At 49.5% G+C, this 62,963-nt stretch overlaps 21 protein-coding genes across 21 annotated transcripts in view; 5 read left to right on the top strand and 16 right to left on the bottom strand.

Moving 5' to 3' along the window:
* The window catches only part of BC939DRAFT_427955 (pseudouridine synthase), a gene marked incomplete at its 3' end in the record, with an annotated part of 1,873 nt that extends 1,612 nt beyond the window's left edge, over window positions 1–261 (bottom strand). Inside the window, exon 1 of the mRNA XM_051553196.1 lies at window positions 94–261. Within this exon, the coding sequence (XP_051408295.1) occupies window positions 94–207 (114 nt within the window). The 5' untranslated portion in view covers window positions 208–261. The remainder of the gene's footprint in view (window positions 1–93) is intronic.
* A 632-nt stretch (window positions 262–893) lies between these two features.
* On the bottom strand, window positions 894–2,964 carry BC939DRAFT_506673 (uncharacterized protein; the record flags this gene model as incomplete). Its single annotated transcript, XM_051560810.1, has 8 exons — window positions 894–1,137; window positions 1,221–1,317; window positions 1,402–1,848; window positions 1,943–2,018; window positions 2,154–2,226; window positions 2,347–2,493; window positions 2,635–2,739; window positions 2,882–2,964. 8 exons carry the CDS (start codon window positions 2,962–2,964, stop codon window positions 894–896), a joined length of 1,272 nt encoding a protein of 423 aa, XP_051408294.1.
* A 55-nt stretch (window positions 2,965–3,019) lies between these two features.
* BC939DRAFT_463473 (cyclin-like protein) lies at window positions 3,020–5,296 on the bottom strand. Its single transcript, XM_051557241.1, has 9 exons — window positions 4,816–5,296; window positions 4,655–4,736; window positions 4,431–4,556; window positions 4,207–4,330; window positions 4,055–4,100; window positions 3,808–3,962; window positions 3,532–3,708; window positions 3,290–3,421; window positions 3,020–3,088 (listed from the first exon to the last, which is right to left on the bottom strand). Exons 1-8 carry the CDS (start codon window positions 5,187–5,189, stop codon window positions 3,360–3,362), a joined length of 1,146 nt encoding a protein of 381 aa, XP_051408293.1. The 5' UTR covers window positions 5,190–5,296; the 3' UTR covers window positions 3,020–3,088; window positions 3,290–3,359.
* Window positions 5,297–5,893: 597 nt separating this feature from the next.
* On the top strand, window positions 5,894–9,520 carry BC939DRAFT_297143 (armadillo-type protein). Its single transcript, XM_051551340.1, has 8 exons — window positions 5,894–5,896; window positions 5,983–6,212; window positions 6,297–6,551; window positions 6,665–7,544; window positions 7,649–8,016; window positions 8,131–8,262; window positions 8,351–8,836; window positions 8,941–9,520. Exons 3-8 carry the CDS (start codon window positions 6,318–6,320, stop codon window positions 9,442–9,444), a joined length of 2,604 nt encoding a protein of 867 aa, XP_051408292.1. The 5' UTR covers window positions 5,894–5,896; window positions 5,983–6,212; window positions 6,297–6,317; the 3' UTR covers window positions 9,445–9,520.
* A 594-nt stretch (window positions 9,521–10,114) lies between these two features.
* BC939DRAFT_463471 (uncharacterized protein) lies at window positions 10,115–13,960 on the top strand. Its single transcript, XM_051557240.1, has 3 exons — window positions 10,115–10,622; window positions 10,733–10,916; window positions 11,012–13,960. Exons 1-3 carry the CDS (start codon window positions 10,407–10,409, stop codon window positions 13,627–13,629), a joined length of 3,018 nt encoding a protein of 1,005 aa, XP_051408291.1. The 5' UTR covers window positions 10,115–10,406; the 3' UTR covers window positions 13,630–13,960.
* Window positions 13,871–14,937, bottom strand: BC939DRAFT_487864 (60S acidic ribosomal protein P2; the record flags this gene model as incomplete). Its single annotated transcript, XM_051559365.1, has 3 exons — window positions 14,889–14,937; window positions 14,406–14,569; window positions 13,871–14,041 (listed from the first exon to the last, which is right to left on the bottom strand). Exons 2-3 carry the CDS (start codon window positions 14,562–14,564, stop codon window positions 13,871–13,873), a joined length of 330 nt encoding a protein of 109 aa, XP_051408290.1. The 5' UTR covers window positions 14,565–14,569; window positions 14,889–14,937.
* A 44-nt stretch (window positions 14,938–14,981) lies between these two features.
* Window positions 14,982–16,518, bottom strand: BC939DRAFT_296977 (uncharacterized protein). The gene is made up of 2 exons (XM_051551339.1): window positions 15,701–16,518; window positions 14,982–15,600 (listed from the first exon to the last, which is right to left on the bottom strand). Exons 1-2 carry the CDS (start codon window positions 16,315–16,317, stop codon window positions 15,210–15,212), a joined length of 1,008 nt encoding a protein of 335 aa, XP_051408289.1. The 5' UTR covers window positions 16,318–16,518; the 3' UTR covers window positions 14,982–15,209.
* Window positions 16,519–16,929: 411 nt separating this feature from the next.
* BC939DRAFT_463465 (uncharacterized protein) lies at window positions 16,930–18,633 on the bottom strand. Its single transcript, XM_051557239.1, has one exon. The coding sequence runs from the start codon at window positions 18,172–18,174 to the stop codon at window positions 17,371–17,373; it is 804 nt and encodes a 267-aa protein (XP_051408288.1). The 5' UTR covers window positions 18,175–18,633; the 3' UTR covers window positions 16,930–17,370.
* Window positions 18,634–19,030: 397 nt separating this feature from the next.
* Window positions 19,031–23,063, bottom strand: BC939DRAFT_463463 (uncharacterized protein). Its single transcript, XM_051557238.1, has one exon. The coding sequence runs from the start codon at window positions 22,749–22,751 to the stop codon at window positions 19,269–19,271; it is 3,483 nt and encodes a 1,160-aa protein (XP_051408287.1). The 5' UTR covers window positions 22,752–23,063; the 3' UTR covers window positions 19,031–19,268.
* BC939DRAFT_463461 (uncharacterized protein) lies at window positions 22,968–23,971 on the bottom strand. The gene is made up of 3 exons (XM_051557237.1): window positions 23,687–23,971; window positions 23,107–23,225; window positions 22,968–23,003 (listed from the first exon to the last, which is right to left on the bottom strand). Exons 1-2 carry the CDS (start codon window positions 23,938–23,940, stop codon window positions 23,207–23,209), a joined length of 273 nt encoding a protein of 90 aa, XP_051408286.1. The 5' UTR covers window positions 23,941–23,971; the 3' UTR covers window positions 22,968–23,003; window positions 23,107–23,206.
* Window positions 23,881–27,064, bottom strand: BC939DRAFT_463456 (uncharacterized protein). The gene is made up of 8 exons (XM_051557236.1): window positions 27,001–27,064; window positions 26,775–26,897; window positions 26,527–26,654; window positions 26,230–26,417; window positions 25,740–26,048; window positions 25,058–25,627; window positions 24,809–24,964; window positions 23,881–24,709 (listed from the first exon to the last, which is right to left on the bottom strand). Exons 1-8 carry the CDS (start codon window positions 27,001–27,003, stop codon window positions 24,081–24,083), a joined length of 2,106 nt encoding a protein of 701 aa, XP_051408285.1. The 5' UTR covers window positions 27,004–27,064; the 3' UTR covers window positions 23,881–24,080.
* A 568-nt stretch (window positions 27,065–27,632) lies between these two features.
* Window positions 27,633–29,733, top strand: BC939DRAFT_463454 (Peroxin-3; the record flags this gene model as incomplete). Its single annotated transcript, XM_051557235.1, is given in 5 exon segments — window positions 27,633–27,791; window positions 27,989–28,578; window positions 28,591–28,981; window positions 29,079–29,186; window positions 29,276–29,733. Coding segments are annotated over 5 exon segments (1,705 nt in total), but the record flags the coding sequence as incomplete, so codon positions are not given.
* Window positions 29,734–30,983: 1,250 nt separating this feature from the next.
* Window positions 30,984–32,565, top strand: BC939DRAFT_463451 (Rhodanese-like domain-containing protein). The gene is made up of 3 exons (XM_051557234.1): window positions 30,984–31,329; window positions 31,463–31,595; window positions 32,249–32,565. Exons 1-3 carry the CDS (start codon window positions 31,021–31,023, stop codon window positions 32,407–32,409), a joined length of 603 nt encoding a protein of 200 aa, XP_051408283.1. The 5' UTR covers window positions 30,984–31,020; the 3' UTR covers window positions 32,410–32,565.
* A 2,601-nt stretch (window positions 32,566–35,166) lies between these two features.
* Window positions 35,167–37,845, top strand: BC939DRAFT_463449 (uncharacterized protein). Its single transcript, XM_051557233.1, has one exon. It carries the CDS (start codon window positions 35,434–35,436, stop codon window positions 37,777–37,779), a length of 2,346 nt encoding a protein of 781 aa, XP_051408282.1. The 5' UTR covers window positions 35,167–35,433; the 3' UTR covers window positions 37,780–37,845.
* Window positions 37,846–39,069: 1,224 nt separating this feature from the next.
* On the bottom strand, window positions 39,070–41,111 carry BC939DRAFT_463448 (uncharacterized protein). The gene has a single exon (XM_051557232.1). It carries the CDS (start codon window positions 40,695–40,697, stop codon window positions 39,408–39,410), a length of 1,290 nt encoding a protein of 429 aa, XP_051408281.1. The 5' UTR covers window positions 40,698–41,111; the 3' UTR covers window positions 39,070–39,407.
* A 1,046-nt stretch (window positions 41,112–42,157) lies between these two features.
* BC939DRAFT_506662 (uncharacterized protein) lies at window positions 42,158–43,123 on the bottom strand (the record flags this gene model as incomplete). The annotated part of the gene is made up of 2 exons (XM_051560809.1): window positions 42,158–42,634; window positions 42,746–43,123. The coding sequence occupies 2 exons, from the start codon at window positions 43,121–43,123 to the stop codon at window positions 42,158–42,160; spliced, it is 855 nt and encodes a 284-aa protein (XP_051408280.1).
* Window positions 43,124–43,222: 99 nt separating this feature from the next.
* On the bottom strand, window positions 43,223–49,169 carry BC939DRAFT_463435 (uncharacterized protein). Its single transcript, XM_051557231.1, has 9 exons — window positions 48,459–49,169; window positions 47,976–48,058; window positions 47,582–47,633; window positions 47,275–47,361; window positions 47,169–47,188; window positions 46,674–47,064; window positions 45,802–46,578; window positions 45,152–45,682; window positions 43,223–45,041 (listed from the first exon to the last, which is right to left on the bottom strand). The coding sequence occupies exons 1-9, from the start codon at window positions 49,022–49,024 to the stop codon at window positions 43,358–43,360; spliced, it is 4,191 nt and encodes a 1,396-aa protein (XP_051408279.1). The 5' UTR covers window positions 49,025–49,169; the 3' UTR covers window positions 43,223–43,357.
* Window positions 49,170–52,104: 2,935 nt separating this feature from the next.
* Window positions 52,105–55,949, bottom strand: BC939DRAFT_401694 (glycoside hydrolase superfamily; the record flags this gene model as incomplete). Its single annotated transcript, XM_051552621.1, has 9 exons — window positions 52,105–52,485; window positions 52,624–52,740; window positions 52,845–52,966; window positions 53,201–53,292; window positions 53,396–53,643; window positions 53,742–54,297; window positions 54,394–54,447; window positions 54,560–54,952; window positions 55,486–55,949. The coding sequence occupies 9 exons, from the start codon at window positions 55,947–55,949 to the stop codon at window positions 52,105–52,107; spliced, it is 2,427 nt and encodes an 808-aa protein (XP_051408278.1).
* A 705-nt stretch (window positions 55,950–56,654) lies between these two features.
* On the bottom strand, window positions 56,655–58,843 carry BC939DRAFT_463428 (concanavalin A-like lectin/glucanase domain-containing protein). Its single transcript, XM_051557230.1, has 5 exons — window positions 58,594–58,843; window positions 58,402–58,496; window positions 58,238–58,310; window positions 57,465–58,145; window positions 56,655–57,351 (listed from the first exon to the last, which is right to left on the bottom strand). Exons 1-5 carry the CDS (start codon window positions 58,814–58,816, stop codon window positions 57,074–57,076), a joined length of 1,350 nt encoding a protein of 449 aa, XP_051408277.1. The 5' UTR covers window positions 58,817–58,843; the 3' UTR covers window positions 56,655–57,073.
* Window positions 58,844–59,574: 731 nt separating this feature from the next.
* Window positions 59,575–61,103, bottom strand: BC939DRAFT_463427 (UbiA prenyltransferase family-domain-containing protein). The gene is made up of 3 exons (XM_051557229.1): window positions 60,585–61,103; window positions 60,227–60,497; window positions 59,575–60,144 (listed from the first exon to the last, which is right to left on the bottom strand). The coding sequence occupies exons 1-3, from the start codon at window positions 61,057–61,059 to the stop codon at window positions 59,610–59,612; spliced, it is 1,281 nt and encodes a 426-aa protein (XP_051408276.1). The 5' UTR covers window positions 61,060–61,103; the 3' UTR covers window positions 59,575–59,609.
* Window positions 61,104–61,246: 143 nt separating this feature from the next.
* On the bottom strand, window positions 61,247–62,959 carry BC939DRAFT_463424 (P-loop containing nucleoside triphosphate hydrolase protein; the record flags this gene model as incomplete). Its single annotated transcript, XM_051557228.1, has 1 exon — window positions 61,247–62,959. The coding sequence occupies one exon, from the start codon at window positions 62,957–62,959 to the stop codon at window positions 61,247–61,249; it is 1,713 nt and encodes a 570-aa protein (XP_051408275.1).
* Window positions 62,960–62,963: the final 4 nt, after the last annotated feature.

Genomic DNA, 62,963 nt, shown 5'->3' with positions numbered 1-62,963 from the left:
GATCAAAGGATGGCAAAAATGGAGCTGACGTTAGTCGCTGTATGGTCCTGTTGCAAGTGTCGCTTCAAGTGCAGCTGATATGTTGGGTCGTACCTTCAACAACAAGGGCCAGTCGGCAGTGTTCAAGGTGGGGGTTGCATCCGAAGGCTTGATGGTAAAGTCGCCCTTCCGCTGGGTTTCCTCAATACTCTTTGACTTGGTGGACATGGTGCCGGCTGGGATGTGTGATTCGACAAGGAGGGAGAGCAGGGAAGCATGCACTGAGCGAAGGCGCTTTTTCTTTTCTTTTTTTTTTTCTTGGATTGTTTTGGATCGGATGCAAGCCACAACTCCGGGTGCAATTGTCACGTTCTTTATTGGGCGCTCTTTTTGAGCTTACAAAAAATAAGATATTGCTGCAAGAAATGAAAGAATACGATGATGCGATGGTATTGGGAACGCACAGAAATGAGCGAGAATAACAACTGATAGACTGATAGGCAGGGTAAATGCTTGATGCAAAAATGAAAGAAGAGTGCGGACAAAATCAGGGCATATTTGTACAGGAAGGCGGTAGCAAATTAGGCATTATTCACAGAGCGGCTGGAGCAGGATTAAGGAAGACAGAGGATGCAAAAATGAATGATATAAATAAAGCAATGAAAGAGAGGAAAGAAATAGAAATAGCATGTACAAGAACAGGAGACAGGGGACAACAAGGCTTTTAGGTCGTGCTCAAGCAAATGGAAACATAAGAAAACAGTGATAAGATGGTAGATATGAAAAAGAAAGGACAACAACAAGAAAAAGGTGCAAAAAATAGTAAGGGGATGGGATATGGTGCTGCTCATATGATGGACCGTGCGCTACTCTGAGAACTGGAGGGATCGTCCGACTGTGAACTCCTCTGTTCCTTAAGCATAAATCGCTCCGGATCCTCTCCAGCTAGCGCCTTCATCCATTCGGTCCATAAGCGCTTCCTTTCTTTCGACAAAGGCGCGGTTTTGGTGTTCGACTGGGATTCTCTCCATAGGGTCCTGTAGCGACTGCGTTTGCATCATGCCTGGAAGTGTCGAGCCAGGCATAAGTCCTGGGTACTGAGAGTGAGGAGCAGGAGTCCTATTTGGACCAAGTCCAAACTGATTTTGCATGGGTGGACTATTCACGAAAAATGAACGGCAGAGCTATATTAGCTCTCTAGCTTATATGCGGTCAAAGAAAGAAAAGCACTGGACACCTACCGAAAGTTAGGCGCGCCCATCATTGAGGTCCCATGGGGCGACATGGGCTTGGGCTCATTTTGAGCACGTCCCCATGACAGACGGATACGTGAATTACCTAAGTGGAGTACAGAAGAAAATAGCGTTGGTGGGGAGCCATAAAAACAACCGGGTTATCCAGTATCCCAAGAGGGTGTCTTACCAATCTGGTAGCCGTTCAGTTGGTTAATGGCCATTTCCGCGCTCTGCCTGTGCACAAACTGAACAAAGCCGCAGCCCTTTCCTGGTGGAATTTTGACGTAGGTGATCTCGCCGTATGCGGCAAACACACCTCTGAGCTCGTCCTCATGTGTCATTCCTGAAAGTCCTCCAACAAAGACGGTCGTGTTGTTGGGGTCCGTGAACTGGTTCAAGGTGTGCTGAGGGCTGGTGGGTTGAACTGGGGTTGCATAGCCGTAGCCTGCAGAGGCCATGCCCATACCTCCGATCATACTCCCAGGTCCAGCAGCTCCCATGCCACCAACGGGCGCTTTGTTCTTCGGAGTTGCCATGGATACTCTGATCGGACGGCTGCCACAGTAAACACCCTGCATTTCCTGAAGGGCCCGAAGCTGCTCGCTCTCGTCACCAAATCGGACAAAGCCATAGCCTATATGAAAGCGATTTTGAAGGGAATCAATTCGAAGAACAAAAATCATTTGATACGACAGAAGCAGGCAGATATCTGCAGGCTGTAAGCATACCTCTGGACATGCCTGTGGCGGGGTCGGTCATAATCTTGGCCGATCTGCAGGACACGTATCGTTCCTGAAACGTGGCCTAGATAATAATTAAATGCGGGTGATGTCGATTAATAAAGACGAAACATTATCATCACCGCATGAGCTAGTACTCCGCAGCGTGTCATTCGCGTCGGTTTCTTGTAACGGAGGGAAAAGATCAGTGTCGACATACCATAAGCATGTACTCTGTGACCTCAGGTGAGAGGTCCCCAACAAACAACGAGTACTCCTGACCAGCAGCCCCGCTATGCAGTAGACCAAAACAAAAAAGGGCAGAGAGGATGTCAGTAGAATGGAGCAGACCAGCTGTCAGCCGCGTAGTGACAGTCAGTTTGAGGGGCAAAAGATGAGGCGATGGCACTTACGCAGTCGCAACGGGGCTTCCACCTGAGGCCCAGTTAAGCTTGAACACTTTGTTGGTGCCAGGAATCAGAACGCCATTAAGAGTGCCGATAGCCTTGACTGCTGCCGCAGGGCTAGAAAGCTCAACAAAGCAGTAACCAGCACTCGCTCTAAGAGAAAAGATAATAAGAACAGAGTCAGTTTTGAAATCATTTCGCACTTCCGACCATTGGGACGCCGTTGCATCTACACTTGAACCGACAGAGACAACCTGAAAATAGGTGCCTAAGAGGCGCAAGCGGAACACTTACCCTGTGTACTTGTCGCGAATCATTTTGACCGCAACCTGTTCACCAGCGCTGTACCAGGCACCGCGAATCCAGTTTTCATCCATCCAAGGCTCGAGCTCACCCATCCTATTTGCCGGTGAAATATAAATGACGCGTGAGGGTCGTTCGTTAGCCGAAGAGAATCCAAGTAATCCAACTTACAGCCAGTCGTTTTGTAGAAACGTTGATCTGAGTCCAGGGCACAGACAATGGGAGGTGTTGCAATTACCAGAGAGAAGCTGACGAGTTACCGATGCCGGCGTGCTGTGGTTGCTGCTGCTGTTGGAAAGCAAGTGGGTCGTAGTAGGCCATTATGTCCGAGGAAGTATTGTGGATACGATGGTTACTGAGGTCAAAGTGTGATATTGGTCAGAGTAATAGGCCAGAGGAAAGAGCTGAAGAATGAGCCGAGGGGAAAGACGCCGCGGGGAATGGCCTAGGTAAGAAAGGTGTAGGTAGTAAGGAGGAATCAGTGGATATTAAGAAAGAGTATAGGATAAAGACGAGGGAGAGAATGAGGGTGATGAAGATGATGAGATTAAGGAGCAAAGGGAGCAAGAGGAGCAAGAGGAACGAGGAAGGATTTGTCAAAGGCGAAGGAAAAAAAAGGGGTCACGACCACTATGCCAGCACATACACCTTTGTCCGACACGTTCTTTCGCGGTTCATAAAATCGCTCTTCATAATGCCTTGTCCGTTTATTTGAACTAGGATTGGCTATATCGAACAGTTGGATTCGATGCTCCTCCATCCTGTATCCTCTCCAGCTCTAAGAGATAAAGACGACGATGTGAGGTAAAATGAGATCATAGCTCGATTAATAAACATGACCCAAGCATGTCGCGAAACCACTGAAGTGCATGGATTTCAGCGACTTGCCTGCCTGCACACCCGTGGGCCGGGAAAAATCCATCCGGGCCCTCTTGAGTTTTGGTTGCTGATGCTCGATGTCCAGTTGACGCGCATCATTGAGCGTGATATGAATCCTATCGTATTGTTGTCGTTGCGCATCCGACCGCCCTATAGAAAGAAGGTCCAGCATCTGATGACTATAGTCTAATTATTGGGGCCGAACGTGCAAGTGCAGTGGTTAGGATGGATATTCCGAACACCTACGCATCGAACCCGCGCGAAAAGTTTGAGCGGGCCAAATACCCTCAACATCAATCGACCGTGTCCTGAAGGTTTTCATCCATGGTTCACCTCGCACAAGGTCTGGGAATGGTTCGTCAATTAGCTTCGAGGCCAGATAGATTGACCCTGCAGCTATTGTGTGGGGTGGATATTCAAGACAGACTCCTATCTTGTAGCTGTTATCACAATGATGAGCAGAAGACCTGTTAGATCTAATGGCCTTACCATGTTGAACATTGTCCCAAGATGGCTCCGGTGCGTAAAATACCTATCCCGTGCAATGTCCCATGCATGCCGTGCCAAACGTTGCGAACCTATAGTAAGATAAGGAAGTATTCAGTGTCTGTTCCAGATTACAGCGCCGTAGTCGCCATAGTGGAGGATATGTTTTCGATGGATGATGGTACGCCACTGTATTACCATTCATAATTCTGACAAACTTGATGATATATTTGTATGGGTGGATGATGCGAAAATCAAAACAGATCGATTCTAGAACCATTTTCTCGTATGAAAGAACCCGCTTCCGTTGCTCCTCCCCTTCCTGTAATATGCGATATTAATAGATAATGGGTGAGGATGTCGTTCACAATCCCCGAAATCAGTTGTGTTGTGCATGCTGCCACGGCGTCTCGCAGCCTTACTTTGCTTTCAGGGTCCCAGTCCGTCGCATGTGGATGTCGATAGCTGTAGTTCACCATCATGATATCTTTCAGCTTCTTGATCGTGTCTTCGACCTTGGATGAGACAAAAAGGCATGCCATCACGACCTACGAAAAGGCGAAAAGAGGAAAGGACAAAAGATCAATATCTCGCGACATACTTGACTAGTGTTGTATATCCATTGAATTCATTTGATTGTATTTACCTCGCTTCCTGCATCCGGTACAGAGTTGAACATGTAGAAGCGATGAAGTAAAAGTTGTGCTGTGCTGATGGTGTGCTGAGGACTACAAACATCGGTCAGTCCACATGCTCAAGTCCAGCTGGTCCGTTTCAAGTTAACCGAGTGCCATGTTATGCTCTTACAATCCAATCCGCTTGCCGATAGCTGCAATGACTTCACATAACTCTCTCCTCATGTCTGTCTGCCGATGTAGACTGATGCCAGGGTGACGAGCGACATATATGGTGACCTGGTCCTGTTTGCTGTAATACGTCCGTGAGACGCGATTGATAGAATTGAGTATAGGTACAGACTGCGACGGTTGCTGTAATGACTGCTGCTGTATGTCTGAAAGTTGGGACCCGAGTTGTGCGACAGGCTCTGGCATGTTGGCGCTAGGGGTTGGGATGGCAGCCTGTACTTGGTGCTGCTGTGGTTGGGACAGAGTGTGTCCGCGTGAGGGTCCCGAAGACGGCGTGCTTGGGCTGGTGGAAGTCGGACGACTAGGCGAGTACATTGGTTGTTCCAGTCCAAGTCCAGTCTTGTCGGAGAGGGTCAACAGCGTGTGGAATGTGATCGACACTGAGTTCGTTGTGGTGATCAGGTTGAGTGGAGACAAGGACACCCAAGAGCAAAGAGGAGGTTCAGCATTAGAGTGGCTTGTCATACCTAGCCTCGCTTCATGTTCAAAGGAGACTGGCCTCGTCTCTGCATCAGAACATGACCATGGCCCAAGCACCGCGACAGCGCCATCACAGACATCACAGGGGCGCACCGGCGCAGCGAAGGGTCGATGCTGAGGAGCCCACAAGGCAGTGTCCCAGCTCCAGGGAACCAAGGGAGACAACATCGCAGAGTACAGGCAATAATTTGCCTGAAGCACCGCAGGATATGGCCAGTCTAAGAGAGGATTTGGGCCGGATATTGGAGCAGACAAAGGATTTAGAATCCGACAAAATCAAAAACGTCGATGACACCCAGCAATTCTCACAGGTGAGTGGTACTATGGATGTCACCGCTACCGAGACGTTTTCGAGAGCTAGGAATCCCAGGCGGAGCTCAATGATGGCATATTTTAACCATGGATCGCGACCTTCGTTAACTACGCAGGCTGCTCAGAAAAAACTTGTCGTTGCATGTCAGGCGCTGTCAGCTAGATCATCGGAGGATGTGGATATACTTTCTAAGGTTGTTTTCGCTTTGTTCAACCAAGATCTGGTCAAGGTAATGGGAAAGCGCAATTCAGTTTCAAGGCGCAGAAAGATCTGTCATCTTCGCGTATATCTTACCTCTCAGATCAACAATATTAGCCACTACCACCAGAAGGCTCAAATAGGCACATCATAGACATCCTGTGCGGTTTTTTCCTAGCTGCATTGAGATACGAGGAGTTACAGGAATGCAAGGACAAGGAGACCAAGAAGAGTAACGTCAACATCAACAACCTCTTGACCGAGACCTTTGAGCGCGCAAGAATCGACATCCTTCGTGCCCTAAGCGCAGTTCTATTCGAGAAAGGAGCATATGTGAAGGATGTAAAGTAACGACGATATTTAGCGTTCCCATGGATGTCAATGGCTAATGCCTTTGCAGAATTGAGGCTGATCTTCGTCCTTTCCTATAGTCGCTTCAAGACCTATTCCAGATGATCGTTGCTGTAGGAGGAAACACAAGGTCGCACGAATATGAACTACGGCGCATGGCTCTCAACTGTATGGCCAATCTGGTGCACAAGACTGGTACATTATTCTCATCATTCCATGAACGGATGTACGAGGTGCTTCTGTCAAACCTCACGGCGATATCTCAACTCGAGCCCTCCTCAATATCGGGACCACTGAGTACAGCACGGCGCAAGGATCGTGGATCAGAACGCAAGGTAGATAATACATGCGGATATGCCCTTTAGCAAAGGTCCTGTTGAGTCGATCTCCTCAAAGAGACCAGTATACCAGAATTAGGTATTAACCAGTGCTCTTCCTTCTTTCACAGCTTATTAGTTCCGCACTCAGGGCGCTACACTTTCTACTGCAGGAGGACAGAAATGTTGCGACGCGATCTATACCGCCCATCATTAGTGTTATCTGTCGATTCATGTTCTTTACATCCGAAAATTGGATCAACCAACCAATTGCCTCCTCATTCTCGAGCGCTTTTAACGCCGGCATTATCCAGCGATCGCCCTATCTCACCCCGAACAACATTATACCCTCCACCAAATTTACAGGCGGTCTCAGCAACACTTCACAGCTACAGGACATTTCTGAATCGCCACATACGTCCTACCGAAGCCTACAATCGTCGGATTCTGAATATTCCGACTCGGAGTCAGGCCTGCACCAAACTCAAAGGAGGCAACATGACGGCAAAGTACGACTTAACGCCCTTCTATGTCTACAAGCCCTCGCACGGGCGGCCCCAAAGCAGCTTCAGCCACACTGGCCAAAATTTTTGACGAGCTCCACTTTCACACCGATGATGGCAGGGACGTATAGGTCTTCATCTCTCGTCGGTTTGATCGCGTATGATCCGATCCTTAGCGTGCGTTCTGCAGCCTGCGTCGTGCTTGGAAACATCGTAGAGAGCTCAAAGCAGTACCTTGCGATGGCGGAAGAAAAAACTGGCCTGTCGGGAGCAAAGAGTCATGCTGGTTTGCTTGCCCTTTCAGAGAGGGTCGGCTTGATGACAAGAGAGATGCATGTTGGTATGGCCTTGGCCATGGACGGTGTGGACGGCTCTCTGGACCAAAATATCACGATCCAGGTGATCAAGTGCTGCTCGACGATCGTGGCCAACTGCTCGTACGAAAAGATGATACCAGGGCTGTCTCTCCTCTTGCTGAGGTCTATCGAGAAGTTTCTGGACTCTAATGGTAAGTACCTCGAGATTTCTCATTGACCGATGCATTGAAAATCTGAGAGTTTGTTACTAACACAGATCATTCATGTTTGCCAAAAAAAAAAAAAAAAAAAAAAGAGCCTGGTCTCCAGGCAGCAACACTATTCTTTCTGACAACATTGATGAGCAACACTTCTGCGCAAAGAGACGTGCGGGATAACGTCTTTGCGCGCTCCAGTGTATTACACAGTGACCCGTTAGATTTCTTATCCCGCCTCCTAATTTTCGTTGAGGCTCCAGATGTTGGTGCGATAGTTCGTATCGAGGGCTGGAGTACGCTACGAGCCATCGCCCAGTTTCATTTTGAAGTGATTAGAGAAGTATGGCCTCGACTCGATGAAGCACTAGCGAGCGGACATAATTCAGAGGACATCAGAGTTCGCTCCGCAGGCCTTTTGTTCTTGGAAGAGTATTCCAAATCAGGCGTAAAGGCACTAGATCCTCTGGTACGCTTGGCTTATTAGCTCCTTGACAGTTACCTGATTTCTTTCTTTTTTTTTAATGTCTTGCGATGTCATGATTTTTTCAGGGTTTACTAATGGCATTTGTTGTGATAATAGACGTCCGAATGGTGGAAGGATGTGATGGAGAGACATATTCTCAAGGCGTTTGCGGAAGAGAGTCCAGCCATTAAAGCCCTAGGATGCGACTGCATCTCGCACCTATCTTCAAATGCCTTTAATGGTCTGCCTGTATGTGTAGAGGGCGTTCCATTGAATCCGGTTCTGGGTATCTTTAGAAATACTAACAACAGTTCTTCATGCCGCACATATTCTTTAGGACCGTCTCGAGATGCTAATCATGTCCTTAGTGCTCGGTACGGCAGTAGACGAACATGCAACTGCGAGAGCTGCAGCCTGCCGTGCAATCGGAGTGTTCATCCTGTTTCCCTCGCTCCGTGAAGACAGCACGCATGCATCGGACATGGCAAGCGCTGTTTTGGGCCTCTGCCAGGACCCCAATCTCAATGTCCGGGTCAGGGCCAGCTGGGCTGTCGGCAACCTGTGTGATTCCTTGGTGCTGCTGAAGACTAGTGAACAGGAACGTGTGCTGGATGAGCTGCTGACACTGGCTCTGTGGACGAAAATCATGAAAACTGCATTGTTGATATGTCAAGACCATGAGAAGCTGAAGTCGAATGGGATTCGCGCGATCGGAGGATTGCTTCGTGTGACATTTCAGGGCATATTAGAGCGCGAGAGACATAGCCTAGTCAAGGATGGCGTGTACACACTAATCAAGTACATGGAGCAAGGTTCTCTCAAGGTAATGAATGATTTTTTTAATGGGCAACATGACGCTTGACATAATTTGACACCAGGTCAGGCTTTGCTTAAAATCGGACTTTTTGTTTCTGTGTTTTGCAATAGGGTCGCTGGAATGCCTGTTACGCGATGCAAAATGTACTACTGAACCCGGACTTTCCGATTGGGTCGACGGCTGGCACAAGTTATGCCCTAGATTCTGATATGGTGTCGTGGACAAAAGACGTCTACGACGCGCTTCTACACGCTATTCAGCAGAGCAAGAATTTTAAAGTCCGAATCAACGCGTGCGCAGCCTTGACAGTGCCCAAGACGCGCGCCAAGTATGGTGACCAGACCATGCTCCGAAAGATGGTGCAGGTTCTGATGACGGCGGTCCAACGTCTGGATGAGGAGCAGGAAGAACACGACTTTGGAGAATTCCAGTATCGTGGGCAGCTCGAGACAAAGATCTTGCGGTGCTTGGATCATTTGCTCCAGCTTACTGGAGGAGTTGCCAGCTTGGAGCTGGAGATGGATCCAGCACTGCGGCGGAGGATTGTGGCTAGTCGTCCAGAGACTGTTGAGGCACAACCGCTGCCGCGGACATCTGTGGAGATTGAGACATAGCCGTCGTAGTTGTCGTCTTAAATAAAATGAAAACTTTCCATGCATCTCTTTAAGCGTTCGTTGTAAACCAAGGGTCCAAACGCGGACTGTGCAACATACGATATGCATTTCAGGAATTGAATCCAGGACTACGGAAGGCTGTTGAGATGTATCAGGTAAGTGTTGACAAACAATGCGAGTAAATAACAAAAAAGCGGAGATCATCCCACTTGAGGCGCAACCAATGATGAAGGTAAGGTGAAGGAGGAGGAGGAGGAGGAGGAGTGGAGGGAACTGCGTGGACATGCAGTGCACATTTTTTAGAGGATCTGTCAAATATGTCTATCCGCGTGCGTATCTTTGATGTATAAGCCCAAATGCAGCACTTGAGCAGAGCTCATCCAGGGTCCAATTGAAAGGGGTGGACATGGCATAAGGTGCGAGAGCCATTTCGTTCTCCGTTCTGTTTGGCCTATTCGTCGTCCCGGTGGTCCTGTCCCCTTGGATCCTGTAATTTCTCCCACCAAGAGCGAAGAGACTGCGCGAGGCAGGCGTAGGAGAAGGCCAGACTGCGTAGTCGTCTCCTCACATCTGACGCTTGGCATATGTTGTAATAGATCGGAGGGGGGATGAATATGAAGGAAGGTATATAGCATGTGTTTGTGTGAAGTGTGTGTGTTATCTGCCCATCCTCCCCTCATCTTCTCGCCATCCATTTTATCCACCCGCCATTGCTCCTGTTTGCTTGTTTGTTTGCTTCAACTGAATTGCTCCCTTGTCCATCTCTCCGCTTCCCTCCCTGCTCAATCTTCTCCTTCCTCCTCAACGCTCATTCCCTTTCTCTGCAATCAACATCCCATCTCCGGCCTTGTCTCATTCCTGTCTGCTGGCCAGGAACTGTTATTTCCATTCAACATTTCCTGTCTCCCCTCCGCAAGGCCCTTCCTTCCGCATTTAAGGTTTCGCCTTCTCCCCAACAGACAATGCCAGTGCCGGTGCCAGTGCGCTGGAGGATATTGTCGCGGCTGTTGACAGGCACAGTCGTCGCATTGGCTGTCGCAGGTCTGATCTCGGCACAGTCCACTCTTATAACCACAACCGTTGTTGCCACCTCAACCGTTACTGCCACTGTCACCTCTACTGCGACCCCCTCACCAGCAGTCTGTCAGCCCCAGTACGACTGTTCTAGCTCTCCCAAGGTAAACCTGCACACCTTTTCGTCACCATGGACAGGTCGCTTTTTTCAAACAAACAGACAAACAAACAACTGATAGTCCCTCTTATTTCAATTTACTGGATATCATATTAGGGCTGCTTAAACAATGGTGTCTGCTCAAACAAGATGTGTACCTGTATGCCAGGGTTTGGTGGAAACGACTGCAGCCTCTTGGCCTGTGGGTCGCCCTTGACCGACCCTTCACAACGACCTACAGCTCCTCCTAACACGGGCTGTTCCAAGTGCGACGACGGATTCGGCGGATTCAACTGCAATGGTAGCGATACTCTTTGCATACCTGTCTCCTTGCAATGGAGGTGACACAGACCGTTGAAGCTGACCGTTTTTTTTTTTGGTTTCTTATTCACATAGTCTGTCAGACAGATGCTGGGTGCCAGTCAAAACCACCCTCTCGCACATCCTTCCTCGGCAACGAGAACATGGTCTGCAATAAGGATCCCGAGGTCTATTACGACTCTTTCATGTCCTGCGCAGTCCGCGCCCCCGAGCTTACGGGCTTCTTCCCTGGAAACTACACCCTCACGCTCGATCTCAATTCCGTTAACAAGAGTGTGAATGCCCAGTTATGGTTGGGACAGGCGGAGCAGTTCTTCTGTGATGCCCCCAATTGTACCCTCGCGACCACCGAGCAGAATGGAGTCGTGCAGACCAAATGGGATTGTCCAGTGCTCAAATGCAATTGTATCACGCCCACGTTGATGTGTGGAGGGATCCCTGGGCCGGTCATTACATTGGGCGATACGATCGATTCTCTCCATGGACCGTTCTCGCTGACGTGTCCACATGGCAGTAAGGATTGCGACTTCTTTATTGCGGATCTAGCAGGATTCTTCCCGACGGGTTTGAAAATGGTTGACTGTGATATGGGCGAGTGTGTGTTCCCGTCCGAGATGCAGTCGTCGGTCACGACCGTCAAGGCGACGATGGCACCGGGTGTGATTGCTTGCCTGGCGATTCTGGGTGCTTTGATCCTTTTGTTGATCGTCATTTGCGCGGTCGCTCGCAGAAACCAGTTGATTCTCAGCCGCACGCCCTACACACTCAACACCGAGGCCGCATCGCTCGAGTTCCGCAATGTGGGGTACACGCTCAACAAGGATGGATTACAGATCCTGAATGGTATCTCGGGTGCAGCCCCCGCAGGTGTGGTCCTGGCAGTGATGGGTCCCTCTGGGGCGGGTAAATCAACGCTGGTGGATATTCTGGCGGGCAAACGCAAGGACGGAAAGGTGGCGGGTCAGATTCTGTTGAATGGCAAGCAGGCTCATGAAAGCGATATTCGTCGGGCAGTTGGATTTGTCGATCAGGAGGATACGTTGCCTCCGACCCAGACTGTGTATGAGGCCGTGCTGTTCTCGGCCATGTTGCGTCTTCCGGAGGCGATGCCGGTCTACCAAATCCATGAGCGTGTTGCGGAGGTCATTGAGATGCTGGGCTTGACACACTGCGCCAACCGAAGGATCGGCAATGTGACATCGCGTGGTATCTCTGGAGGCGAGAAGCGTCGAGTGTCGATTGCGCTAGAACTGATCACGCGCCCTCCGATCCTGATCCTGGACGAGCCAACCTCTGGTCTGGATTCATACAGTGCCCATATGGTGGTTGAGCAACTCTGTAAATTGGCGGCTAGCAAGACTACGACGGTCATTTTAACGATTCACCAGCCTCGCTCGGATATCTTTCACATGTTCGATCAGGCCCTTGTTATCAGCAAGGGCGAGGCGCTTTATTTTGGAGCTACAAGCACGGCAGCGGAGTACTTTCGACGACGGGATCTGGTTTGTCCGGCCAACTACAACATCGCGGATTACTTGTTGGATATTGCGATGGATCAGGACCTGATTAACAAGGCCAAGGCCTTTGAGGGCAACGAATATGAAAAGGATGGTGTGTCGTCTGCACATCAGACCTACGTCTCCGGAAATGTGGTCTCACGGCGTGCAGTAGGTGCTAACAACAACAGCAACAGCAATAACAGCCATACTGATTCCGGCGACATCACACTAAGATGGATCGAGCCATCGCCGCACGAGACCGCAGTGCGGATAGAAGACACAGGGTCTTCGGGTTCGTCAACACCATCGCTCTCGGACAGTGTAACCGCTAAGCGCCAAAAGACCGTTTACTCAACCAGTTTCCTCACCCAACTCCGTGTGATTATGAAGCGCAACTTCCAGACCCTGATCCGCGACAAGTCCTTACTGGTGCTTCATCTGGCGGTGTCGATCATTTTGGGTATCTTTATTGGCGGACTCTATTTTAAAGTACCCATGAACCTGGCAGGCTTCCAGAACCGTGCTGGTTCACTGTTCTTCATGCTTGCTCTTCTCGGTTTCAGCAGTATCTCTGCCCTGGGCGCATTCACGGACATTCGGACGCTGTTCATCAAGGAGCGCTCGAATGGTTACTATCCGCCGACACCGTTTATCATCTCGACATTGCTCTTCGATCTAATCCCTCTACGCATCATCCCCTCGCTCTTTATGGGCTGCATTTCCTATTTCATGATTGGTCTCTCCCCAGTCGTGGAGACGTTCTTCAAGTTCCTGCTGATCCTCGTGCTGTTCAACGTCGCAACCGCACTCTTTTGCCTGGTCATTGCAGCAGGCGTCCGCACCACCGGCGTAGCATCGTTGGCGTCATCGATCGTGATGCTATTCATGATGTTATTTGGAGGGTTCATGATCAACTCCGGCAACATCCCTGCGGCCCTGACCTGGATCCAGTACCTGTCGATGTTCAAGTATGGATTCGAGGCCTTGGCGGTGAACGAGGTAGCGACTTCAAAATTGATTGATACGATCCAGGGTGTTGCGTTTAATGTGCCTGGATCGTTGATCTTGCAGAAGCTGTTTGGATTTGACTTGGGCGGGTATTGGAGGAATATGATTATCCTGGTTGGGTTCATCGTACTCTTCATTGCCATGTTCTGGACACTTGTCAGCACCCGACTCAAAGAGCGGAAGTAGTCGCACAGTTCTACATCTTGTATAATATTCTACTCCATAGTCATAAACAATATTCATCCTTCTGTTCCTTGCTCATCGCCATACTTGCGAAAAGTCTTTTTTTTTTTTTTGTGAAAGGATGCCATAGGGAGACCCCCGTTTTTGTTTATTATTATTCCAGATAGAAGAACCCTGCAGAGGCGCATGGGTGATCGTTGTAATGGAGAATATCATTTCAAAAGCGGAGCAAACCATTGACGGTTTAATCGAAAAGACCGAATCCCATATCGTCATCGGACTCCTCCTTGGGCTCCTCCTTCTTCTCCACCTTCTTCTCCTCAGTGGCAGCAGCGGAAGCACCACCGGCAGCGGGGGCAGCAGCAGCACCACCGCTGGGGACGGAGGCGAGCTTGGAGGTACCCTCAGCAATGAGCTAATTCAAAAAGAAAGATACAAATAAGATGTGGTAGGATTAGGAAACTGAGCCTGAGATAACAGTGGATGTTATTTCCAAAGATGATATCGTTTCCCGGTGAGTGTTTAAAGGGTTGTTGAAAAGTATTCTGTGTTGCTGTTGACTGCCGTTCGCTTCACGGTCTAAAACAAAAGGTTTCGCCGACAACACCTTGCAGTCGCCAGATCCTTCTTGCTTAAAAATAGTCGCCGATTCCTGATATATTGCTTCATGCTCCTGCAATGTCTTCACTCAACGCCTTCGTTTATGCTTGCTTCGCCTGATTTCCCTATCCTGTACTCCTTTTCGTAAATCCTTCTTCAGTTTGCGACCTTATCCGTACCTCGTTGATGTCCTTGCCGGAGAGCTGGGCAATCAAAGACTCAATACGCTCAGACTCGGCCTCAATACCGACGGTGCCGAGGAGGGTGGTGATGTCCTTGGCGGAGGGGGTGGCGTTACCACCGAGGGTGAGCAAAAGGTAGGCAGCGAGGTACTTCATGGTGACTATAAGACCAAAAAGTGAGTTGGATTAGAATCACTGCACGCTTGCTGATTAGGAGACAGGTATATCCTGGTGGTGTCCAATGGTTCCTGTAAAAGCCGGATAGTGTTTCGTTCATAAAGCCGCCAGCACGATTGTAATCGGATGATCTGAATGTCGCTAGAAAGCAAATATGTCGTTCCTTGGTTTCTTTCTTCGCCATGCTACTCAAATGCGTCGAATCACTCCAATGGTTCCTTGGCTCCGTATGCTGACTGTTGGTTAAAATCGATGGACGAACGCATAGGATAGATGGATGGATGGATGGATGGGTGTACGCACCTTCTGTATCGAAAAGTGCGATTTAACTCTTTGCGAGAACTATTCGAATTCGAGAGAGGGGACAAAATTTCGCCTGCTTCTCTGCTATATACCGATATGCCGTGCGCTTATCACGTGCTATCCATTGCCCAATGCCGAAAGGCTTCGCAAGTCCTTTTACTGCTTGATTTTTTAATTAGGAAAAATGGGGTAATATACAGGAGATATGACTATAAATAAATGGCGACGAATGGCAGTGGTGTATGTACAGAACCGAATACGACTATGGCAACTTTCTAGGACGAACCAGTCAGGCTGGAAATAAACTCTTTGATGCCGTCTCTAGATAGCGCCTTCTGGCTCCCAGTCTCGCACATGGGAGCGCTCCTTATGGTGCCTGACCTCTCGACGACGCATATGGTGATGATCTCCGCGGCGACGATAATGATCCTCTCCTCCTTCCTCCTCCTCAACTATCACTGCGCTGTATGCTTGCTCCCGGTGTTCCTGGTTTTCTCCCCGGCGAAGCTCCTGTGGCTGATTATACTCGGGAGCTACAGTTGCTGCATCTATGGTTCCATTGTTGATAGAACCTCCAGAATAGGACTCCATGTCCTTGGTCCAGTGTTGTGGCGGTGGGGGAGGTGCTCCGTTCTCGATAGCTTGAGCAATTTTGATTAAGAGGATGGCGTTGACAATAATGATGGCTGCGATTTTTAATACGCGCCATTTACTGTAAAGATGTAGATTGAAGATAGGAAAAAGTGGTTAGTAAACGCCGAAAAATGAAATATTGCGTGGCGTGCAGACAAGCTAAAGAGCTGAAAACGAACCTGTCACGATCTGCCTTTCCGTCCTTTTCCTCCTTCAGGGATGCCTTGCGCTGTCGTGGAGAGGTAAGGCGCAGTGGCAATGAGCGCCAGCGTCCCTGCTGCTGCTGCTCTGGACACTCGTGAGCACGATACACTTGGACCATCTCACTGCGGACCATCGTGTCCTCATCTACCTCATCCTCCACTCCCTCGTTCATTTTTCTGTACATTCGTGCGCGAGAGTCACCTCCCGAGACCTGCTCTGAGCGGTAACGTACCACTAATTCCTCCCAACGAGAGGTACCCTTTGATGCACCCTCCAGAGGACGCATGCGAAGATCCAACCCATCGCACCACCGGACCAATCCTTTCAGCCACAGATTGAATTGCTTGGGCAAGAATGCAACACGATCGTACTCGCCCTGACCGTATCCGATGCGGGGTCCGCGAAGGCGGTTCATCATGTGTTCGAGCTGTCGTCTTCTTGTGCGTAGAGTGGCCGTTCCAGCGTTGCGAATCGCCTCATCGTCCTCCTCCTGGATGAACTCGTACTCGGCAATGGTGCTATCGAAGACAGCATATTTCTCGTGGTGACTCTGGATGCCAAAGTACTCATGCTCCATGACAACATCGACCATGCCGATATAGAGGGACCAGGCCGCGAAGGTGATGAAGACGGCGAGGACGACATCGACGGTGTAGTGTAGACGGGTGGCGACAACGAAGTAGAGACCGACGCTGATGTAGAGGTAAGAAAAATAGGTGATCCACTTGTTCCTGCAGTAGAGTCGCCACTGGATTGCGCAGGATACCCTATGAGTGATAAAGTAAAATGAAGCAATAAGGTCAGGATTGCTTTTAGGATTACATTAACAGCATTAAATGGCGAGAGAGGGAAAAACCATAAGAAGGACAAGAAATGAGAGCACTACACTGCAGCCGAAAAGAGACCGACCAATCATTCGCACACGAATAACATCTGATGGCCCTTCTAGATGTGTGTTTGCTTTTGTGTGTGTTTGTGGTTGAGAGTGTCTGTACAACTCACGCGCCATCCCTACATTGGTCTTCTGTGGCGTCTGTTGCCACTCCACTAGCCCCTGTCCTTCATTTGCCCCTATGTCTAACTTATTTTAGCATGCTGACCACGCTACCTTATTGCCATTAACCTCTTTCACAAACGAACCATACGCATAAACGCTTGCACACTTACCCCCACCCCCACCCCCACATGCTGAAAAATAATAATGCAGAAACCCATATGAAAAAACCAATGGAATGCTTCAAAACAAAAGACCAAAGAAATCTGCACGCCCTCCATCTTCCGTCTTCCATGTCCACCATGCACCTCTTGCACCATAAAAATATACTCATGTCCATGTACACATGTGCCATAGCATACAATTGTCTCTTGCTTTCCCTCAGTCTCTGTTGCTTTTATCGCGGCCGCTGAAAGCAACAAAAATTAAGATGCATGTTGACATTCCACTCTCGCCAAACTCTCGTCTGCGCCATCCAACAATCTTGTCATGATAAAGAGGGGGTATTCTCTCCTCCCTCCTCCCCCTCCCCCCTTTTTTCACTGCAACGCGGCAGCCAACCCACAATTGCATCAACGAACATGCCATACAATCTTGCTTGCTGTCTTAAAATTACTACCGATCAAACAAATAACTAAAAAAAAACCAGGCTTACATGAAAACGGTGTGTCCTGAAAAGATATCGTCCGTACAGGCCTCGACCGTACCGGGAATCATCTGTAACGCAACAATGAACATTTCCCAGAAACCCGTCTTCAAACTCGGACGGCATTCCTCCTTCGGTGTCGGCAGCGTCGTAACTGAGAGTGTCATGGCCCTGTACACGCTCAGTGTTCCAATCACCCAGAGGATTCGTCTCAACACAATCGCTCGCGTAGTCCAATTAGGACAAATCATGCCAATCCCTAGCACCGTAAAGACGACCGAGGTCATCACGAAGGTATTGGCGGGCTGGATATCAGCCTGAGCTGCAATCACATCAAATCCACGGTCGCGCAAGAGAACCTTCGTGTAGGCAGTCTCGACCCAGCGATGGTCTGAGAGTTGATTACAAAAGGCCATGGCGATGCAGACGAAGAAGAAGTAGAGGAAGGCGCAGGCGAGCCGACCGGATTCAGAGTGGGTGAGGCGATACCAGAGCCCTCGCTTGGGTTGTTCTGACAGGGTTGAGTCGGATGATGAAGATGACATTTTGATATCGGTAGCGAAGAAGGAGGAGGTGGAGGTGGATGAGGGGTTGAATAAGTATGGGTGCTGTTGGTGCTGGGAAGGAGGGGGGCTGCTTCCACCGACGAGAGTGCTGGTGTTACTGAGACGGTTGAGTCGGTCGAGTCCGGTTTCGTCGTTGAACTCGAGGGAGTCCTCAGAGTATGAGGAGTAGGCGTAACGGATGTGGTCGTGGTCATCATCGAGTTGTTCGATGTGGATATGATGGCTGCTGCTGTGTGGATCCATTGAGTGAGTTTGAGTGAGTGAGAGAGGGAGTGATAGAGGGAGGGGGTGATGGTGGCAATGAAAAACAAATTATATTAAAAAGGAAGAGTTCGCTTCAGGAAGAGGAATTAAGGAAGGAAGAGCACGCAGCCTTTTATTTCCTTTACAAGGAAAGAGTCGAGGAGGAAAGAGATGAAGAATGAGGAATGAGGAACGAGGAACGAGGAATGAGGAATGAGGATGAGGTGAAGGGAGTGAAGGGGCGATGAGGGGACAGGACTGATGAGAAAGAAAGATGAGCAGGGAGAAGAAAGAGTAGAGGGAGAAGAGGGGGAAGAAGGAGAAGAGAGCAATTGGGCTGGACGGGGCGAACTGAAGGCGGGGATAGGGACTGAGCGGCCCAGTGTCTCGCTTATATACACACACATGCACACTTGCATGGATGAGCTTGAGTGAGAGTGTGTGAGTGTGTGAGTGTGAATGTGTGGGAGGGGACATGAATTATTCTTTATCAGTAATAGAGTGAAACCGCACCTAACAAGTTATATTACTGCCCTGGATTTGCTTGTTTCATCCCCCAGTTACTTGGCTGCAACGACAGCCTAGCAGGGCTGTCGCGATAGACAATAGTAATAATTGAGAAAAGGAGGGGCTGAGAATGACATGCACTTTCTATATAGTAAGCTACTCCAGCCTCATCCTCATCCTCGTCTTCATCTTCATCCTCATTCTTATCCTCTTCTTTGGATAATGATCGTCTGCGTTGAACGAGACTCTTTTTCGCACACTCTATTTAGATTTAGCTCACGCAATCGAATCAAACTAAACTCATTTATAAACCTAAACAGCGATTGAATGCCCACACGCGATGAGCATAGCAAAATATAATCTGCATGAGGAGCGATCAATTACTTCTCCCGCATTCCTTTCTTTCCCTACATCCTTCTTTTGTCTCGTCTCGTTTTTATTTTTATTTTCTTCACTTCCGCCATTCTCTGCGCTACTCATTATTACAGAGAGAGAAAAAAGGCTTTTTTCTTCCTGAGAAAAAAAAATACACAAAATTTTTTTGTACTCATGAAAGCAGCTATTACGCCCACTATCTCATTTTATTTTTAGTACTGATAGGCGATCTCAAGTGGACACACACCTCCCTCCACCGCATCCACAAGGTCCTTATACTTGTCCCGATCCGCCAATGCTGCCTCCAGCTCACCCTGCCAACCCTTGCTAACCTGCAACCACCTAACCCGACACCGATATACTCTTTCCTGCTCTTGCGGTCGCTGTCGCAGACTCGGCAACGCGTGGATTAACCCTTGGGCTGTCAGTGCTTCATTATCACACCGCAGAAGCGACAGCCGTGTTAGTCTTGGCATCGCATCCGCAATTCCTAGCAGCGACTCATCCGTCAGACCCCAATCTCCGACTAACTTGAGTTCCTGTAGCCTCTGAAAGGGCGTACTGCTGTTGTTACCATTAACAACGCTGCTGCACTGTGACGGGATAGGGCTGACTTGACGACCAAAATAGTCTGCAAGAGAGCACAACGGCTGTTCTCTACGTTCGCATGCCACGCCGCTCGTCAAAGGATGCACATCAACAGCAGCAGCAGCATCGTCATCATCATGTTGCCCCGTTGCAACCACAGATCGCGCAGTCGATGACCGCAACACTGAATGTGGGAGCGACAGCCTTAATACCCGAAGCATCGAACAGTGCTGCAATGTCTGAATCCGAAACCGAAACGCAATCTCGCCCTGCAGATCCAACACCTGCAGCTGCGGCAGACACCACGTCCAAGACAGATTCAGGCAGCAGGACAGTGTCTCGGTCGAATCCATCCACGAGGTGCTCTGCAACACCTGGATCGAATCCCGAAAGGCATCGACCACATGGATCAACGTCGAGATCAGCGGGCCAGTGCTCGTCCCGCTCAAGTGAACGTTCTCCAGTCGCACGGGGCTAGGATCATCCTCTCTGAGGTAGTGGAATGATGCATAGGTTCGAGAGACACGTGGGCTTGGGCATGTGGAGGGGGAGATCGACTCGACTCGATGCTGACGCTCCTGAACGGCCCATTCGAAGAGACCATCGATCAGTACTGGCATCCGTAGCTCCCGGAGCTGTCTGCATCGCTGTAAAGCCTGAATCTGTGGATGTTGTTGTCCTTCTTCGTCTTCTTCCTCCTCATTTGCCGTATTGCTAGTTGTGTTGTCGTCGTTGTTCGCATTGGACATGGTCACTGAGTCTGAGCCCTGTATCGTAGTCATCCGCACATTCCCCAAGAGCAGCGTCTCCAAATGTCGAGTCGGGATCTGATCCAAGTACTTTGTCGCCTCCCTCCACTCGATCATGTCCAGCAGCTTGACAGTCCTCAGGGCCTGTAGGATCTGGATTACTCCTGGATGGCTCCATCGTCCAAGATCGTTTGGTCCACCCACCTTGACCTCTCGAATAGTGTCGTAGGTCCTGTCATGCAGCGTAAAGAAACTGACGACGGCCTCGACATCAAAATCGTGATGAATGTCGTACAGCTCGACCCGATAAAGGCGGTTCAGCTTGCTAAGCGAAGGTACACCCGTCCATGAATAGGATGAACCCGCACAAATGGAGGATGGCGTAGTAGAGTGGTCTGACAGGGACGAGAACACTGTCGAGGTTGACGCGGAGGAGTGCCACGATGAGGCCGAAGATACAGGGGCGGTCGAGGATTTTGAGAACGGTGACGAGGAAAGGAGAGACATTAACGATGAAAACGGCGATACAGTAAGTCGGCCTGGTAGCATCGACCGAGACCCAGTCTTCGAGGGAAGAGGGTGGCGCTGCGGTGGAGGAGTAATAGCTTGGATCCGAGATGCCGACAGTGAGAGTGTCCTGATTCTCTGTGGAGAATGGTGTAGCAGATCCCTTTCCACTCGGATGTGTGCCGAGTGCGCCCTCTCTAGGTTCTGGGCGGTCTTATGCGATTGCTGGAGCGAGTGAAAGATACTGAGCATAGGATGACTCGGGGATGAGGATCCTTCTGAAGACGGAGCGGCTGCAGAGGGTACCTTTGATGTAAGCAGTTGGTCAAAGCTCTCTGCAGGAAGATTGGGAAAGATGGAGGGGAGAACTCGCGCCAGCCGCGGATGGTCGTGCTCGACATAGTAGGCCAAATAGTCAGTCATCAAACGTGTGTCCATGGCGGATGCCGACTCCTGACAGCTGTAGCCACCGTCATTACTTCCGCTGATGCTGCCTAGCCGCTGCTGAAGTGTCTGCGCCCAGTTTCTAGTGCCGCTATTATCTTTTTTCGGACTGAAAGGACCAAGCTGAGGGTCAAGAGTGGTGAGTCCTGGCGAAAAGATTGTCTCCACAAACGAGTCCTCGTGCTGGGCATCATAGTCGTATTCGATGTCCGTAGAGTCTGCAGAAAACTGATGGCGGTCATAGTGGTCCGTGTCCTCCTCATCTGTGAGCGAACTGTCTGAGGCTTCCCCTAGAAAAAATGGATCGTCGCTTGCAGGTGTGTCGTTAGAGTCACTGTGCTCGCACGTGTCAGAGATCCGAGATGGACCAAGATAGATACTGACATGGCGCTGGTCTCTTGATTGGCGGCTCCCCCAATCTAGAAGGTTGGGTTTCGGGAACGGGTCACTCTGTAGATTGCTGCGCCAGGGTTGGCTGTGATACTCTCCAGGGATCGACATAAATAGATCCGTAGATTGCGTGCTACCATCCAGAGAGACATATACAGTTGAAGCCTGTTGCTGTTGTCGTTGCTTGGCTGTTTGCTGAGCAGATGAATCAGAGAGACCATTAGTCGTCGTTGCTGTTGTTGTCGTGGGCGTTTGTGTTGCCGTTGATGATGCGGCTGCAGGTGTGTGTTCGCGAAAAAGGGTTAGTCCCGTCTGTCGACCTTCCTGAACCTTCCCAGGGACATCAGTAAGATTGCTTTCCTTTTTTGAAATAGATGGCTGAGAGAATGATTGACCGAACGACAGGGATGGGGACGGAGATGGGGACGGAGATGGGGACGTGGAGGTGCGTCTCTTGGACCACCACTGCTGTTTCCTCCTCTTCGAGAGCGTGGTGCTGAAGCGCAAGGACCTGGTCAGCTGCTGTTTCTCCTCTGCAGGATCATCCCCTTTCACCGTCTCTGTTCCAGCCTTGCTGCTGTCCTTGGCCTTTTTTTTGTCTTTGTCGCAAGAATCTTTAGTGTGAGTGCTGATCCGGTGCGGGTAGATATCGTTATCGTTGTCCATTCTATCCTGCTGCTGCATTCGCCGCTGCCTCAGTGCATATTTGCCCTCTAATCGATCTGATTGCTTGATCTGGACAGCACGCATAAACAATTGCAGCAGGAGAACCTGTCGCTGTGTTCTCTCGACCCACGACCATGACTCTGCTTTGGATTCAAGTAATCGAAAGGGGGATCTGTAGAGAACGGGGACAGCCAAGCGGAAGAATTGGTGGTCCACTTGAAGGAGAGCATGGAGAGTGGACCGGTCATGACGCAGATGCTGGAAAATCATGACAAGGCATTCTTCGGGCAGGTTGGACCTGACCATTTTGGGAGAGGGCAGCGGGTAGTTCGATGACGAAATTTTGTCCATTGCGGAGGTTTGTGTGAAAAAATGCTTAATCGAAATAAACGAAATAAACGAAATAAACGAGAAACAGGGGTGATAGGACTGGCCAATTAACTTGCTGTGCCTGAGAAACTTAACGGGAGGGAGGGAGGGAGAGAGGGGGAATGGTTTCTGTGAGGAATGGGAGGAATGCAAAAAGCGAGGAGAGGAATGAGAAGTCGAACTGACTGGTGTTGTTGGGTAATGACTGAATGAGCTGGGCAGAAGAGCTGGAATGTGATTGTATTCAAACAAAAGAGAGTCGGTCGTTAATGAGTGTCGATGGTATAGATGATAGAATACACGGCAACCCTTTTACAACCCAACACATACTACAGAGCGGATGAACATTATTGCCTTCTTTGTTCCGTTTGCCCTCTGGCTCCTAAAGAGGAGGGGCAAGCTCTTCATTCTATTACTGTTGTCATGGAAAACCTGCCTTAGCATTCGGGCGTAGTAGTAAGTAGCATAATATTCAGCTCTGCTTGATATGTCATGTCATGTCATCACCGCCTGCCCGCTCTTGTGCTTGCGCACCATGTGCCCATATCTGAGCCATGGAGCCATTGGATATAAGGACCATAAAAAAATAGCCTGGGCCCAAGCCTAGTCCAATGCGTTCTACTACTCCTTGTCTTCGCCTGAGCTCCCTAGCGGGGTCTTCAGCGCTCCCGAATTCGGTCCCTCAATTATAGCTCTGACGTTTCGCCTTCCGCCTTTGATCCGCAATAACCCATAGCCGGAATGCAATGTATTATCACAGGCATTTCCATCAGGAGAGCCGTGATTGCTCCACGAGTTGGATGGAGCACAATGAGCGATATTGATGACCAAACAATGGAAAGGAATAGCCAAAGGGAAAAGAGCGCAGCGTATTGACATGGATGGTATCTTCTATCGCCCCATTGCATTTGAAACAGCCAGTTTTGGGGCCAAGAATCGACAGGAGAACATCCCCAATTTTACGCATGCCAAGCGCCAGGCAGGGGTTCATTGTCCTCGATGGAACAAGGCTGAGAGGGTGCCGTACGTAAATCGATGTTGCGGCGATATGCATGGTAGATAACTGAGGAACAGGTTGCAGTTGTTGGGTGGCATGACCCAACTCTAACACGACAAAAGTCGCAGCCAAAAAAATAATTAAAAGAGGGACCAAGCAGAGGCCAAGGTACATACATACACAGCAGCAGCAGCTCGATCGAGGGATGTTTCCACGAAGACAACAGTCAGAATACGCATATTTGACAACAAGAATATATTTGTGTATGCATTGCACCTATGCAACAGCAACAGACTCCAATGTATCGGGGTCCTTCAATGGCCAGCATCAAACTCGACCACGGTAGTGCTGACGCGCCGAGTGCCTTCCAGGAACGTGTGCCCAATGGCTTCAGTACCCTCGGCCTCGATGAGTGTCTCCTCTTCCAATCGTACTTCTTCAGCCTGCCATTGGATCTCAACTCCTACTTCGCCCACGTCCTCCCACCGCTTCTCCAGCACATATTCACCGCCCTCGTTCTCGACTACAACGTTGTTTCCTAGCAGGACTTTGACATTTCCTCCAGTCTGTCCCAGCTTGCCCTCTTGCCAGAACATAAATCCTGCAACTACATCCTCCCACTTGGCAACCAGGTTGTTCTCCAGCGACAAAAACTCAATACACGGCAAGTGTTGTATGCCCTCGAGTCGCTTAATTAGGTTATTGGATAGGATCACACGGCGCACATGGATCAGGTTACGAAGGAAGCGAGTCGACGTAATTTCGTTTGAGTCCAGGTTCAGGGTGTGCAGATGCATCAAATACGACGAGATTGGGATGTGTGTCATTCCACGCATCGAGAGGTCCATATCTTGCGGCTGTTCATCTGCGAACTCTATCTCGGGGAAGCGTTTCGAGTCCTTGATGATATGCGATGTCTCACGGTCAAAGACTAGCTGTGTGCCTGCAGTATCATAATGATAAAATGTGTGGTTAGAATGGCATTGGGTGCTGGAAGATCGTCTGCAGAGGGCCTTGAATGAATGAGAAAAGGACGACTTACGGCGGTCTTCATATCGCTCCTGGCGCAGAGGATCGATGAGGATCAGCTTTTCCTGCAGTTCAATGCACTCGTCGTCGAGTTGCTTGGCTTGTGACGACTGGATACTGACAGTCTTTCGCAGCTCAGAGAGCAGCTTTGAAAGGATCTGGATCGGCCCTACAGTATGACAGCACAAAGTTACACCCGTCAGAATAAAGCCATCATTTGTATCCTTGAATCAAGTAGCAAACATCTTGGCGCCCTTCTTACATTTGCAATCTGGTTCCAGCTCGACAAGCTCTCTGACCACTGCAATCTCGCGCTCTAGCAATTCCACTCTGTCCTGAAGCGAATCTGAGGTCGTCAACGAGGTCACCCGGTATTTTCGGTTCGTTTTCTGAGGATCCAGCGTGCCATCCGGGGGTGGAACAGATCCAATACGCTTGCTAACGTCGTACATCAAGTTCATTCCGATGGCCAGTCGACCTAGTTGGCCAGAAATCTCACGTAGGTTCTGCTGCGATGTCTCCAGTTCAAAGCACACGGCAGAAGCAAGTCGTCCTCCTGTCTTCATGGGAATAACGTCGTCTGCGAAGATGATAATCTCGACTGTCGGTCCATATGCAGTATCCGCTGTCTGCTGAAAGATCCAAAGGGTGCCGACCGTAGAGTCTGTTCCTGTGGCCTTCCATTTTCCCTTAAGTGGAACTGGAATCTCGTCGAACATCGTGGAGACTGTAGGTGGATTACGCAGTTTGACCGTTTCATCAAACGCAACCACGACCTCCAGAGGATGGAATGAGATGACGGTAGCACCCAGAATTGAGACGCTCCTCTCCTCTATTTCATAAATAAAAAGCCGAGTTTAGCGAGGAGTGCCCATAACTGAGGCGTTTTATGTTGTCAAAAGCGTATCGGTTTTCATATCCAAGGCGAAAAAGGGCGACTGTACCTTTTCCAATAAGCCATTGACCGTATAGCCATGCGCTCTGGTCTTCAGGATCCTTGTGGATGGCATTCTTGACGAGATCAAACTCATTGTCAACAGCGACCATCTTTTCCTCTTCTGTCATGTTCTCGGCCAACTTACCAAGGAGAGTGCCCCTGTTGTGCCATGCAGAGTAGTTGGAAGAGTTTTGACTGATCTTTGTAGTTGTAAAGTCGAACTCCGACTGTGCGCGCTCGAGAACTTTGCCGCTTGAACCCTTGTCCTGCGCATCCAGCTCTCTGATGATATATCTCCTGTGGTCCCATCCATGGACTATACGTTGCAGAAAAGATGACAGCCAAGCAAGTTAGTGGCAATTTCAAGCACTCAGTTTACTATGCGCATCAAAGCACTATAGGGAGACACAGGCGCTATCAGCATGACATCACTCAGGCTATCTCCCTTATCATCCAGGAGACACAAAACCAAGGACCAATGGCGAACAGGGTCTTACAATTGCGAGCATCGAGCTCGAGGAGCTTGTCGATCATGGCCAATTCCTTGTCCCAGCGAGGCTGGCTCATATGCTCTAGACACCAGCGGCGATGGTTCCACAATGAATACGACTTTGGGCTCTGCTCCAGAATCCCTTCCACAAACTCGAGCTCGCTGTTGTAGATCTTGTTGGCGGCCTCTTCGTTCCTATTTTGGATCAGGGATAAATATGACATCGTTGTTGTTGGCTGTCTCCAGAAACACCTTTTATATTCGCCATGCTATCTGCATTGCTTTTAACGCAATGACGGCTTACGCGTCATTCAGGAATCCTTCCAGAAGGATGGTTCGTCGTACATTCCAGATGGAGTAATAGTCAGGGTTCTTTTGAAGAAGCGCTTCCGTAATTTGAAGTGCATCGCTATCTTTTCTCTTGGAGTCAAGCTACCCCGCAGAGTTGCAGAACCAAAGACGGTTCGAAACATGGTTAGTAATGTGCCCGGACCACTTTTGAGAAGCAGCACTTGTTTTTGTAGGACAACGACATGGTTCAGATCGACTTACGATCTCCTTGAGTGAGTTTTTGAGGCCGCGATATTCCTCCACGAGAACATCCTTACGCTCTTTCCAAGCCTTGAGCAGGTCTACTGTCTCGACCTTTTCTTTCTTTCGTCCGTGTAGAACTTCCTATGAGCAGCAATGTATTATATGACAAGTTTATTTTAAGTTTGGTAGTTGCTCTTTTGCAGGTAAAGGCCTTCACATGCGTGGGAATATATTTTAAACGGACCATGGTGGTTGTGAATGAGTAAGGAACCGAGTTTGAGGCGAATGGGGTGGAATGGAGTGAAGAGTTGACAATGGGCTAGCGGACGGAGCTAACAACTTTGAGAGGGCATGGATCAGAATCAGATTTGCCAGTAATATTAGATTGCAGGAGGTTGCCGCCTCCGCCCAATCATCCAACGCGTTGGTCGTTTACGCGCCGTGGCGCTTTGAGCAACTGGAAGTGTTTTTCAGTCGCACAGCCCCCATCAGGAGGGATATGGCGTGCTCTTATTCTTGCAGAGAATAGAATGCTCAAAGACGCGTGGGGTTTCGATCTTTTGCGGCGCATGGTACTACGCGGTAATCAGACGCGCCGACTTTGGCCGGCGCGTCATAGGCAGTAATATCAAGTATTGGTGCAGGACTAAGGCACCCATCGCCTCATAATAAGAGCTTACGGCGCGTCAAAACAGACACGAAGGGATCTCCATTCTCACGTGAGAATGAGAGTTTACCAACCCATCAAACCCGGAGAGCCTTTCCCCCAATCGTCTCGCTCGCATTCATCATTCCTCTGTCTCTACATTCCTAATTCACTCTCCTAGCCCATTCCTCTCACCTCTTCCCGTCTGCAGGACACGAACGATTCCCACTAATGATATCTGCAGTCCAGGGCTTCGTCAGCAGGCACCGTCGCGGTCTGGCTGTCACTGCCGGAGTGACAGGCGGCATCTACCTGATGGGCAAATACGCCAAGAGCAAGCTGATCGAGTTCCAGGAGAAGAGTGCCGCCAACCGGACCGCAAAGGAAAAGTAAGTCGTAACGCTCAATTGGCTCAATTGGTTGTTCGTGTTGTCTTCCACGCTCAAATGTCGACTGTTTCCTCTTTACTTTATCCCCACATTTCTTTTGACTAATGCGATATTCTTTGTCTGGATCAATTAAAATTTGCCGCTCTTTCATTCACAAACTCGTGCGAAAATGTGATCGGTCGGAACTTGACTTTTAGCATGAAGCGTCGGTTCGAGCAGAATCAGCAGGATTGCGTCTTCACAGTGCTCTCGCTCCTTCCTACGCTTGGCGATCAGCTGCTTCATGAGCTCAATGTTGAACTGATCACAGTCAAATTGCAACAGACCAAGTCCCAGCGTTCGACCCCCATGCCCACACCAGACAGCTCCATGATCTTGCCACCCAAACCTGCAGAAGGTGAAGCAGTAGCGACAGCGACAATGGCCACGACTACGACAACAGCTGAAACAAATGCCAATGGCGATGAGAGCGGCGAGAAACCAAAGACCGAGGCCGCAGAGGAGCTGAGGCAGACGGAAGAGGCTACGGAAAAGAAGGACGAACAAGAGTCAGGAACAGAAAATCCTGATTCACAGCATGAATCGGAAGAACAGTCCAAGGTCAACGGCGGTACAACAGAGGCTGACAACACCGCCTCCGAGACCGTCGCAAAGGAGGCTTCTGACGAGGGAGTAACTGCCCACGGATCAGCACCCGAGATCCAAACACAACCCGAGGAGAAGGATTCCGCCCCAACAGCAGCCACAGCCGAAGAAACCTCAACGGACCTTCTATCAGCAGCACCAGCACCAGCACCAGCACCAGCACCAGTATTGATCAAGGACGAGGTCCAGGCAGCCATGGATCGCCGCACCAAGCTGGAGCTCTGGAACGAGCTCAAGATCATGTCGTTCACTCGCACTGTCACCGCGCTCTACTCGCTCACATTCTTGACACTGCTCACTCAGGTTCAACTCAACCTGTTGGGCCGATTCACATATGTGTCTTCGGTGGTGGCGCTCTCCAATACTACGGACGCATCCTACCGCATGGAATCGCCCTCGACCAAGGGATCGCTGACCTCGACAAACGGATTGTTGGACTTTCAAACTGAGAAGAAGTATCTGACGTTCAGTTACTGGCTCCTGCACGAGGGATGGCGCCGATGGAGCGAGAAGGTCCGAGTGGTTATTGAGGATGTCGTTGGAAGGTAAGCCGTTGTCGATTATTTGAAAGGAGCTTATTTTTTTTTTTGTGCGGAATGTGGTCCTAATTGGATTTGATCTTCACGTTGGGGGAAAAAATAGCATTTCACTGAAGAGGACGTTCAATGCCAAGGAGTTTTCAGATCTATTGGGCGAAATCCGCGCCCGACTCGAGTACACCGAGGAGAATGGCAAGCGTGTCCCTGTCAAGTAAGTCGGCGTCCTAGAGCCGCCTAAAACTAAAGCTGGAAAGAATTTCTCTCATTAACAATATTTTACATTGTACTGACACCACATAGCATGCGCGAATACATGCTGCCCGACGACCCCGCAGAGGAACGCGAGGTACTCAGGGCAGGCGGTGTGGACGAATTCGATCTGATCGTGGACCCGGTGCTTCGTAATCTGCTGGACGAGACACGGGATTTCATTGACAGTGTCGACTTTGCGACTGTCCTCACATCGACCGTGTCCACAACATTTGCACGGTTTAACCTAGCGCTTCAACCAACGTTCAATCCCTTCCTGCTATCCCCACCAAGGATGACGAGCGGGATCGAAGAGATTGAAGACGATGAGGATGTGGATCGGGAGGTGCCGCTGGCGACGCTTCTACCGCTGGTTGCACGACAGGTGCATTTGATCATCAACGGGGTCCCGAACGAGTATGTCGAGAGTCTGGCGATGGTCAAGGAGCTCCAGGCTTTCTCGGCGATTGTCTATTCGTCCTTTAGTGAACAAGTTCTTAACAGCTAGACATACACTTGTATACAGTCAAACCTCCCTTAACTTAAAGTGCCGGGACAAGACCTAAAGTTTTCTTTAAGCCAGATTTTTCGTTAGCAGATATGCAAAATCTGCGATCAAAAGTTCTAGACAGAGACAGTACTAGTCTAACACGGAACTTCTGCGCGTTCATTCTAGTGCATCCGTTTCCCTTGTTGCTTTTCTTGGTGGGAGCCCCAAATAGAAGACAGTAGCGTTTTGAGTCTTCTAATCCTATCTACCTAACACGTTTCTACAATGGCTCAGAGACCAAGATCTAACACTGACATTGCCGATATCGACCAATTGCCCACGCAAGCACGGCGTTCCCGCTCCCAAAAAAAGCTCACCAATGCACAGCGTTACTTCATTCACCAGATCAAACAAAAGAACCCACAAGCTACACTTGAAATGAGTGGGAGCCTCTTTTATCAAGAATACAACAGGACAGTGTCCGCTGGCACCATATCTAAAATCCTGAACGGATTGGAAGAAGAGATAGCGGAAAGGAATGCCCTGGAGAACCCAAATCAGATGCGTCTTGCGATAAATTAAGATTTATACGTACTAAGTAAATACAAGTAAGCACGAGACAAGAGAGATCTTTAATAGCACCGTCCGGTCCCCTTTATATAAGTTACTGGATGGTCTTTTCTACGTAACGTGATCCTAGTAAAGTATCTGTCCAATATGGCACAGGCGAGGAGGACGAGGAGGGCGAGGAGGACGAGGAGGGCGAGGAGGCAGACGGTGACGATGACACAGCAGAAGAGCCTATAGTGAAGTCCATTCTTGCATGCCAGTTGCTGGATACACTTCGGCTTTATTTCGAGCAGCAGGATACAGATCAATCAAAAAAATTGCTGCCATCTGCAGAATGAGAGACTTCGCCGACAGCAGGCGCGTGTCTGGTCTACAGCAAACGACACTCTTCAAGATGTTTGCCAAAGGCAAATAAACTGTACGCACAAATCCCATGTAATTATTTTTGGATTTAACTTAACCAAGGACCAAGGACCAAAGAATCCTTTGTTTTTGCCTTTAGCCGGATTCCTGAAAACTCCCATATGTTTTTCGTTGGGACCGAAGAAAAGTTTTCTAGTTTTTTCGTTATGCCAGTTTAGGTTTAGCCAGGTTTGACTGTAATAAAATGAACACGCGGGTGACTGCCTCAATGGCGCAATTTCATACCCATCAGATTCGAGTCGCGCGGCCACTTAGATTCCTTTGAAAAAAACAAGGGGCGAGCTATCACCCTAGGAATATTAGCACCAACCCAATGGGCAAATCTCTCCCTCTCTCTCTCTTTTCACAATCAGCATCGACACACTCCCTCTACTTCTCATCCCCATCTGGTTCGCGACCGACGTTTCTGCCTTCTTGCCTACGAAAACACCACAGAAATACATATACCATGCCTTCCTTCACCTCTCTCGCTATCCCCGCTCTTTACCAGACCTCGCGCCAGTTTGCCCCTCGCTCAATGGCTGCACTTCGCCAGGCACAGCAGCTCTCGACCAGGGCTAGCCAGAAGCCCGAGGTGGTCACCTATGAGGAGATCGACAGCCTTATCCAGAAGAAGGACAAGGTAGAGTAACCCAGCGCTTAGTCAATTGAATCCGCAGCGTGGTGTGATGTGTTTGGCACGCACGCGTCGTTATGCCCTCTTTCACAAGTATTCTGTTACTCACTCGTGCTTGTTTTCGCGTTCATTTCAACAGAACGTCGTATTGATCGATGTCCGCGACGCAGGCGAGGTCGCCCAGGGCGTCATCCCTACGTCACACCACGTCCCTTTGGCCAGCATTCAGGAGGCGCTTTCCTTACCCGAGAAGGAGTTTGAGCAGCGTTTTGGTAAGCCCCGGATCCAGTCCAATCTCCCAAGATGCTTCTTCCATTTTTGTTCTCCTTGCGATGATGATCTTTTGGATGTTCGGGAAGAAGAAATATAGCGCAGCAACATTGAATGGAAGGCAATCGTGAACAGTCAACATTCAGAGCTGGATTGGAATATCGGTTCCGGAAACTCGATTGAGCGTCTGTAGGATCGATCATTGGCAGTGCGGCATGAAAGCTGGAAAAGAAAGGCTGGATTGCTACAAGGACTTGTCTACCAGTGAAAGGGCGCAACCTTGGTTCTTTTCGTGCCCGTGGGAAACCGGATGGCGTCAGCTTTGAGTTCATTCAGCGCCCTGTCTGCTATTTCAAAAAAAGAAGTGCCGCCAGTGTGGAGTCAGGGCTCAGGACTGTTTATGGCGGGGGAATAGAAGTAAAAGACCTAGCACGACCTTTTTCCTTCATTTGAGGTCTGGCACTCGTGTGAGTCAGAGGGTAAACAGAGCGGAGACAACGGGTACGGAAGCAAGTGGAGGTGGTCATCATCGGAGACAGGCAACATTTAACGCCACCAATAATATCTTTTAGCCACAGACTCCCAGCACCATCACATTCAATCCATACAGAGCAGCATAAATTAACTTCCCTCATCTTTGTGATTTCAATATTAGGCTTCAAGAAGTTCGGCAAGGACGACGAAGTGATCTTCTACTGCAGGTCAGGAAGACGCTCAGGGATGGCCTTTGACCTCGCCAAGCAGCTTGGATACAAGGGCGTCCGCAACTACTCTGGAAGCTGGCTTGACTACGAGGCCAAGGCTAAGAGCCAGTAGTAGAAAAAAAGCAAAGCGAGTGAAAAAAAAAGAAGAAAAAAAAAACGAAATCGATGTTGATGGAACAACACTCGACGGACAACGCCTCCATTGCTCTGTAGATTCATTGCAGACACCTGTACAGTAAAAAAACTCCTCAATAATATATCCATATCCATATCCAGTATTTAGCATGGCGTGCTCCATGGTGATACGTGCACTTGCTTGAAAAAGAAGTCTCGACAGCGCCTAGGGAAGGAAGTTGTCTAAGGACACATGCGGTATCTGTTACGTATACTAATGCAGGTACAGGGCGTGAGAAGTGTGGCAGACCCTTTGACGCGTACACGCGTGCGCCTGCGTTGGAGTCGCGTCTGGTCTTAACAGGACGAACAATACTGTGTTCGCTCACAGTACGTTAGTGTCGACAAGTTCATTTCATTCGGGGTGCATGCGTTCATGAATAGCTAAACGAGCATGCGAAAGCACGGTGCGACGGGGGGGCAATATAAGATCTGACTAAGTGAAAAGACCGACGAGAGCTTTTTAGTAACGTAGCAGAGTGCCGTGCCCTGCTGCAGAGATGATGACAAGGGCTAGACTAGAACCCGCAACGCTGCCTCTCAAGTCATTTACCGGGCCAAAGGGCCAGAGCCTGCATGAATAGAAGACAAAGATTGATGAGCCGAATAGAACAGCAAGATCCCCAACCTTCCTATTGTTTTCTATCGAGCTCTCATGCAGAAATGAAGTGAGGCGAACAATCGAAATCCAACCTTTTCTGGAAAGAAAAACAACAGTACTCATGACAACACAAAAGAGCTCGTTCGGGCCTCCATTGTTCCTTACGGCGCATCGTCATCAAAAAAGCGATATAAAGTTTTTTTGTAGCTGTCTATGGTCTTTGGGAACGCCTCCTTGGATCGGAGTCACTTTGTTTGATGCATTTCATCCACCCATCATTCATGACTATGGCCTAGGTTTTACGTGGGTCACCCGGGACAGGGGAGATGGAGACATGAGGTGGGTAGCTCACAAACCTCCCTTCACCTCTGCATATCATCCTCCCTGCAACAATCGGACAGCCCTAATGTGGAATGGTATACAGCAGACAGACCTTCATAGACATGGTCTTGTTGTAATATCGGAAACAAAAAAAAACGAAAAAAAAACGGCGCGTCTGGCAAGGGCGACACAGGAATGAATAATTACACTAAGCTATGATAGAAGGGATACAGGGAGGGGATCCGTGATCCGTGGGCATAATTATTATTATTTATTTATTTGCTGTGCATGGTTTCACAGACAGAGAGATACGGGGATGATGGTCCTGATGGACACTGAAACATGGCGTACATGGTTCCCAGCACCCTCGAGTACTAACGGTGCCTGAATAATAAAACGAACAATGTCTCGCAGTTTGCGGACTAGCAGTTGCATTTGCATAGTAGTTGTCGTTGAGTGCAATTGGCTAAAAGACGCGTCTCTGATTTATAGTAGACTACGTGTAGAATCTGTATAGTTTTCAGCTGAGAAATTCTGTTTGCCCAGCGTTGTTGATAACTCAGATAGCTGGGTTAGGGGTAATGGAAAAGTGTCAGGTCTAGAGAGATGGGGACTAGAGAGATGGGAATGAGAGAGAAAAATTGCAGAGGGCTCTGAGCAATAAAAAAGTGTTTGAGGCGATGCACGCCAGAACAATACAACATCTGTTGCCCAAGGCGCGTTCCTTCTGAACAGCTGTCTTGATCGGTCTAGCTTCCTTTGGAAGTGCTGGGCCTTTTTTTACAGAGCAAATTAGCTGAGGATGCATTGTCCACCCGCAGCAATGTTCATTTCTGCATGTTTGGTGAGAAAGGTCGATTGATGGTCTTGCAGTATTATTCGGTTAGAGATGGCCTAGATTTGAACCAGATTGCTCTTCTTTTTGATGTTTTGTTTTTGGGAATGCTTGCCCTACGCCCAATGGGCCCGGAATGCAATTGAAGAACCTGTTTCCGAGGAGAGGGGAGAATGAGGAGAGAGCCTTTACTGTTCGAGATGCAGCATGTTTTTTGGTCATCTGTGGTGTAGCACAAATGCTCACGAACATCAGCGATAAGCGATCAATGTTTGGTCCAATCAATTGAACTTTAGGGGTGGCGGGCAAAGTTCATGTAGATGTAATGCACTGTGAGTGAGTGTAAAGATAAAAATGTGCGAGGATAGAAAGAATATGGAAGGAGGAGTAGGTAAAGAGATAGAGCGATGGATGAAGGAACAAAGGTAATGGTGTTTTGGGGATACTGTGGGTGGACGGTGCACATGAAGAAGCAGGAAGAGGTTTCGCTCCGCACCATAGAGCGATAATGAACTCGTTCCATTTTCAGTCTCCACCGCTTGGGCTTTGCGGATTGTAACCGCCGCATCGGCCTCCACTCCACTTGACTGGACTCTTCGTTCTCGCGCGGGGAAATTCTTTTGCCTACAGCAGTTTCCATAACCATGGACTCTCTCGCCTGAGGAGAGTGTATTTCCTGGTCACTTGTTTCCTTCTGGAATAACATGTGTGCATGTGTCTATGAGAATAATAGAGTATAGACTATTGGTAATTTAATAAATGAGTAAACAATAGCAATAGCAATAGCAACAGCAATGTTCCCTTGTATACCTTCGATCGTACTGCACTCTCTACCCCCACACTCACTCTCACGCACACATTCGCACTGGCACGCATTGCCATTTCAGCCCTTTGTGCAGCCTGTGCCACTTTAACTGTTATCTCCTCCCTCTTCCTTCCTCTTTTCTTCTCCTTTCTCTTTCCCCTCTTCACTCGGAGGATTTTCATTCCTGTCCCCTATCCCGCCTGTCTGTCTCATCAGCACTCCCCACCTCACTCCCCTCCACGCCTCCTTCCGTCCCTCCCCCACTTTACACCCACACTCACGCCTTCCCTCCCTCCTTTAAACGCCACCATTCAATCCACCGAATAACCCCCCCTTCTACCCCGTTTATTTCGAAAGTCAGCTCCGTACTTCCTCCTGCCCTTAACGCGGATGGTCTCAGATGGCGCCAGATACCCGCCCCACGCTCGCGCCATCGCCATCCTCCTTTTCCCCCTCTATTCCATCCACCTCACTGTCGCCATCAACACCGCCGCGCATCCCCTCCTCTTCCTCTCCCGCCTATTACCTTCACCTCACACGCTTCCTCTCTCTTTCTCTCCTCCTCCTTCTCTCCTCAACCAACGTCGCCCATGCTGTCCAATGCACCTCTCCTAGCTACAATACCGAGGTCCAGCCCGGTCAAAGCACTGTCCTGACCTGGCAAGCAACCGGAAGTGACCTTGAGGCATACAATAGCCTCTCCGCAACCCTCTACTGCATGGACATCGACGGTTCCAAGGGCGGAATCTGGCGTACCGCCGCAACTTTGTTCCAGGACCGCGGATTGGCTGCAACACATGGCCAATACCAGTTCTCGGTCCCAAATTGCGGTGCTCTCGCCAGGGATGTTGCCATCCGGATCGTCGCCACCAACAAGGCCGCAAACAGCCGAGTCGATACTGCGTGCTACTTCACAATGAATCCTCTCGCTATCATTATACCGACCACGACCAGCAACGTCGTTGTCCCAACTACGACAGCTGCCCCACCCCCCGACATAACCACAGTCGCACCGCCGGTCTCTTCAGGCGTGACAACAGGAACACCCACAACAATTGCCACAACGGCCACAATTCCGTCCAGTGGCACCAGCACCGCAACACAGACCTCATCCACCTCAGGGACGAGTTTAACCAGCATACCCAACCCTTCCAACATACCCTTTCCTCCACTGCCACCTCTTCCACCACTCGATGATCCATCATCCACATCCGATGGGTCAGGCTCTACACAAGGCAATACTCCTGGTAATGGGCCTGTCAAGGACGGACCGGGCAGGACGATCGGCGTGGCCTTGGGGGGTGTGAGTGGGATGTTGGCACTTGTCCTCTTGGTCACACTCTTCATCGTCAGACGGCGGCGGCACACGCGGTCAAGGGAACCTGGTCTCCTGGGTGGTAGTAAAGGAGGTGGCCAGTATGGTGGGTTGGGTATGAAGGAGAAATTAATGATGAAAGGCCGTCGTTTGAAGGGCTCAAACAAGGGTCAATCTGAACGAGATTTCTATCTGATGAGGGACGACGACGATGATGATGATTATAATGACAACGCTTCAGAGACTTATGACAGTGAGGTCGCGGCTGCGGTGGCCAAGCACAAGAAGCGCCACACCCTGGCGGATCCTGAGGCGGGTTCCTCGGAGAAACAGTCAAGTGAAGCGGATAAGCAAGGAGAAGCGACGGAGCCAAGTATGCGGGGCCATGATCGGGACTCGACGCTGTCATATCCACCAAATGCTTATATCGATCGGTATCTATCCCCCTCAGGGTCGCACCAGTACATGTATACGGACGATGAGTCCACCATGTCCTCGATGCGCTCAAGCTTCGAGTCCTCCTCGGTGGTACGGCAGTACTGGGCCGCATCCATGGCTGCTCGCACAGAACGTCGCCTCGAAGGGTTCCCTCCATCCGTTAGCTACTCTGAGGGGGACTCGGTCTTTGGTGGCCATCGAAGAACTCCTTCCATGTCATCTCAGTCCCGGAAAGCAGATATCCTGAGTATGGATGATTCATCATTTACAGAGAGCTATATCGATGGACCAAGGGTTGGAGCTGGAGCTGGATCTGCGGCTGGGCCATTGTCGTTCAAGGAGGGTATGGTCAAGCGGCATTACCGAAGCACGGTCAATTCGGTACAGAGCTACATCCGTCGGTCCATGTCTATGAGTCTTGCCAGCTTCCAGTCTGGAATATCTTCGACCGATGACGAGGGCTGGCATCGCGGACACGGATACCGGTCATCGATCAACACTGAGTTTCTAGACCACCTAAACATCAAGGCCCTTCGTAGCCATCAGCACCAGCTCGCGTACTATCGGCACTACTACCGCCAGAACCCAAGCCTAACAGCGAGCACTATCGATGAAACTCCCGTGATGGGCGCTAATGCCAAAACCATGACAACGACGACGAGCTGGAGGACGAGTTCGGCGCCCTCGCTGACATCGACAAACGATCCGTTCCAGACGTTTGATTCGAATGAGATCCTAGTAGATCTGAGCCCGTTCTCAGATCTGCACGCGGTCCAGACCAAAGACAACGAGATGGATCAGACCCTGCAGCCACCACCGAAGCTGTCTGTGGTAACAGCCGAGGATAGGTCGAATTCCTCTCTGCTTCGGTCGTTCCCGTCACCGCCTCTTCTGGAGCCTGCAGCTTCGCCAACGGATTCCAAGGTCTCGTCGGCAAGAACCTCTGCGATTTCTTCTCTGCAGTTGAATGACCCACCACGTTCTCCACGATAAGTTCTCTTCTGAAGATACTAAAAAGATAATAATCAAAATAATAAAAAAAAAAACAATTGTAAAGAGGTTCATTCAGCGGCTGTTCATTCGGAAGGTCCGGCAGAAGGATATGCGTGAAGTTGCATTTCATCGGCGATATCGATCAGTATGCAATATGTCCAGAAAATGAGTTCCAAGGTTGTTGTTGTTATTGTTGTTGTTGTTGTTGTTGTTGTTGTTGTTGTTGTTGTTGTTGTTGTTGTTGTTTCTTTAATTTCGCAGGATGAAAGTTTTGTTATCTTTTGTTTTTGTGTGCGACGAGATACAGTGCGATGCGATGCGATACGATATGATATACTCCTGATAAATAACGTCGGAGACAAGATTGAACATTGGTTGCTTTATCTATCTTCATTGAAGGAACACAAGAGGAGGCCTGTGTTTTTAATATATTGAATGTATTTTTTTTTACATCACGTATCGATGCATCCACATCTCTTCATTCCTTTTGTGGAGTTCGTGAGAAGACGATAAAACACCCGGACGAATCTGAGCACGTTCATGATGGCCGTATTATGTCCTCTCTGTTTACTGATTTATCTCAATCGCGATCTTTTTTTTTTTTTTTTTTTTTTTTCAGGGGGTCAACGGAAACGCCGTGAATCCGATGGACGCGTCCTTTTTGAACTGTCCGTGCGCGATAAGGAAAAAAAATAATTAAAAATGGCACTTTGTCCACAGCCTCACCCGAGCGCACGGTCTTTTCAGCATTTTGCCCATCCTACATTCACATAGTCCTCAAATCATGCTGCTATATAACATATCTTTTCTTCATGTCAGAAAGAGACTACATGCATCTCATTTCGCATTCCAGAGTCACCGCCTGTCGACGACGGACGGGCTTTCATCTTACTTTAGGTTGGCGCACGTGGGGGGTTAAGCTTTTCCTTGACTGCAGGCTGTCTATAAAAATAACCAGAAGAAATAAATCACGAGAACGGGGGCCGGATTTTAAGGGATACCGACAGAATCTACAAAACGAACGAAAACCACGGGGCTGTAGCCATACACTGATTAGGCTGGACACAACCATCTACTTTCGTGGTGTCGGAACCAAAAGGGCACAATGCCAAAAATAAGGAGGAAAGGGTAGCAGTCGCCACATAATATATGTATATGTATATTTCAGGGGGGAGACATCCTTCTCCACGACGTTCCTATTTCGCACGTTTGCAAGTGCCCATCATGTTCATCCAATGTCCTATACATGTATATATCAAAGAGACAATGATGATACTGACAACGATAGTTTGTTGTTATTGTCGAAAATTACTTATTATTAGTTGTAATAGAGTACTGGCATGGAGGGACGAGTATTAATGACTAAGGGCTGAAGTGTCAAAATAGCGTGGCCGAGGAGCAACCACTCCGGTATCAGTCTTTTTGTATGCGCGGAGGAGGGGAGAAAAGAAGAAATCAATGGACTAGTTATTAAATAAATAGGTAGATACTATGCGGTGTGGGTGCTGCCAAAGATGTTTTTTTTTTTTTTCTATAAGCGGACTGTGCTGCTGTTTACTGAGAGTAAGACAACAGCAAAAACGTCGACTGCATCATAGCGTCTCTTCCATTACAACATGACCTTGCGTTCAGAAGGCTATGTCGGCATTAGGTCCAGGTGCTGGTGAACTGGATGGTGAAAGAGCCATGGCAAAGGCTGCAGGCGAGTCGGCCTCAGTGTCGAGCGCGATTGGCTTCAGGGTGGCCTTGGGGACACTTGTGACGATGGGTAAGAGCGTTGTTGGCAACGTGACGATGGATGAGTGCGAGGCTGGTGTTGGGGTTGTGGGCGTTGATGTTCCTGATGTCGTAATGTATCCATCAGGGTTTTGGGTCTGCCACCGCCAGAGGTCATCGCACATGTCCTGAAGTGTCTTTTCTGCCTTCCACCCGAGCTCTCTCTCAGACAGTGAAGGGTCGGCAATCACACTGCCGACATCTCCAACTCTCCTTGCTACGGCCTTATAGGGCAGCGCACGGCCGACGGACTTGGACATGGTGTGAATCATATCCATCACAGAATAACCGACGCCAGATCCGAGGTTGTAGGGCACGCAGCCGAGGGCACTGTTGGCAGCCACCGTCGACTGGATTTTGTTCAATGCCGCGACATGTCCTTTTGCCAAGTCGACAATGTGAATATAGTCCCGAACACCGGTGCCGTCCTTGGTGTCGTAGTCGTCTCCAAAGACGCTGATGACTGGTCGTCGGCCAATGGCCACCTGAGCCACAAATGGCATCAGGTTGTTGGGAATGCCGTTGGGGTCCTCGCCAATGATGCCGGACTGATGCGCGCCGACCGGGTTGAAGTACCGGAGCAGGATAATATTCCATAGGTTGGGCTCACTCACAGCAATATCTTGAAGTATCTCCTCGATGTACTGCTTAGTGCGCCCGTATGGATTCAGGGCTCCTATGGAGGCATCCTCCTTGATAGGAGCTTCGGATGTGGGCAAACCATAGACAGTTGCGGAGGATGAGAAGATGAAGTTGCGGCAGTTGTACTTTTGAAGCAGTTGAATTACGTTGAGGGTGCCGGTGACATTGGTCTGATAGTATCCAAGTGGAATCTGCGCAGACTCGCCTACAGCCTTGAGCCCGGCGAAGTGAATGCAAGCTGAAAATTTGTGCTGCTCAAAGACACGTTCTAGGGCGATGGCGTCGAGAATGTCAGCCTTGTGGAAGACCAGCGACCCATTGTTGTTGGCGAGAATTTTGGCGCGATGCAGGGCCTCCTCTGAGGAGTTACAGAGGTTGTCGACGATGACGAGGTGCTTGCCCAAGGAGAGGAGCTCGACGACGGTGTGTGAACCGATGAAGCCCGCGCCGCCAGTGACGAGAATGGTCTCCTGGTCGTGTGGGCGGCTTGGAACGGTCATCGGTTCCTGGGAGGAGTAGGTGTTGTGAGGAATGTTGGATATATATGTATGGGGATTGTCCTGGCCAGCAGGACAAAAGGAGGGCTATTAAGACGGAATGAAGAATGGAAAGGAAGAGGTGTGCCTGGGAGTGTGAGGAATCAGATTCGGATGAGGAGAGATGAGATGGGAAGGAGGGTACAAAGATATGGTTACTATTATTAAAATAAGTTCGTGGTATTAATATGAAGGATGCAAATAGGTGATGGAGAAAGAGGAGATGAAGCGGGGATGGAGGGAAACACACACACTGATGAGGGGTATGAATGAGAGAACGGAAGAAGAAGGAGGAGGAGGAGGAGGAGAAGGGGGAGGGAGATAAAGGAAGAAGAGAAAGAGAAGGGAAGAGAAAGAAAGAGAGAGAGAAGGAGAGATAGCGAAAGGGGAAGAGAGGGACCAGGCCAGGTACCAGCTATATATTATCTCAAGACCTGACCATTCAGGGAGATGCTGCTGATGATAGCGAGAGCACACTCTTCTCATTCTCTTTCATAACCCATTCTTGCCTCTCTGATTGCTTTGAAGTAAGAAACTGCCCCTCGAGTCAAGGGAGACAAACACGACTTGGGGCCAGGAGGAAAGGGGACTCATGCGCAAAACACTATCGAATTTATCCATACTCACTTCAATATCCTGTCCACAGCCATCCCCATACCGGTAGTCCTGTGCTTGTGCCTACCTACCTGTCCCAGGCAGTACAACGCAGGAGGGGCTAGCTTTGCAGAGAAAGTAAAAGGAGAGCGAGTGAAGGGGTAGACCTGCTCTACATATAGTCCAGGACGGCCACCTAACCGTAAGCCGAAAAACGGGTCTTATCCATGCGTGTAGACTAACTAGGCCACATCCCTACATTCCTGGAGAACATGGGAAAGATGAATTTATTTTTATTCTCCAGAGGACATGTAGGACAAAAACCGAACCTCTGTCCAACGGACATGAAAAAAAAAAAAGAAAAAAACGAAAAGCGAGCAGTAAAACAAACAAACAAACAAACAATCAATCAAACAGCTCACGAACAAATGAACGAACGAAAGAGCGAACGGACAACCACCCAGACGAGTACATTTGTCAAAACTATATTGAGCACAAAAAAAAAATAGCAAATTGTATACACACGTTCGCCAACGGAGTGTGGGTGGTGCAGCTTGCTTACAACTGCGAAGCCAAAGGGTACACTCTTAAGCCATGTGCAAAGAGCAGAGCTTCTCTTCAATTTTCTTAGTCCGCTCTTTCTATCCCTGTCCCTGTCCCTGTCGCTGACCCTATCCCATTGACCTTTTAGTCAGAGTTAGTGCCATTGAGCGCTATTCTAGCATAGATGCCCTGAACTACTTTTTTTATTATTATTTATTGAACCCAGTGCAAGTCTGGATACTAATTCCTCTTGAACGAAATATCCAGGATGATAGATAACCACACAATCATCCCAATGACTTCAAGTCGCTGTAAAGCCCATTACTTTCAATCAGTCGTCTAACGGATGGCAGCACACACCTCTCTACTAGCTTCCGGTCCTGAGTCTTCACCGCGTTCCTAACCACCGTCGACGACATTTCCTTGATTTCGATTCCCCCATCCTTCTTGTTCCTCTTCGCATCCCCCTCCACTTCTTCCTCCTCTTCTTCGGCGACAATATCGACCAGAGTGACCTTATCCACGTATCCACTCTGTTCCACAAACCGCATCATCTCCTCTCGACTGCCATACCCCGGTCGAGAAGAACAGATCACATCACACCGCTCAAAGAACGGAGCCATGTCAGTGTGAACATCCTTGTAGTACTTGGGATCAAACAGTCGGGTCATCGTGTCATGGCCCATGATCCAGGACAATTGTACGGTGTTGGGCGGATAATAATCAAGAATCGGTTGCGCCTTGTCCATGAACCTGGCATGGATCTATAAAAAAAAAAAAAAAAACATAGACGAAGAACCAATATGAGGATCCAGGCAAATTGTATCAGCATAATGGTACAAAAAGAAAACTATTGTGTTACATTGCTTACTTACGGTTAATCCAACGGCCATACGTCGCAGAGCGGGATCCTCCTTCTCATTGTGAATCGAGTCCATGGCCATGGCCTCCATCATCTCTAGTCGCTCAACTGCGCCGGCATTAGTCTGACCCTTGTCCACGTTGTTGGTCGCTAACAGCAGCAGCACCGCATCACATCCAGCTCTGGCTGCTGCCTTCAGAAGGTGGTAATGTGCCTTGGTGGGTGGATTGAAGGACGAGTCCAGGACGGCGATCCGAACAGGCCGTGTGGTTGAGGCTGGGCGATCAGCTGTGAAGGGCCAGGACCTGGTTGAGGTCAGGGTCGTCTGGAATGGTTTCGGTGATGTACCCGTGGCATTTGCGAGTGTTGACCGAAGGAATGATTTCCGCATGGCGAGATGGAATGGTAGGAGAAGAAAGTGAGATGCATGCTATGGCTCGTTTCAGGTCGTACCTGTTCCTGTCCACCGGGCGCATTTAAAGTGTATGTATATCGTTTTAGCATCCATTACTAGGCTTTTATTTTCTTCGCTGTGCGACCTTGTTCCTAACCTCAACGTAGCATGCCTTGGCGTGTCAAGACCTAGCACCAATAAAAGAAGCCAGGGGGATGATACGACACTCTCTCAGTAGCTGCTCGAGGCTCCAGAAGCTGGGCCCGAAGTAGCGACACCAGCGGTTGACATGCCTGGCTGGCTCTGTACTGCCTGGCCGACATCAACTGCACCAAACGCGGTGCCAGTAGCAGCAGCGGTAGTAGTAGCAGCTACGACGGCAGCGTTACGACTCCACAGCTGCATCTGCTGTTGATGATGCATCTGCGCCTGCTGTTGATGCCTTAACGAACTCGGTCCGTTCATGGAAGCTCCGTTCAAACTAGCCCCGCCAAAGGGCCCTCCAGCTCCGGCGCTCACTCCGCTACTGACTCCACCAGCATTGCCCTTCCCAAGCGAAAATGCCGGATTGTTGACCACTGCCAGTGCCGGTAGCGTTGTAATAGGACCTGGGGGTGGACCCCATGCCTCCCGAGAGTTGTTCCAGAACTTGGGCCATTCAACCACCAAGCCCGGGAACCGAAGCATCATCATCTGCGCCATACCCGGATAGATCCATTCGTCTTGATGCTCGGCCACCACATTCGCGTCCACAACCCCGCCCATGCTCAGGCTGAAGACACTGAAGCCGCTAAACGTCTGTTCATCCGCATTACCAGAACCACCTGGCCCCAGTCCGATTCCGGGCACTCCTCCTGGTTGACCCTGTCCGGCAGCGGCAGCGGCAGCACCAGCACCAGCACCTCCACCATTAGGGTTGTTGACCATCCGAGATTTGATTCCGTAGGCATGACATTGTGCCAACCAGTCCACATACTCATTCAGCACCGTCGTGTGCTCCAGTATCGACCGACCAGCATATGTGGTCAAGTGTTCAGGATATTTTCGAGAGAGTCCATAGCGCAGACTGGATGAAAGCTGCTGGTTACAGTAAGAGCGGCCAGCGCCATTGTGCCGGTAGATATCTGATGACTGGTCATTGCCACTCGTGAGCATAGTCAGCGATGTCGACGAAGAGCTGGACGAGAAACTTGCTAGGGAATGATGCGAATTAGGCTGTCGATCCTCATCCTTACCCATCTCTTGACCAGCATATAAGTTCACACTCGACCCTCCACTACCACAAAGCATCTTGGTATTGCTGTTGCTGCTACCATTCTGACCACCCAGGAACATCCATCGAAACAAACTACCGGCAGTGAGCGAGGCTGACCCTGTACTAGCGCGTTTGCTGACTAGACTGCCGCCTCCGACAAGAGTTCCAGTCGATGTATTGCAGGGCATGGAATCTCCATTCAACGAGCCTCTCCGCTGCATGTCGTTTCCTGGTCGAGGAGATGATGCTTCCGTCTTACTGATTCGCCTAAATTTCCTGCCGATAAGACTTGATCGACTGTTCAACTTCTTGGTCCGGTCTTTCGTCTTGCCACTTCCATCGGACTGGGCCAGCTTCTGGTGCGACAGGTAGATCTGGTGGGCCTGCAGTTGATAAAAGGCGCGCGTTTTTTCCTGGCTTTCCTCATCCTGGGCCGTCCCATTTGAGAGAAAGCGTTGCCGAGAGGATGGTGGTGTGAGCGACTCCCCGACCGTGGAACCAGAGGGTGTCCGCTCAAGTCCTGGAGAAGATGGTATGGAATCAGGTGGCGAAACCTCTGAGTCCTTGTCGCTGATCTTTGTCGACATCCCCTCCGTGAGCTCTCCTGCGTACTGTCGCTTCACCATGTCGATTCTGCTCTCCATAACCTCAAGTATATTTCTACATAAGTGTATCAAGTGTATCAGTTGCTTTCTTAGTACAATGGTTTCGAAGCAGGATAAGTAAATTGAGAAGTTGGGGTAGACTCAGGTGGTCCCTATTGTGCTTACCTGACAATCAAACTGAGGGAATGTTCGATGGGCAACCCTTTCAAGGCTTCCAACGCCTCTTTCGTCGTCTTTCTCGTTGAGCTGCCTGAACTGGGTGCTCCGTTCGAGGCCATTCCGCCTGTTGCTTCATGTTGGTCCTGCGTAACAGAAGGCTCTTCAGGTGTCCATGGTCTCCATCCAGGCAATATTCCGACACCGCCGCCAATCCTCGCTACCCTCCAGACTAAACACCGCATATAGTAGAGTCGAACGTTGCGCGCCCAATGAAGGAAGCACCTCTCGAAAATATCTGGTGATAACAGTATACCCAGCGTCAACTGCTCCAGTGTCTGGACTGTGCTCGTGAGGAGTGAGAAGTTTTGGTAGATAAACGAGATGGTCCGCATCAGTGTTATCGTGTGGTCCGAACCCGTTAAAAGAAGGTGCAAGGTTGAGAGAATAAACTGGACATGAATCGGCACAAACATAACGGCGGGTCCGCGGTTAAGTGGCACTGTCGACAGTTCGCTGTCGTAAAGACGGATGCACTCTCTATATTTTTCAAAGAGAAGCACAAATTGTAGAGACCGGAGGTGAAATTGCTTTTTTAGCTCCACAGAAAGGCCAATTTCGCGCCACTCATACTCCAATAAACGCGTTTCTTAACGAACCTCGACTCCAGTTCAGCGATCAACATATCCAAAAAGTCCAAGAGACAGAACACGCTCTCGACCTCGTAAACGCTCGTCCTGGTGACGACTGCCTTGATCCAGATATCCAACATCGCCCCATAGATTGTGCCGTGGTCCTCCATAATGGCTACAATAGTTTCCACAAATCTCCTCGACGCCATATCAAGGACTTTGGGTTTACCGTTCGTCGGCCCGCCGTTGGCATTATCTTTACCCGCATCCACTCCGTTCGGTAGCTTGACATCGGGCGGAGCAGCTGTTCCCGGAAACTCTCCCGTTGCAACAGATGCCATGGCACGGTCCCGCTCTGCTGCCCCTGTGCCACTTCCGTTGGCTGCATTTGGCTCGAATTGGACGATGGTTGTGACAGGATGAATCTCGCGATGGACGAGCCCTTCGATCTTTGTCAAGAAAAAGGCCGAGAGATAAAGGTATCCTGGCGCCCCTGCATACACTTTCGGTGTGACAGCCGTGGTTGCCCATCCACCGGCCTGAATCCTTTGCAATGGCACCTCCAGATATTGAGAGAGACAATGATGATAGTGTCGATAAAACGCGAAAAACAGTTCACTATCATCGCTTTGCCACCGGCGCACCCAGTTTCCAAACATCTCCATCGGTAATGATGCCTCACCAGAGTTCATCTTGCGTTTTTGCTTCTCAAATTCTCTCCACCAGGACCCCGTCCCAGTGAAACAGATTGGCGAGAGATGCTCAGGAAAGAAGGTCATAATTTGAGGCATCCCACAGTTTTCTCTAGGTACATCGTAACGAAGATAAGAGTGTAAGGACACTATCGAACGCTTCGATGCACTGAATGTTGCAATCAACTCACAAAAGCTAGTACATACCCTTGGAGATCCATAGCCTTTACCATACGACCGATATAAGATCGACTTGCTGGGAGTGCATGCAACAGTCCAAATGCAACGCCGGGCAGCTTGAAGAAACATATCGCCAGAATTTTTGCGCAAAAAGTGATTACGTTGGAGTAGACACCCTTCTGGTTCAGTCGTTCAATTGCATAGTGCAGAGACTGGGTAAGTAATTTGCGGTATTGTTGAAACAATGACCAAAATGCACTGGAATCAGTGAATGGATATCCGGATCCGAGAGTCGTGCTAGATGATACAGACGTCGTTGAGGAGGTGTGCTCGGTGACGGAGCCAGTTCCTGATCCCTCAATAAAGGTCCTCATTGTTGACGGCGTTGTTGGCTTTGACATCATGTCCTCCACGCGATCTACACATGACATTGAAAGAAGACATAAGTCCACCAACTTCTGATAAAAGTGCTTCGCCCTTGTACACAAAATTGTCGACCTGATCTGTGCGCAAATGTCCTACCAAACTCCTCGAATTCTTTTCTATTCATTGGTGGACGTTTAGAATGTGTTAGAGTGGACAAAAAGCAATCTTTAGCACAGCCTGTACTTTGCAGCTAGGACAGTACCTGGTCATAAGAGCGATGATGCAGTCAAAGTAGTGGCATCTGTCCGTGTATAGCGCATCCGGCAGAGCAAGAAGCAGCGCCGACCACCTAACAGCATCGCCACAATAGAAGATCAGCCATCCATCATGCAAAATAAGGCCATCATCTCATCTTCCATCTGTTTCGTGCGCCTCCTGGTGAATGGTAAATGCTCCCTCTTTGCTATTGTCACGCTCTTCACACCTCCAAGTCCAGATGCTGCAGCGATATCCCTTTTTTTTGTGCCCGTTTGTCAGGATTTTTTTTTAGAGACAAAGATCATCCCTACCACTGCATAATAAGCTGTCGCCCTGTCTTGAGCGATGCCTCAGACAATGAATCTATATGAAATTGAACGTAGAGAGCATTAGAGCACAAAATGTACATTCTCGCAAGTTTGGAAATTAAATATATAGAACCAGATATCGCGCGATGGATGAACTGATGAGAGGAAAGGGTCGATCACCATTTCTCCTTTGTCCGAACCCCCCTCCCCTCTAGGACAAGCCATGGCTGCATCTTCGCCATCGGCTTTGCCCTGCTGGCCGCGCTTTTGCAATGACTGGCCTGTTAGTGACGAGATCATCCATCCCAGCCCTCCTTTTTTTTCTTTTTTTTTATTTATTTTAAACATAGCGCTCGCTCCCGCATCTTCGCAAGGAAGACAATTGGTCTCAACATACCCAAATTTGGTTGGTCCTTATGGAGCCAGGGCAAGAGATTTGTCTTGAGAACATCGATCCTGTATCGGTCCTTCTGATGGAACCTACAGGTGTTATTTGAGAGAGAACATCAATGATTTGCCAGTGCGACCTCGGAACTTCTTTTCTCCCTCTCAGAAGGAGTGGGAGCGGGAGTGGATGAGGACGATGTGTATGGGAGGGGGCATGGTGTGTAAAAATAAAAAATAAAAAGATTGCTTTGGCAGTGTATGAGGGCAGGCTGTCGGTCATGCATCGCCAACCAATGCTGCCTGTGCCTGACATTGATCAAGCTGAGATTCTTTTCCATTTGCAGACTAACTCGTATTTTAAAATCGACGGCAAAAAAAGCAAAAAATCAAAACACAGCAGGAACTGGATTCTCGTGGGGAAGGGCAGAAAGAAGCAATGGGTTCAGCTGTCCTTGCATGTACTGTCTGCTGATATGTCGTTGTGGATTGTTACCTGGAAAGGGAGCGCTCTAGGACCTTGTATTGCTGCTGTCCGCTCTGTCCCATCCAATTACGCAAAAGGCGGCTCTTCACAGACGACCGCATATCTGTGCTGGTCGACTTGGAGTGAGAGCTGGCCTTGGTGACAAAGGGCGGGGAGGACGAGCGGGAGTAAGGTGGGATGATGATGGATGTGGGTGGAAGGTCACTGCAAGACTGTCGTCGAGCCATGTTTCCTTCGAGTTCTGGGAAATGGAGTGTCTGGGCTTTTGGCACTGAAAGCGGGGGAATGGTGGTGAAGGCAGCCTTAGCGGCAGTTCCTGCTGCTGAAGGTGATGTTGCACAAGTTGCTGTGTTCCCTGGTGACAATGCTGCGGTGCTTGAGAACGGCGAAGAAAACGAAGACAAGGAAGAATGACGGGAAGCAATTGGGAACAAGCTAGAGTCCACAATAGCGGGTATATCGATGAGCGCAAAGGTTGAGATGGGTATAAACTGAGAAGAATGTCGACCTGTGCTTGGATTTGTTAGTGCTGTGGTATTGCCGGCGCGGGAGTGTCCCGTTGACCTTCCTGTCATACAAATACCAGCCTTTTTCTCTGCACCGGCAAATACTGATGAGGAAGAAGGTGGTAGCGAGGGAGCGGGGCCAGAGGGGGAGGAAGATGGCGACGATGGAACTGACGACGAGGATGCGGATGAAGGTGTGGACGAAGGTGTGGACGAAGGTGTGGACGAAGGTGGGAACGGCTCGAACAAAGGGAGGGAGGATGAGAATGAAGAGGAAAAGGAGACTGAGAACGAGAGTAGGGGGGAGGAGAGGAGTGTAGGCGAGGGTGAATGGCTGGTGCGGGACGGTGAAGACTGAGGGCATTTGCGATCTGTTGGCGCAGGTGAGGGTGACGAGGAGCCTAGAGTTGGATTTGGGATTGAGGTGGAGGTCGGAGAAGCCGGAGTTGCAGTAGAGCTCGGATGGGTCATGGTTGGGTCAAGCGTGGGTCGAGGCGTGTTGGGGGCCAGCTGTGTAGGACTGTAAGGACTCAGGAACGGGTAGCCTTAACGGCACTGGCAATGATGGGGGCGATGAACCCGACTGGTTTAGAAATTGCTCACTGGCTACTGCACCAAGTAATATCGAGGCACGATTGAGTGAGTCGGTGACGACGCTGGTGTGGGCTGCAGCGCCGGCAGTGCACACTGACAGGCTCAAGGCAGAGTTAAGGAGGAGGGCGATGGGAGCACTGCTAGACAAGGAGAGCAGGAGGAGGAGGAGGAGGAGGAGGAGGAGAGCGGCAAGATCGATATGGATGAAGGAGACGATGGATCGGAAGACGGAGACGGACTGTTTTTGAAAATGGAGGTGGACGTTGGGATCCCGGCAGTCCAAGGGTTGGTGGTGGAGGTGGAGGTGGCAGTGCCGACTGGAGGGGGGGGGGGGGGGGGGGGGGGGTATATCCAGGCAGGCGTGGTTGCAATGGATGCCGATAGCGGGGCTGTCGAAATGAACGGTGTTGGTGATGGTTCCGATGTTTGTGATGTTTGTGGAGCCGGCACTGTTGGGTAAAGGGCGATCTGCGAGGAGGTGTTGTTTGAGCCCTTGTTGCTGGCGTGCCTGGTCTGGTGAGGAGGAGGAAGAGAAGGAAGAGGATAAGGAAAGAGAATGGGAGAGAATGGGAGAGAATGGGAGAGGGAGTGGAGCAGAAGAGGGAGGAGAGAAACAAAGGAACGGTGAGCAGCAGAAGGGTATGGGAGGATAGGACTGGACTGGCTTCCGAATCACATCCACCCATCCACGTATCCACGCAGCGCAATGCAGTCCCCCAAAACAGTCAAACCAAGGCATCCAACCCCAGGGGGAGGAACGCTGAGAGGGAAAGGAGGGTGAGGAGGCAGCAAAAAGGGAACCCAGGAGAGCGACAGAGAGGGAGGGGCGTCTTGGAGGAATGGGCCATGGGCCACTACAGATTTCGCCTGAAATACGCCCATGGTCTACTGTACATTAGACATACAGTGTCGAACCCAAACCACATCCGACACGGCAATCACCGCCATTTATACTGCCAGTATGGGCGATAGTAACTGATGCACATGCTCATCAACTTGTTAAAATCCATCGACAGCAGAGGAGGCGCCATCTCCCATCCCTAGCGATCTGAACGCGAAACCAGGCCGCCGCGATCTGGTCTTGGACATCCCCTCGATTTCGAAGGGACGTTTTACAAAGTATAAAATACCAACCGCGACTCGCGCTGCTTCCCTCACTTGACCCCCTTCTTTCGGCACCTTTTTTCCGTATTTACTGGTCGTGTGTGTGTCGCATTTGAGTTTGTGGGAGTGTTGTGTGGAGGATCTCAGCCTTCATCGCCGCTACAAACACCCAAAGCCGCCCTCCTTCTTGCTGTTCTTCATTTTCTCGTTAAAGCTCTCTTGACAGTCGCAAAATATAAATGCATGTACAAAAAAAATATAAATATCATAATGGTAAATGAATTGCCTGGATAAGAAACAATAGGCTGGAAAAAAAATGAGCTTATCCGAATACTGGAACACACTCACTTCCCCCGTCAGCCCATCCTTAAACAGTTTTCTCGCCTCTGCTGCTGTTTACCGCTCTATACCTGAAACGCACTAATGCCGCCCTCCATGGCCATTCTGCTCCTGACACTTGTTTAGCCTAGGCCGTCAATGCCCGTCGGAATGTTGACAGTCTCGTCAACCTTTTGTACCCTGCTGCCTCTTGATCGCAAGCTTGAACTTAATAGTAGCATGGAGTCTTTCCCCTCCCCCCTCCCCTGATCTGCAACGGGATCCTAAATCAGCACTCGACTGCGGTAAGAGTGTGCAAGGTTCGCGGGTAAAAAAAATGGAAAAGAGAATCGACAGGGGTGAGATGCCACCGACAGGACTGGTGGCAGTGATGATGTTGGTGCTGTGCATCTCATTAGTCGCCTCGCAGATAGCGTTTATTGATGGCAAAGATCCCACGGTTAGACCATCTATTTGTTCCACAAGCGTAGATGAGAGCCGTTTGTTGTTACTATTGTTGTTAGATTACTACCTGCGTAACTGGATCCTTAAGAAGAGGTTTCGCACGCTCCGTTCCTTGGTGTTGCGACGTACTTCATCCTCGTTACTGCAATTGCACTGCATCGCGCAATAGTTAGCATCTCTAATTCCAGTAATGACTTGGGTCACAGAGCGTTAAACACCCCCCCATGGGACAAGTTGATAACAGTGATAACTGCTAGCGTGCTCCTGCGGCGGGAAGTATTAGTATAGGTTAATCTGCCCGAGAATACCACCCAAGAAGCAGTAGATTGCCTCCTCTTTGTGAGTGGTGCATGCATGCTGTCTTTTTTACGAAAGCAAGGTTTTTGGGAAATGAACCCAAAATGGTTGGTTCCAGAAAAACTCAAGCTTCAGATACACCATTTCACGCAGAACGCGACAAAAAGGAACACGCATGACCATTGGCGGTGTCCCCCACCTCTGAAACGTGTCTCCTTAGTCTTTCTTTCAAAAATATCCGTTTTATTTTCACTTTCTCCTGTATCTGCTAAATCTCTCAGTCCCTCCAATGTCATTGCAGAATGGGTATCTATGTTGGCGAGAGGGGTCAATCAATAATGACTCCTCGATAAAATGACTACGCTACTATGCTACATGATGGTGCATACGCATCCCGTCTCACTCTCAGGCTTAACGCGTTCTCTTCCATATACTGCCTCGGACTTCAGCTTGGACGGCTCCTGCACCTTCGACATGTGGGAGCGACTGTAAGGCTCAGGTGTCGTCGGTTTGCTGAGAGATGTGTCAGAAGAGTTGTTATTGCCCATGGAGACGAGCGGCATAGCTCCGTTGAGGGGCTTGATCTGGATCGAGTGCACAGCGCCCGGTTTCGTGTCATGATGTCTATAATACAGAGTCTGGCGTTCCTTCACATAGCGCCAGTCACCATCGCTCACTAAAATCTCAAGTCCAGTCTCGTCGTAATGGTACGAAGGGACGAAAACTTCGGTCTCAAAGGCCATCGCACTGCCCTCCGGAGGGTGTCCAATAAAGGACGAGTTCATCTCAGGATTCGAATATGGCAGCTTCAGTGAGTTCACAGTCGAATCGTTTGATTCAGATGAATCCGACGACGGCGTGCGCGGAGTCCGCGTCTCGGGCGACGACACATGGACGACGGGAACGGGTGTTTGGATATAATTGCAAAACCTGAATGTGAACTGGAGAGTCGCGAGGTTGAACTCAGTCGAGATTGGCTCTCCGGCAACTTTGGCGGCATATGGTCGCTATAATTACCAGCGGGAATGATAGAAAAATAGCAAAATTAGCGTCCGCCTGTCATTACACGCCGGTTTACAGGACGGGGATATGATCCAGCATGTGGGCTTACCACGACAGCATCGAGGGCCCGTCCGCCGACATGCGATTCATGATACCGGCCATCGTCCGATTCCTCATCCTCAAAGCGAAAGTAAGAGCGGTCGAATGGCGAATCGATGGGTACTACATCCTCTTCATTGATCGGCACCGACTCGAATTCATCAACCTGAACTTCCAGCTTTTCTTCTAGGTCAATCTGAGCCAAGGATTCGTTTCCTGCCCGCCTGATTTGCATCTTTGACGAGAACTCTGCACTAGAAGTGGCTGACCGCTTCATCACTTCCTTTGCAAAATTTGGTGCCTGTTGTCGCAATGTTACACGCGAGTCCGATCCAGGGGACCGACTCCGGTTGAGGTCAGGAGAACCTTGGGGGGAGTCGAGCGAGAAGATGGAGAAATCCTCTCCGTTCCAATGATCTCCGTACGTGTTATCATTCGTCGCATTGTAGTTCCATAATCTAATTTGAGAAGTGATGAGTGAAGCATCAAAAGTTAGCCTCCAATCTTACTAAAGAAGCACCTCCTGGTACCTCCAAATGAAAGTTGATGTGTGTCTCTTACGTGAAGCTAAGCAAGTTCGCCTCCATGGCTGAGAGCACAGCATCCAGAAATTTTGAATGGTGGCCGAAATCGCCATTCAGGAACGCTCTGCGCCGGTTGATGTCCATAGGAATGCCGCACTCTCCAATTAGGCAGGGCTTGTTGCCAACGTTCTGCAAACCTTGGTTGAGGAGGTTCGAGAGCTGTCCACGATAGTTCTTCCTTGCGCCCTTCAAACCAAAATAAGTGGCCGCAAACACATTCTTTCCCTGTGCGTGTGTCCAAACATTGCTGTGATTAGCAATTTATACACATGATACAGTAGGAGGACGGATCATTGCTGCAACCATTGGTGAATATTCCATACCTTGCTTAACCCTTGTACATCGTGAGTAATGCGGCCATCGAATGCTTTGTTGAAGACTGAATGAAGGTCATACCAATGTGGTGCATAGACGATGTTTTCTTCGTGATCGCCTGGACCCCAAACCGGTGGTGGTTCGTTGGGGACGGGCTCTACGAAAACGAAAGCAGATGGAATAGCGCTTTGGATTGCCTTGGAGTATTTTCCGATAAAGTCGAGGTAGAATCTCGAAAAGTCGATAATTCGGTTTGTAATGGGGTCTTTTGTGAAATAGTCTGGTTTGTCGACCTGAGGCTGTCCTGTCTTGGGATTCACGCTCCACACACCGTGCTGCTTCCAGAGACACTCTCCTTCGAGCCATGCCGACTCCTTTTCCGTGTTGATCAAACGCGTCCTGTGCTTCTTTGTCGGGAGCGGCCACGACTTGACCCAAACTTCGATCGGCACCGTCATGCCATCCCCCAAAGCAAATCCTTCCAGCGCTGAGGGCGAGTCGCCAAAAATCAGGTTTGAGTTGAAGTCGTACTGTTTGAGATTTTCCAAGCCGATGTATCCGGGACTATATAGATCAAAAGAAATGTTCAGGTTAGTCGATAAAGGATGAAATGGCAACTATACCTGAAAGAGTCCGAAGAGATGGGAGTAGAACACTTACTGGGGCTCATTCATGATCTCGAAGCCGATGACCGCGTCAAGATGGCACAGTCGTCTATTTTTCAATAACCATTGTTTTTACGAGAGAAAAAAAAAAGACGAGTTGTTAGGATGATGAGTTGCTTGAAAGACAGTTCAACAGACCGCCTGCATGAGACTCTACTCACCTTGCGAGGTAGTTGTAGCACTCCAGGTATCTATTTTGCAGGAACTGCTGAATCGGCTCTCCTTGGTATGTCTTGTTGGGTGCAAATGTGTCTCCTGCCCAGAAGAGCGTGAACATGGTGCTGGCAGCGAGTTTGGTGTAGTTGGTAGGCCAGACCATGGGCGGTGAATCCCCAGGATATTGGTTCGTGTTATGAACGTAGGCTGCTCCTGTGGCCTTGAACTTTGTCATGTCCAGTCCAGCTGCCTCAAAAGTCCATCCTGGTGCTCCTGACCCACCAGAAAACCGGGACCAGCAGTCCTGATGTGGATCGATGAAGCACTTGATGCCGTACTTGGGCATAAGCTCAATCAGCTCGACCAACGAGTCGATAAACTTGTCGTCGTATATTCCACTGCAATAAAACAATAAAACAAAGGGGATTCATTATTAGCCAGTCTACATCCAGACGGCTTTTGTTCATTTCCGCTTCTTTTAATTGCAAATGCACGACACACACACGCCTGCACCCAATTATGCAAAACGATATATTTAAATCCGAAATTCGAATGTGTCCCTTGGTTCATCGAGAGCGGAGGATGGATTACAGTTTTACGTTTGCCAAACCTTCCTTCACCCTCTCGCAGAAGCTATCGCGATAATTCGTTTGTTTGAAGCCTAACAAATAAGCATGAATGTCTGCATGATATATGTTTGGAGGGCATCTCGTGTGAGCACTGCAAGACTGTAGTAAGGCCGCAAGGAATTGATAACAAAATGTGTGGTACGATTAACAGGACCATTGGTGGCCTGAAGGTTCGAAGGAAGGGAGGAAGGAAAGGAGAAGAGCGTTTCGGCAATCGGTACCATCCAATGAGCCGCAAACAAAAAAAAAAAAAAATGTTCCACTATCAAAGCTTGGCAGATCAGCAATCATTGATGACTTACGGCCCAGAGTGCTCTAATGCTTCCCAGGGAACCAATAACCGCACAAAGGTCAGGCCCCATCGCTTCAGTCTCGAAAAGTGTTCGTCTGCTTGATCTCGTGGAAAGGGTCGGCCCAAGAAGCAAACGTTGCGGTGGTCAAAGAACCCCTCGTTTAGATGCGAGCTTCCGTTGGGGGTAGTCGGCAGCTTTGAGCTCCCGCAAAGGTTGACACCTCGAAGCAGCAGTGTCCTGTTTAATGAGTCTCGGAACCAACGTCCGTTGGAGGAGATCCGCCCTCCAGAATACCAATCTTGCGCCTTTCCAGCAGGTCGGAGTGGAGTGCCTCCACCGGGCCTGCGCTCGTTGTTACGCTTCGAGGCCGAGGCAGCTTTCTTGGCGGCGACGGTCCTCTCCTCCTCTGAAGAGGAGGTGGGGGAGGAATTGTCATCGCTGTTGGATCCGACGGAGGATGCGTAGGAGGACATGGAAGAGTACGAGTGGGTGTGTTTCAGCTCCTGAGCTTTGAGGTGGTGGGGGCGGAAGGTCATTGCAGGCAGGGCTGAGGGCTGTTCGATACGAGGGCCAGCAGCTGCAGGAGCTGCTGTCTCCTGGTGTGCGGGGTGGTCCTGTCCGCTCGGCATTGGTGCTCAGGACAGATGAAGGGGATGATGGTGAATGGGGATGAGAATGGACAAGACAGAGTGGATATAGGCAGTATGTGAGAGGGAAGAGATAGAGATGTTGCTAAAATTGCTTTAAGTTTGTTCCACAAAAAAAGGTCTCAGGTACAGTGCGAGAAATGAAATAAAGAGAGGGAGTGGGGAGAGGGAGTGGAGAGAGGGAGTGGGGAGAGGAAGTTGGGAGAGGGAGAGGGAGAGGGGAGAGGGGAGAGCAGTGCGAGAGAAGGAGATAAAGAGAGCGTGGGGAAGAGAGGGGATGAAGAATAGGAAGAGGAAAGATGAGAGAGAATGGAGGAGAAGCGATGGATCGGATAAGATCGAGAGTGGGAAAACGCAAGGAAGAAAGAAAGAAGAGTGGGGACTGAAGCGATGCTCAACCACTTTATTTTTGGGATAGGACTCAAACGCTAAATGGGCCCCAGCAGGAGACAAACGAGACAGATCGTGTACTTCAGCCTTCATCTGCTCCTGCTCGCGCGCTTTATTACCTCTCCCCTCCGCTCTCCATATGACATCTTAGATGGCTGCGTCTGGCATGGTCCGTTGGATGAGAGAGCATCAGAACCAAAATAGGGCGGAGAGATCGGACCCAGTCTTTCCGACGGAGACAAAGGGCTCCATTCGTCCCCGCCTAAACTCATTCTCATGACGTCCTCAAAGTGTTGCCCATTCTCTCTCTCAAGCGCACGCATTTTCACTCTTCTAGCCATTGTACAGGGAAAAAGGAGTAACATCGCATAGTGTGGATCAGCAGGTGCCTGCCATCTTCTACTTTGATCATAACGTTAGCTATAGCCGACGAATGCTGTTGAGCACTGCCCATGCTATCATGTACATATTAGCTGCTAGAATAGGAGTAAACAAATAAAACTATATATGCCATGCTGATGAACTATTTGTTGTGGTCTCATTGTGCACCATCCTTCTGTTCACTGCCAACGCACTCTGGCTAGACGACGTCGTTTCGTAACCTCGATTGCTGCGGCAGCAATGAGCGCAATGCCCAGCAGACACCCTGCGGGGACTATCAACTTTGGATTCTTGTAAAATGGCACATAGGGGTGCAATGGGAGGTTTTCGTTGTAGTGGCTATCACCAGCATTCGATGGCAAGCCGTCGAGACCCGGAGTATAGTATGGGCCCGCGTGGGTCTTAGTCGGACCATATCCAGGCGGGGGCCATTTCAGAGTCCCGTTTCCGGTATAAACTGTCCGTCGAAACAGAACAAGTTTAGGGCAAGGGAAGGGCAAGAGTCATCGTCAGCAAGACAAGATTTATAAAGGGGAAGGGCATAGCAAAAAATAGAGACTGCAAACTTACAACATTGAATATCGATATAATCGACTTGAATCTCATACATCTGGTTTGTTTTGGACCAATCCGTCGGATGGCCCGCCCAGGCAGCCGTACCCTCCTGTCCTTGGCCTCCATCCCAGATCCCGAACTGAATCCTTGCCGGTGTTGATGGATATTTCTTTCTAATCTGTCCTGTTGCTTGGTCGATGATGGAAGCGCCAGATACAGGATCAAAATCGTTCTTTGTCTGGTTTTTGAATATGCTTCGGATGACCTTACCATCGACCCTCCATATGAGGTAATCTGGCATCCATTCAATTTCGTAGTCATGGAAATCCAGCACCGTGTTCACTCCCAGTGGTTCCTTGCCTGAGTTGCTGTAGTCGATCAGGGTCGTGTTCATATCTGGCGGAGTCCTGTAATAAAAATTGGTCTGTGCTTCAGAAGGATCGCGTCCCACAAACTCAAAGTCGATCTCATCACCTGGGTCCTCATTCCGAATAATGAAAGCAGACACCACTCCTGGAGAGCTAGATCCGGTCTTGATTCGAGCCGCAACTTTGCCATATTGCATGAAACGTGTGGTTGAAACTACAGAACCTAGGCCTTGGGGACGACCGTAAGAATTGGGAACGCTGTCCAGCTTCATTGCAATTTTGAGTTTCGAGTCTTGCACGGCCACGCTGTCAGCGTTATAATCGATTGCTGTGGTACAACGGTCGTGTTCGTGTTAACAACATTGCGTGCAATGAAGGTGTTTGTCATTTGTAATTGATAAAAAGCTTTGAACGGCATACACCTACTAAAGTCGTAGTCATTGGGATTGCCATCGAAAGTTCTTAAGATTGCTAACCTCGGCTGGTCAAACTCCTGAATTTTCGGGTGAGAACCAGGCTAAGGTCAGCACATTAGATTACTGAGATTGCATCAAACACGGATTGTTTGCGCCATCAGTATATACCTCATGAATATTTGAGCAGTATGTTTGAGGAAAGCAGCTAGTCTCCTTCCAAGAGTTCTTTGGCTGGCATCCGACCGAACAATACCGGGGATCGTCTTCAAAGAGCAATTATTTTGGCAACTTGTCAGAAATTAGATGTTTCAGGAACAGAAGCTATGCCTCAAGCAATTGCATTAGATATAGTATACTCACCGGAACAGTAGCCATTGAGACAACATGGGGCATACTCGGGACATTTGCCACCGCCAGGATGATTGCGGCAAAATCCTTCAGTAACATTACTAGAAACAACCGGTGCCACAGGGGTCAAGTTGACGCTGGTCGATAGAGTAGCAGGTGAGGGCGATCCATGTGTCCGAGCTACTGATAGAGCTACGACGACGACGACTTGTGTAAGAACTTTTAGGCATGTCATTGTGGTGAAGTGAAAAGAAAATGCAATGCGACAAGAAACAGTGTCAATTTGGTAATATATAAGGATGGCGGCAGCGATCCTCGCCACAGAAAACTTTAACGTAGCGAAAAAAGGGTCCATTCCGATTTCGCCATTGTTCCCAGACGGCAACCTTGGAGTTGGGAATGGTATATTTCAAATGATTGAAAATGAGTTAGATGGTACTAGAATTCACAGATGCAGACAACATCGGAATGATGGCCATCCGTCCTGGTGCTCCTGAACGAAGGGACTGCCTGCAGGGCCTCGGGGGTGCCTCAGCTTTCTATGCTTCTGGTCTCCGCTGCTGACCCCGTACTAGATATTTATATTCCTAGACGCAATGGTGTAGAATTTCTTCTTTGTTCTATCGGTACTTTATCTTCATAACTATAGTATAGCCAGCCACCCATAATATCGCGATACACCTTGGATAATCACACCATTTTATGAAGCACTAATACCGTAACATATGCGGGCAATAATAATCCTTTACTAGCTATCACTGCTGGTCTTCACGATACACATGCGCGCGTACATTTTCAGTTATCCCATATAAATGATTCTGAAACCTTGTTGATGTTGCACAAACCGTGCTTACATGAGACTCGTGGAGAATAACGTTACACAGGGGGGAGGGGAAACGCCCCCAAGACCCGCAAACTAGTCCCCGCCGGCACCCATGCATCAGCTGCAAAAAATCCCAGGATGATTGGGCGATCAAGTACCGCCAGCCCCATAAAACAGATAATGTCTAAATTCTATTTATTTGCATCTACATCAGCACTCGGCTCACGTAGTCTCCAGCAATACCGCTGAACACCAAGGCGCCCGTCCACTTGTTGCTTGCAAATTTGCTCCAACAGTCCGCCGGGTTCTCATAATTAACTGTCTTGAGCTGCCATGTCAGATGGGCTGTTGCTCCGCCAACCGAGAGGGCATAGAACAACGGCCCTTGGTCGTTCATATAGCCCGCTAGTGCCAAAAGGGACACCATGCCTGCTGAGAACCCAGTCAGGTATTCAGCTGTCTTGTCTCCGAATCGTAATGCAGTGGACTTGACACCAATCTTGATATCATCTTTCTTGTCCTGATGAGCATAGATGGTATCGTACACAAGCGTCCAGCACACTCCAGAGATGTATAATGGAAGAGCGACCTGCCAATTCGTTGCGCCTAGCATGGCAGAAGACCCTAGCAAGGCACCCCAATTAAAGGCCAGGCCTAAAACGACCTGCGGCCAATAGGTGATACGCTTCATTGCAGGGTACGTCACCACTAGCGATAATGAAGATGCCCCCAGCAATACACTATACGGTTGAATGATAAAGGGATATTAATACTATACGTCAAGGACACTTTATGACAGTGTTGCAATCGGTGCCTCTTTACCTGTACATGTTGAGCTGAGTCAAAACAGCTAATCCTGCACCAAGCTGCAAGCCTAGAAAGGCGATTGCTTGCGACGGCGTGACAGCGCCGGAAGCCAATGGCCTGACTTTTGTCCGCTCCACCTTTTTGTCAATGTTCCGATCCCAGAGGTCATTAATGGTGCAGCCTGCTCCACGCATGATAATGGCTCCTGTCCCAAACAGTCCAATGGTGTAGAGTGTTGAAGTCCATGGCAGATGAGCACTATAAGAGGCCATGGTGATTCCCCACGCTATGAGAATAAAAGCCGCGAATTGATATCACCAGACATGACAATTGTTATAACAATTTCATACAAACTGAAAGTAGAATCACTTACCACAAGGCCAATAAAGCAACCACGTTCCGATCGGCTTATCGATACGTGTCAAATACAGATAGGGCTGAATAGATTTTGGCATGCGGTCCAACCAGGTGCCAGGTGCTGCAAGAGGTGCCGCCTGTGTCTTGGTGTCATCGAGCTGTTGCGTCACTGCGGTTGATAGGTGCATTGGACTTGATCCGAGTGTAATACCTGCTGGTCCATGAGGTCGACGCCTCTGCTGTTGATGTACACTAATTGCTTTGGCCGATCGCGTAAACGTATCTCTATCCTTAATAATCCTCCATGACCGCATAGACAGGTTCCTGGCCTGGGCATGCTTGTACTGGACAGAGGCGTGATTGCAGAATCGGTGTGGCACGAGAGGCACGGAAGGGATGTACTGTTGAGTGTTTCTAGCAAGAAGTTGTCCTGCTCTGGTGGCATTAATCGTGGCATGGTGCCATAGCAAAGTTCCTGCGGCATTCAACATGTCTATTCCTGTGGAGTGGATTCGGGAATGGTCGATGTCAAAGTGAAAAAGGAGGCATTCCTTCCGAAGTATCCTTTTTTTTTTATTTTGTCATCCCAACCCGGGACTGTTGTCATTTTTCCCTCGCTTTTTTCTTCACTGCCACGATTTGCCACCATAACTTTATTTTCAATAAAAGGTTGAATCGTTAGGCTCGCTTGCGCTTCTTGCCCCTTTGCCCCGAATATCTATGCTGACCCTGCTGGCATTGAGATGAGTTAGCCTTGCGCTTTGGAGGAGTGGACTTGAATGTCTTTGCTGCACCAGGTCCCTTCTGAGCTGATCGGCTCGATGTTTGTCCAGAGTTTTGCATGGGAGGAGTGGCGACCACGAGCTGCTTCAATTGGATCGGAAGCGGCGTTACTTGCTCAAAAGCCAATCCATGAAGCATGTTGGCAAACTCGCCGAGGAGCGAATAATGGTCGTTGTTGATAAACGTGATTGCCCAGGCCATTCCGCCCAGTTTTGGGCCTCTTCGGATCCCAGCGGCGGCTTTGGTTGCAGCGTCAGGGTTCGCTCTCCCCACACGGTGGACGTACTCCTGAATGGATGGAGCCATGTCAAAGTTGATAACCGTCGCAACCTTAAGATCCAATCCTCGAGCCAGGAGTCCCGTTGCAACAACCACAGGAACGGTGCCATCCAAGATCGACTTTATAATGGCCGATCGCTCGTCATGAGACCTGTCTCCGTGCATTGATACTGCGGTAATGGAAGGGCATTTCACTTGGATCGCATGAGCCAAAAGCTCAGCTCCCACTCGAGATTCGACGAAAATCAAGACTGGCGGACGAAAATAAGTAGGGTCATGAAGAAGCGATAACAATTGCTTCATCTTGGAGGCGTTCTCGACCCAGAGGATTGTTTGCTTGATCTGCGATGATGGCGAAAATACGCTCGAGATGCGGGCGCAGGATTGATCGTCCTTGAGAACCTTCTTCTTGATATCGCCAATGCGGATGTTGATGGCGTTGTGCAATAGCTTCGCAGTAAACTGTTCGATCTGTTTCGAGATCGTGGCTGAACACATAATGGTCTGCCTTCCACTGGGCGGTTCCGGGAGGACATTGAGGATTCGTACTACTTGCTTCCGAAAGCCCATACTGAACATTAGATCCACCTCGTCTAGGACAAGGCAAAACACGTTGGAGAACGATATTTCACCATGCCTAGCTAGAATATCCACCAACCGCCCAGGTGTTGCGATGGCGACCTGGATGTTTTGCTTCAGTCGGTGAACCTGGTTCGCCATGGCTTGGCCACCTATAAGTGATGCCGTACGCATATTGGGCATGCCTTTGACCATGGACTTAATAATCTCCTCGATCTGGATGGCCAATTCTCGGGTTGGCGTCAATACCAGGGCATATGGACCCTCCATTGCTTCTCCTGGCAACTGGGACAGGCCGTAGGCATGAGTCAAAACAGGGATCAAGAACCCTGCTGTCTTTCCTGCTCCTGTTTCCGCCGATACGATCATGTCCCGCCCACATAGACCTGCTGGAACGACCTGCATTTGAGCCCCGCGCGGTTGAATGTATCCGTTCTCGATAAGGTTCGCATGCATTATTGAAGGAAGGCGGCAATCGTCAAAGGATAGGACTGGCTTTGGAATCTGCTTTCCTTGAACGTAAATTTGATGCGCGTCTCTCAAGTTCTTGACGTCCTGTACTGACATGGCAGCTACCCGCGGCAATTCCACATACCCTGTGATGTTGGCCACTATCCTGGTGCTGAAATAAGGTGTACGGGGACGGTTATAATGATATGGTGGATCGCCTGCCTTCTGTGGGCGTGTTGTTGTTGAGACTGATCCGGATGGTGGCAAGATATTGACAGGCCCATAGGTTGGTCTCTGCATTGAA

This window comes from Gamsiella multidivaricata (genome assembly GCF_025024155.1).
Source record: "Gamsiella multidivaricata strain RSA 2152 chromosome Unknown BC939scaffold_77, whole genome shotgun sequence".
Lineage (NCBI taxonomy): Eukaryota > Fungi > Mortierellomycota > Mortierellomycetes > Mortierellales > Mortierellaceae > Gamsiella > Gamsiella multidivaricata.
This window is presented reverse-complemented; position numbering and strand designations above follow the sequence as displayed.

Coding starts and splice junctions, on each gene's coding strand:
- BC939DRAFT_463427 (XM_051557229.1), bottom strand. CDS start 61,059: ATGTTGAATGCCGCAGGAACTTTGCTATGGCACCATGCCACGATTAAT. Junction 60,498..60,584: donor GTTGCTTTATTGGCCTTGTG/GTAAGTGATTCT, acceptor TTATTCTCATAG/CGTGGGGAATCACCATGGCC. Junction 60,145..60,226: donor ACTCAGCTCAACATGTACAG/GTAAAGAGGCAC, acceptor TCAACCGTATAG/TGTATTGCTGGGGGCATCTT.
- BC939DRAFT_463428 (XM_051557230.1), bottom strand. CDS start 58,816: ATGACATGCCTAAAAGTTCTTACACAAGTCGTCGTCGTCGTAGCTCTA. Junction 58,497..58,593: donor TCTCAATGGCTACTGTTCCG/GTGAGTATACTA, acceptor TGCTCTTTGAAG/ACGATCCCCGGTATTGTTCG. Junction 58,311..58,401: donor ACTGCTCAAATATTCATGAG/GTATATACTGAT, acceptor CCGAAAATTCAG/GAGTTTGACCAGCCGAGGTT.
- BC939DRAFT_463456 (XM_051557236.1), bottom strand. Junction 26,049..26,229: donor CGAGCTCGATGCTCGCAATT/GTAAGACCCTGT, acceptor TGCAACGTATAG/TCCATGGATGGGACCACAGG. Junction 24,965..25,057: donor GCTGGAACCAGATTGCAAAT/GTAAGAAGGGCG, acceptor GTCATACTGTAG/GGCCGATCCAGATCCTTTCA.
- BC939DRAFT_463449 (XM_051557233.1), top strand. CDS start 35,434: ATGGCGCCAGATACCCGCCCCACGCTCGCGCCATCGCCATCCTCCTTT.
- BC939DRAFT_463473 (XM_051557241.1), bottom strand. CDS start 5,189: ATGTACTCGCCTAGTCGTCCGACTTCCACCAGCCCAAGCACGCCGTCT. Junction 4,557..4,654: donor TACCGGATGCAGGAAGCGAG/GTAAATACAATC, acceptor GCCTTTTCGTAG/GTCGTGATGGCATGCCTTTT. Junction 4,101..4,206: donor GTTTGTCAGAATTATGAATG/GTAATACAGTGG, acceptor ATCTTACTATAG/GTTCGCAACGTTTGGCACGG.
- BC939DRAFT_463451 (XM_051557234.1), top strand. CDS start 31,021: ATGGGCAAATCTCTCCCTCTCTCTCTCTTTTCACAATCAGCATCGACA. Junction 31,330..31,462: donor TTATCCAGAAGAAGGACAAG/GTAGAGTAACCC, acceptor TCATTTCAACAG/AACGTCGTATTGATCGATGT. Junction 31,596..32,248: donor GGAGTTTGAGCAGCGTTTTG/GTAAGCCCCGGA, acceptor TTTCAATATTAG/GCTTCAAGAAGTTCGGCAAG.
- BC939DRAFT_463435 (XM_051557231.1), bottom strand. CDS start 49,024: ATGACAGGAAGGTCAACGGGACACTCCCGCGCCGGCAATACCACAGCA. Junction 47,065..47,168: donor AAAAGAATTCGAGGAGTTTG/GTAGGACATTTG, acceptor TGTCATGTGTAG/ATCGCGTGGAGGACATGATG. Junction 45,042..45,151: donor TCCCTCAGTTTGATTGTCAG/GTAAGCACAATA, acceptor ACACTTATGTAG/AAATATACTTGAGGTTATGG.
- BC939DRAFT_463465 (XM_051557239.1), bottom strand. CDS start 18,174: ATGGATCCACACAGCAGCAGCCATCATATCCACATCGAACAACTCGAT.
- BC939DRAFT_463463 (XM_051557238.1), bottom strand. CDS start 22,751: ATGGACAAAATTTCGTCATCGAACTACCCGCTGCCCTCTCCCAAAATG.
- BC939DRAFT_463461 (XM_051557237.1), bottom strand. CDS start 23,940: ATGTACCTTGGCCTCTGCTTGGTCCCTCTTTTAATTATTTTTTTGGCT.
- BC939DRAFT_296977 (XM_051551339.1), bottom strand. CDS start 16,317: ATGGTCGATGTTGTCATGGAGCATGAGTACTTTGGCATCCAGAGTCAC. Junction 15,601..15,700: donor GGAAAGGCAGATCGTGACAG/GTTCGTTTTCAG, acceptor ACATCTTTACAG/TAAATGGCGCGTATTAAAAA.
- BC939DRAFT_463448 (XM_051557232.1), bottom strand. CDS start 40,697: ATGACCGTTCCAAGCCGCCCACACGACCAGGAGACCATTCTCGTCACT.
- BC939DRAFT_297143 (XM_051551340.1), top strand. CDS start 6,318: ATGATCGTTGCTGTAGGAGGAAACACAAGGTCGCACGAATATGAACTA. Junction 7,545..7,648: donor GAAGTTTCTGGACTCTAATG/GTAAGTACCTCG, acceptor AAAAAAAAAAAG/AGCCTGGTCTCCAGGCAGCA. Junction 8,017..8,130: donor TAAAGGCACTAGATCCTCTG/GTACGCTTGGCT, acceptor TTGTGATAATAG/ACGTCCGAATGGTGGAAGGA.
- BC939DRAFT_463471 (XM_051557240.1), top strand. CDS start 10,407: ATGCCAGTGCCGGTGCCAGTGCGCTGGAGGATATTGTCGCGGCTGTTG. Junction 10,623..10,732: donor ACTGTTCTAGCTCTCCCAAG/GTAAACCTGCAC, acceptor ATATCATATTAG/GGCTGCTTAAACAATGGTGT. Junction 10,917..11,011: donor CGGCGGATTCAACTGCAATG/GTAGCGATACTC, acceptor TTATTCACATAG/TCTGTCAGACAGATGCTGGG.